This window comes from Melanostigma gelatinosum, assembly GCF_949748355.1.
Source record: "Melanostigma gelatinosum genome assembly, chromosome: 10".
Taxonomy (NCBI): Eukaryota; Metazoa; Chordata; class Actinopteri; order Perciformes; family Zoarcidae; genus Melanostigma; species Melanostigma gelatinosum.
In genome coordinates this window covers 18,390,546-18,461,789 of record NC_136643.1, presented here as the reverse complement: position 1 = coordinate 18,461,789, position 71,244 = coordinate 18,390,546, and the positions used below count along the sequence as shown (strand labels likewise).

The 71,244-nt window shown below is 41.9% G+C and overlaps 7 protein-coding genes across 7 annotated transcripts in view; 4 read left to right on the top strand and 3 right to left on the bottom strand.

Annotated features, from left to right (window-relative positions):
* Positions 1-14,085: 14,085 nt before the first annotated feature.
* pofut2 (protein O-fucosyltransferase 2) lies at positions 14,086-19,947 on the bottom strand (the record flags this gene model as incomplete). Its single annotated transcript, XM_079276918.1, has 9 exons — positions 14,086-15,471; positions 15,990-16,113; positions 16,368-16,548; positions 16,869-16,994; positions 17,128-17,194; positions 17,435-17,545; positions 18,045-18,189; positions 18,359-18,612; positions 19,772-19,947. 9 exons carry the CDS (start codon positions 19,945-19,947, stop codon positions 15,318-15,320), a joined length of 1,338 nt encoding a protein of 445 aa, XP_079133044.1. The 3' UTR covers positions 14,086-15,317.
* A 1,592-nt stretch (positions 19,948-21,539) lies between these two features.
* LOC306783588 (tubulin alpha chain-like) lies at positions 21,540-27,439 on the bottom strand. The gene is made up of 4 exons (XM_079277294.1): positions 27,287-27,439; positions 23,665-23,887; positions 23,169-23,317; positions 21,540-22,834 (listed from the first exon to the last, which is right to left on the bottom strand). The coding sequence occupies exons 1-4, from the start codon at positions 27,287-27,289 to the stop codon at positions 21,860-21,862; spliced, it is 1,350 nt and encodes a 449-aa protein (XP_079133420.1). The 5' UTR covers positions 27,290-27,439; the 3' UTR covers positions 21,540-21,859.
* A 3,076-nt stretch (positions 27,440-30,515) lies between these two features.
* LOC306783115 (tubulin alpha chain-like) lies at positions 30,516-32,300 on the top strand (the record flags this gene model as incomplete). Its single annotated transcript, XM_079276642.1, has 4 exons — positions 30,516-30,524; positions 30,569-30,791; positions 31,066-31,214; positions 31,323-32,300. The coding sequence occupies 4 exons, from the start codon at positions 30,516-30,518 to the stop codon at positions 32,298-32,300; spliced, it is 1,359 nt and encodes a 452-aa protein (XP_079132768.1).
* Positions 32,301-33,792: 1,492 nt separating this feature from the next.
* On the top strand, positions 33,793-37,147 carry LOC306783747 (tubulin alpha chain). The gene is made up of 4 exons (XM_079277528.1): positions 33,793-33,834; positions 35,202-35,424; positions 35,655-35,803; positions 36,028-37,147. Exons 1-4 carry the CDS (start codon positions 33,832-33,834, stop codon positions 37,000-37,002), a joined length of 1,350 nt encoding a protein of 449 aa, XP_079133654.1. The 5' UTR covers positions 33,793-33,831; the 3' UTR covers positions 37,003-37,147.
* Positions 37,148-39,239: 2,092 nt separating this feature from the next.
* dnajb2 (DnaJ heat shock protein family (Hsp40) member B2) lies at positions 39,240-43,917 on the top strand (the record flags this gene model as incomplete). Its single annotated transcript, XM_079276641.1, has 9 exons — positions 39,240-39,255; positions 39,847-39,919; positions 40,059-40,168; positions 40,408-40,461; positions 40,706-40,822; positions 41,162-41,236; positions 41,758-41,890; positions 42,434-42,504; positions 42,739-43,917. 9 exons carry the CDS (start codon positions 39,240-39,242, stop codon positions 43,368-43,370), a joined length of 1,281 nt encoding a protein of 426 aa, XP_079132767.1. The 3' UTR covers positions 43,371-43,917.
* A 1,276-nt stretch (positions 43,918-45,193) lies between these two features.
* Positions 45,194-61,261, bottom strand: ptprna (protein tyrosine phosphatase receptor type Na). The gene is made up of 23 exons (XM_079276945.1): positions 61,224-61,261; positions 57,488-57,598; positions 56,945-57,062; positions 56,632-56,779; positions 56,109-56,304; positions 55,768-55,911; positions 55,520-55,645; positions 55,193-55,227; positions 54,839-55,104; positions 54,494-54,580; positions 54,298-54,377; positions 54,101-54,165; positions 51,837-52,046; positions 51,451-51,717; positions 51,184-51,331; positions 50,984-51,057; positions 49,795-49,872; positions 49,512-49,631; positions 48,748-48,914; positions 48,002-48,055; positions 47,775-47,839; positions 47,329-47,402; positions 45,194-47,157 (listed from the first exon to the last, which is right to left on the bottom strand). The coding sequence occupies exons 2-23, from the start codon at positions 57,519-57,521 to the stop codon at positions 47,086-47,088; spliced, it is 2,628 nt and encodes an 875-aa protein (XP_079133071.1). The 5' UTR covers positions 57,522-57,598; positions 61,224-61,261; the 3' UTR covers positions 45,194-47,085.
* An 8,843-nt stretch (positions 61,262-70,104) lies between these two features.
* Positions 70,105-71,244, top strand: part of desma (desmin a) — a 6,770-nt gene continuing 5,630 nt past the window's right edge. Inside the window, exon 1 of the mRNA XM_079277084.1 lies at positions 70,105-70,883. Within this exon, the coding sequence (XP_079133210.1) occupies positions 70,120-70,883 (764 nt within the window). The 5' untranslated portion in view covers positions 70,105-70,119. The remainder of the gene's footprint in view (positions 70,884-71,244) is intronic.

The following is a 71,244-nucleotide window of genomic DNA, read 5'->3' as shown; positions in this document are numbered from 1 at the left end:
TCAAGTTCGGGTATCGTTGGGTCCGTCTCATTGAAGGTAAAAATGTGCTGGTTGAGCCTGCCGAGCTTTGAGGAAACATCGAGCACTGTAGATACATTCAGGGGACCATCACCGAAGAGCAGAGGCAGCAGCGGTTTCAGACCCGTGGACTGCAACAGGTTACCGACGAGGGGAAGCGTGACGTCAGGGTTCGTGATGTTTTGGTCAGGAAGCATGGAGATCGTGTTGACAAAGCCATCCAGGGTTTGCATCAGGTTTATCAAGTAGGCAGAGAGCGCATCGCCACCTTTGATTCTTTTCAAATATGATCCTGCCAAATGTTTATAGACGTCACCGTATACATGCTGCAACAGATTCACCGTTCCTTTGAGACAACTACAGAGAAAAAGAAATGAGTGGCAAAATGTCAGAAAAATTGCTACGAGTACAGTTGGTGAATCAGTAACAACAATAAATAATACTTCTTGTGTTAAACCTCTGTCTGTACTATGTTGAATTATGTATTTGTGCAAAAAGGCTGCCCATCTAATCAGATCAAATAAGTTCATGGTTATCATTTCATTAAAGGAATGGTTTGACATATACTTGTTCATTTTTGGGTTAAAGCCTAGGAAGGAAACATGAGGAAACAGCTGGCTGTACCAGTCCAGTACCTCTAAAACTCTCAAATGAATACATTCTATTTGGTTTGTTTATTCAGTAGAAAAGCATTAAAAAAGTGGTGGATTAATTGGGGATTATATACGGAACTACTTCTTGGCCAGGCTTAATCAAGAAATAGTCCCATACATAGCTTTAAGGTTGCTATTCAGCAGATGCTAAGCTAAGCTAACCAGCTACTATTTAACATGAATGTGAGTGGTATAGTTCTTCTTATCATTATACATTTTCATATCATCCCAAATAAATGAGTCAACATATTTATCAACAAATGAAAGTCAGTAGGAGAACAGCAAATTTAATTCCAGAGCATATGAAATACATGCATTGTGTCCACCTTCAAAAAGACACCATTCATTAAAACTAACAAGTACAAGCACTTACTTCACCAGGACGTCTTGGTTTGGTGACATCAGAGCCTGAGTCATTGCTTGAACAAACTGTGGCCATTTCAAACCGTTATCGCAGTGAATGGCTGAGTAGTCCATGTTAACAGAACCTAAAGTGTGAGATAAATACACACACATCCATACTTGAATTGGTTGTGTTTTTTTCTACTATGTTAAATAAATAAATCATAACTTGGTTTTGAGTAAATTTGTTTTGGCGCCAAATGAATAAACACACATATATTTGGCCTGCATGTTTCATTGAACTTCATTGTAGCGGCCGAGCGACTTATTTGCACCCTGGATTGCCTTGATGTATGCATTTGATAGTTAAGGAAAAAAAGAAATGACACTCACAGTTTGCTGGCTGAGTTGTGACATCGGGCCTGTAGTTCAAAATCCAGTAAAGCATGTGGAAATAGTTCTTTACCTCGGGCCACAGTTGAGTCTTCTCAATCCTTTCTCCCAAATTCACCATGAACAAGGAAACACTGCAAGCAAAGCAAAGCACAACACTGTTGAGAGTGAAATTATACACGACAGCATAAAATGAGACAGCGTGCGCTTAAAACACGTAATTTGCCCAAAGTCTTCACTGGAACAAAATGTTGTTGGGCCTTAAACCGTAAACGGTTTCAGTTAAAGACACACAAGCTCTGGAATGAAGGCCTGCAGGTCAATCAATTCATCAATTAATCAATCATCATCAGCGATTTCTCAAAACCTTTGTTGAAGAGTCCAAGTAACATGAGTGCTGTTGTCTGGCATGCAGTTCATACAGTATTCTCCAATTAGCTTTGTCGCCAGTTTCTTCGAAAGCATGCCAAACTGCACGCTGTTATTGTACAGCTTGTGCCACTGAGAGAGAATCATGGGAAGTGTCACGTTGTCGTCTTCTCGGCCTGTCAGGGCGCTGTATACGACTTGTGCCTGTGGAAACATAATATTAGTATTTCTCTAGAACGTTAGATATCAATGTGTGTTCATGGATCTGTTGTTACAGACTTTCATATTGACAGATTAAAAGATATTGTGTATATTTCTACATTACAGAACAATCAAACCCTAAAACAAGGACATTTACTCAAACACAAAAACAATAAAGAAAAGAGAATAGCGTTGCATTAAGTTGGAGGTGGACTCAAATGCTCTTCAAATGCAGTTCAGTTAACTTTTACCTTCTGAACCAATGGCAGCCAGTCCATTAGTAGCGCTTGCTGTAGCGCGGAGCTGTTCTGACAGATCACTGATCTCCACAACTCGATCTTTATGCTTTCTGTGTTTAAGAGCCACTCAAAGGGACCCAATAGTTCTTCACATGTTGTAGGCTCAGACAGAATCTAGTAAAACAGAGGCAAAACGCACAAACTCATGAGTGTTTGTTACCTTAAATATTTGACATGCAATCATCAAAGACCTCAAACATGTCATGCCCTGAAATGTGAGTTTCCCAAAATGAAAACACAGAAAATCAAATGGTCACAAGTCAAGGTATAAATCCTGTCAGCGGATCATTAGTGAGTAAATGGTGGCAGACAGTTGTTCATTGTCAACAATGCTTGGTTGCTCAACATGCCCTTTACAAAATAACAAGTGAGCCAGTGTAGTTAACTAGAATTCAAAGTTATGTTGATTTTTGCAACCTGGGTCTTGTTTTAGCAGTTGTAGCCCTCTTTTCTTGTTTCACAACGATGGTAAGTGTATAGTTTGGAAACTGCTTCAACCTGTCTTCCAACCCGTCCGATTGATCGTGCCAGTGCCCAAACCTGCTGTCTATGTCTTGCTGCCAGCCCACATCTGAGCCATGACACTAAGCTCTTATGAAACCACAAAAGGTTTTTTAACATGAGGAAATCATTTCATAAGAGATTACTATGAAAATGCTTTTGTTCAGTTGGAATACCACAAGCATACCGTCGGAATCATTTCGATAATTTCCATCACATTGTCCAGGACGCGATCAATCCAAACGCTTGCCTCAGACTGGTTTGTCAGCAACGTTAGAAAAGTCATTTGGAGTTGATCAGCATCTCTCAGGACACCGAGCATCATATCTGCAAACCAGGGAGAGTATAGAACACAAACATATATCACAAAGACAGCGCTAGATCCATTGACTACAGTTATATTCCATGAAACAAGAAAGAAATCCACCGTCGCACACTGTTATGTCACCACTTATCACACAATTTCTGTTGAACATTACATCCCAGGGAGGTTTTGTTTTTGTAATAAAGTGATATCATTTTCCTTTGTGTGTGCGTATCCATTCCCGTATCATAACTCCTCTAGTCCTACTTTGGTTCAAGATCTTTCATCAGTCCCCTGAGAAAGGGTGTGAACTTGTTCCATTCACCACGGGGTCATGCTTTACACAAACTCCCGGTAGAGAAAACAATGACTGTGGCAGTATGTGACAAAAAAGAAAGTCATACTACACTGAACGTAATATGTCCTCTGAATGCGTTCATTTTAAGATTTCGTCTTTCTGCTCTTGCTCTTTCATTGTAAGGGCCGACACCGAAAAGTTTTCTGTCAAAATCTATTTTATTTTGACAGGACAAAAACGTTTGAAGGAATAACAAAGCTCTTTTTAATAGTTTTGAAAAGGCAAACGTTTTCACTGAGGCTTCAATGTGAGCAGGATGTGTTGTAGTCTTACCGTCAACAGTATCAAGGGCCAGTGTTGCTGACTGCATGGAATGAAAGCCAGTTTGGAGGATGCTCTGGACAACCAGATCCAGCTCTGGCACAAGTTTTATAATCTCCAACACCACTTGACCAACCCCTAAAAACCTGCAAAAGTACAAGGCCAGACTCAAAATACCGCACAAACTGTTCAGATTAAAGTGGACGATGGACTTTGTGTATAGTTCTCTGATATTTAGCATGATGTGAGGAAGAAGTATTTTGACTTCAGAAAAAAAAGGTGAAGCTAATTTCAGATGGTGAGGGTGAGAAACAGGTAAGAGACAATACAAGGTGGTTTCCAGTTCTCCAGTATAACATATTAAATAAGAAGTATTGGTGTAAAAAATACATCTCTGAAGTGATTTCCCAGAAGAAACGCTAACTTTGCTGTTTCTAAACAAAAATAAGAACCTGCCTAATCAACCTTTCAACTCCTTCCACACGTCTGAATATTTGTATGACATTCAGAAAGCCTGTTCAGGTGCTTCAATCAAATTAAATGTTTAGTTTTTGCAGCATCTAAAAATGGCAATGTACGGTACTGTACTTACAGCTCCTCATCAACGTTTTGTGGTTGTGTAACTACGCTACGCCGGGTCCTCCGGATGTCGGAGCGTCCTTGTCCTCCTGGGTATACGCCTCCCATCACACTGTGCAGGAGCCCTTTGGCGAAGGACAGATCATGTGGAGCAACATCCTTACTCCATACCAGGAGAGCCTGGAAATAATATATATTACATATGGGAGGAGAAGGTATGCTGAGTAAGATCTGCAAAATCAAAATCATTTTAGCAAAATCCAACATACAAAATCCAACATAAAAAAAACTACAAAAACTCCTGTCTCCTTCTGTCTGCCCCTGAACAATAATCTCGACATATTCACACTTTTATTTGTTGTATTTATGTTTCTCGACTGTTGCAGGGCTTTCTTTTTATCTTATATTTTCTCTGACTGTGTTTATTGTCCATAAAAGGGCAAATTCCTCGTATGTGAAAACCTGCTTAGTAATGAACCTGATTCTGATACGCCAGCATTAGATCGCCGATTGATGTCCGGCTGGCTGTTTGAGCGAGTTCACAGAGTGACGACAGTGTTAGCTAACAGCTTCTGATTGGGAATTATCTCATCAAAACAGATCTACCATACTGGCAGTGCTAATTGGATGTCTTTAAGGCTTCTTTTCCCCAGGTGCGATCTGGGAGTCGCAGTTGCTTGTTGCTATGGCCAGCAGCTTTCTTTTGCGGCCATAGACTAATCCTTTGGCGCTCCCTGAATCTAATTGGAAGTGAAGGTGGCCCTGGAGAATGCTAATTAACAGCAAGGACAGAAGTACACAGACAACATACATGAAAGAAAGTATGTGTGAGACTGTAAGAAGAAAAATGGCACCCACACGCATCAAGAAGGAGACTCATTTCTGATGTCTGCGATTCTCGCTCTTGATAACATAACATTCATATCGGTCTAACTTACCTGCTTTGCCACCTTATCAGGGCTGATCCAGCCCAGGAGCATGCCCACCGTCCCTGTACTGCACGCTGCTGTTAACCACAGTGGCTTACTGCTGTTGCCACACAAGTGCAAATGCACCGCGTCTCTGTCCAATGTTAGGCCGATAGCCTGGAGAAGGGAAGAGAATCACAGTAAATATAATCAAACTGTGGTCAAAAAGTAGTGACTCATCTGTGGAATAGATATAGTAGACAGTAGTCAAACCAGTGTTTAATCAAATTCATAGCTTTTGAAAATACACATGCAGGTAACACTCTCATATTGGTCCTTTGAATATGAAGCTACTGCAAAAAGATTGTAAGCTTAGCTTAGCATTAAGGCTGGAAACAAGCTAATTCAGCCGGGCTCTGTCCAAAGGTGCAAAAGAATCCAGGCGGTTGGGTTTTTGTTACTTTTAAGCAGTAGTTTCTAGCGAGCAGTTTCTCTCTGTTTCTAGTCTGTATGCTGAAGGCGTGAGAGTGGTGTCGCTCGTCTCATCTAACTCTTGGTGAGAAAGTAAATGAGAGCGATTCCCAAAATGTTGAGCTATTCTTTTATGTTACAATTGTCAGTTCAACTTGACTTCCCTGTCTCAAATCTCAAATGTAAAAACAAATGTGGCACAATAGCCACATTTGCTTTGCCAGCAGTTTGTCCAGTTTGGCAACCCTGAAGATAGAGCTGCTGCGCTTTTACTTTAGCCTTGATATTGACAATGTGTGATATGAAATTACACAAATCTAATTTAGGCAAGGCATCTAATAAAGATTGGTATCATTTTTTGGTTACCTTTTATTTTCATAGCGTGGCATGCAGTGTTTTGTCTATTTTGTGACGACAGTCAACACGTACCTTGTCCAGTGGTATTTTGATCTCTTGTAGAACACGTTTTACCATTTCACTTAGTGAGTCATTCTGCAACGTGACAACCTCTCCAAGGGAAATAGACACACCTAAGCAGAATCAAATCACGGGGTCAGATGTTACATTCCAATGGCATTATTATGAGTCACCATTTTAACAAATGATACTGTAACATTAGGGTGTATTAAGTAGCCTTATCAGTGGCGAATGTATCTGCAAATTTATAAAAACATAAATCTAATGTACATTATAGCCATTAAATAAATAAATAACACTGGCTGATGTATGGTATGGTTCAGTACAGCTGATGGAAAGTCACCTTTGCCAGGCCAGTTTTGAGCATAGTGGATCAGGTTGATGCCTCCAGCAAGGAGTGGATGCACCGCGGCAAGTGAGGCACCGGCTTCAGGGATAATGCTCTGGATGACATGCAAAGCACTAGAGACCACGGGGTGAAAAACAAATAATATGAAACTAAAGGTTCCGTCTCGCAGCTCTTTAAAGTCAGGTGATTCACTTCATGCAATCACTTAAAACTATTCATTCATTCAGGAAATTCTTAACCAATAGAATATGAAGCAAACAGTAAAGTTGAATACAGGATTTACAAACTGTTTAAATGAGCCATGCTAACGGTGGACGACACCAAAACACTGATAGACAACGTGCCGGGGCCTTTATCAAATATTTAGTACAACACAGCACACTTCTACTCCCTTCATATGTTTTTTTCTTTTCTAAAACTTACTAAATAAATAAACACTTTTATAGAGCTTCCCTTCATTCATTTCTTTAAATTTCTCCATCATTGAAAGTACATCACCCCTGTATGTTGGCGAGTAGGCCCTCGGCGCCGGCCAGCACATGGTCCTCAGAACTGGAAGACAAGAGCTGGGGAATAGCTAGAAGGTTTTCCCACAGTGAGGTCTGACTTTGCAGCTGATCGAAGACCAACACCGCAGCCCCAGCCAGCCTCATCATCTCGTCTGGTTTTGTCACCATCAGATCCGTCAGTATCTGACAAGCAGAGGGGATTTCAGAGTCAACAAAACAAACGTGACTGCACCAGTTTGAACTTAGCATCGTCCCACTGTCCTGATAAAAAAATAAACAAGCTGATTAATGCATGCAAAACAAACAGAAACACACACCTGGTTGAGTGTGTTGAGCGAGACCTCCAGCACGGTGTTGTCGGACTTGCAGAAAGTCACCGCAGCATGGGAGAGGGAGCTGGCCGGTGTTGTGTTTACCATGGGCAGCATCATTTTGCAGATGGCTCTCTTCAACAGGTTTGCTGACTCCAGCATTTTGTTCAAGGTCTGCGAGATTAGTTATGCATTAAATGATGGTATTCATGCAAAAGGTAAATCCGTAAACTATTATTAGATTACAACTCTAATGGTGATTGTGCCTTCACATCGTTCACATTTCCAATATCAACTGCATCAAGGAATTCTTAAAGAAATCAATACACCACATACCACAGTATTCACTATTCACTTTGGAAACCAGTCTAATAACTTACATATTGCAAGCTTTAGTTTTGAATACTTGTTTTTATCCAATATTGCTGTTGGTGTTGTCATTTTAGAAGGCTTTGATGAGTGGCTTGAATACTCGGGATTAAATTGAATTATAACTGTACTACCGTAGTTTCAGAATCTTTATTGGCTACCGCGTGTATAACACCTTCCCAATTCTGCTACAGCATAATGTCCTACCGCAGAGGAAGTTGAGAATTTGAAATCCTCAATGTCCTTCCATAGTGTCACGTATAAAAGAGGAAATATAATAAAAGGAAATTTGAATTTTAAATCAGCCTTCTGGCCCTTCCTAAAAGCATTTTTTTTTTGCCAGAGAATAAGGGATCGTCTGCTCGTAACAATGACCGATTCAGAAGACACCAAACAAGGGTTCAATTCTATGAGACTTGATTAACTAAGAAGGCTGTTCCTTATTCTCCGCAGTTTTGTTTTTCCGATTACAATACCCACCTGATTTCCCAGGAGAGTGGTATTCATGGCGTTCATGAGAGAGGCATTATTCAAGCTTCCGTGGTTAGATGGACCTATAATACAAGAACACACTGGCTGAATGTCAGTTACAGTAATGCCTAATGTCACCTTATAATGCAAACATGAGAAGGGGCTGAAGTAAACAAAGTCCAATTTTTGGGTGCCAGTGTCAGAAAAGTGTGCCTAAACTTCAGTACCCATACCAAAAAGATTGGTCAAGGCCTTAATCAGTGCTGCAGGATCCTTTCTGACGTCTTTGGGGAGAGCAAAGTTCAGATCTATCCCCTGAATCATTAAGTTTGACCTGTAATACAGAATCAAAGGGATCAGAGGAGGCAATGTAAAAATGCTCAACAGGATTTTTCCATAGAGGATAGGTGGGGTGGATATTTGTGGAATGCATCCGTCATCAGAAGGTTGAGGGTTAAACAAACAGGTTTTCTACCTGACATCATCTTTTAAGCATCTGGAATTCATAGTGAGCTTAACACTTGATCCGCAACATAGGAGACATGTTCCCATAAATAGAGGTGCCTGTAGTTCCCTTACGTTTATGCAGCTCCAAGTGTCTACAGGTATCAGTCATCTACGACTTAATAGTAGATAAAAGAAGAAAATAGCTGTTCTAAAAAAGATGTTGATTTATATTCCGTTTTTTGACTTCCCTTCCACCACAGGAGAATGCCTGTTGTTGGTACATTTCCATGATCACGCTCACAAATCATCTCATGCGATTCTGCTGTGGTGAGGTGTGTCCCTCCTTTGTGACTCAATAGTCCTCTGCACACACTTTTTCATATAAGTCATCCGACACCAATAGAGCCACTCGAGGCATTCACCATGTGTACGATGTTGACTCATAATTATTAAGCAGTGTAGATATTATAAATAAATTGAATAAAATATTATCAATATTTGTTTGTTCAGCAGTACCAGTCAGATAATAGATCGTGTACAATATGTACCTCGCATCCCTTGAGGTTCTCATAGTTGACTTTAATGCAGCTGGGTCCACAAAGCTAGATTTGTTTTGACAGTTGCTGTCTGTGTTGCACATGAGGGTCTGCAGGAAAGGGAAGATGCCTGTGCTGGGCAGGTTTCGGGGTCTCACAAAACCTGGAGGAGACAATATTAAAGTTGTTGTTGTAGTGAGGTTGCTTGAAAACACCACCTCCATAATGAATTGTTTCTAAATCCCAGAAGACCATGTTCTTAATTATGTCCATTTGGCAAACAAAAGTATTTCACTGGAACTACTTGAAGTGAGTTACAGGTAAAACATACAAGCCTAAATATTACATTCAAGTCACGGTCATATCATTAACTATATGTATGGGCTGGGAAAATATCATGAACACGACTTAAACTGTTCAACAACAATGTCAGCAAGAGGTTGAAAGGGAAACTCATGCACCAAAATACACTGAACATTTGTGCATTTTCTTGGAGCTCAAATGTCCGTATGAATTGTTCCAATTTGTTATTGATTAGTTTGACAAGATGTTGTTGCTTGTAGGGATATCTCCGACCACAAGATCAGGATCCTGAGCCGATTTCCATTTGTCTGTATCACTGCCAATGAATTGCTCCTATCATCTTTTCAGGAAACTATTTTGCCTTTAAAGTCAGGCCAAAGAAAAAGGAAACGTGAGGTTTGAGTTACAGTCAAGCCAATAGACTGACAGCACGGTAAAACCCCTTCCTGGATATCCTTATTAAATACTCCCCTAACCCGCTCCTTCTGTTCCGATCTCGTATTCGGAAACGCTCCCTCCCAACTTTCACTTTAGCACATGCCTCTAAAATACAACAAGGACCATCTAATGGAAAACAGTTATTGTACATTTCTGTAATGATCACAACAAGGAATGATTTATTAGCACTAAATAGTTCTGTGTGTTTGTAATTCGACTGCTACCTGATTCGAGACTACTGCTAGTTATTCCACAGAATATTATCAACCAAAGAAAAGTGAACCAACGAAAGTGGAAGGGGTTAACTGGTTACATTTAATACCAGAATAGAGGAAGGTATTCCTTAATTAATACATTGTTAATTTTACAGAGGTTGTATGTAATGCAAAAACTATACACTTCATCACTCTTGGCAGGTGCATTAAATGCCGATGCTGTTAATAAATATATATTTTTTGAGATTGCAGCCAATTTGCTTAAGAACCAGACTTACTGGTAAGTGAAAGTCTCTGCCCCTCCTTAAGTCTACAACCAAATACTTAACTCTCATCTGTTCTTGTAGCTGGCGACACAAAGGCAGACATATGTATTTAATGGAATACAAACACCATGTCAACAGTGTGGGGATAGGCTCTGATCTGAAGAACTATTCATGTTTCAGTTGGAATTTTCAGTTGTGTACTTTGATTTGATCTTGAGATCTTTGTTCCGGCTGCTTGCAGTTTCTTTAGTTTGTAAAGCATCATCAATTTGCAATTGATTGCATAATAGAAAGACTATTGACATTGGATACTTACATGTCTCTCTTGTTATTGGAGGGAAGTTTTTGCGGGCCACACCAATGATTATGAAGAGGATCAGAGGCCAGAGTATCAGAGTCACGGACCATAGCTGGAACACAAGATATCATAATCAATTCATGAAGAGCGTATATCAATAATATGTACATTTTGAGTATCCCATGGTTCAATATTTCTGAAATTTGGAGGGTCCCGTCAGTACAGGTGCTGTTGTTTATGAAATGTAGTTATTCTTTATGGAATTCAAATTACATTAGTCATTGCACTTTAATGTCACTTACTGGCCGTCTGATGACTGCCAGCCAATTCTTCCAGAGAAGAAGTTTCAGCTGCTGGAAGAAGGCCATCTCTACTGATGGCCTACTGGAGGCTAAAATGAAGACAAAATATATAAGAAGGATCCATCTATCCTTCAAAGAGCTACATGTATACTGCAGTGTATAAGCATGGTTCCATTATATATAATGTCTGTAGTTCAGATTTTAAGTTCTTTTTTAAGCCATCGTGGACATGAAGTCATTTAAGAGCTCAAAAGGACTGAAAAGTAGAGTAACTCCATCTGCTAAGAAAGAAAGTGTGATCAAAAGCTCCAGAACAACGGAGTAGATCTTGTGATAAGATTAATTTGTCAACTGTAGCCTTTATATACACAGGGTAAATAACGTTGTTTTACAGTCTAATAATCCAGATAACAGATAAATATCTACTGCCATAACCTAGAGATCGAACATAAAGAACAAAACTACTGAAAATGAATTACTGACATTCATCGTATTTAACGAGAGGTGGCAAAGTTTGAAAGCTCATCATGAATCCACACAAAGTTGCGTCTGAATGACAAAAAGATGACGAATAATAGAAGATACAAATGAACCATTCAACCTACCTGGTTTCGTCTGTCCTCTCAACTGGTCAAATGGTTTGTTGTCTGAGCATTATGCCCTTTCCATGAGCGTCAGTCGGGTTATGGGAGTAAACAGAGTCGAACCACGCTCACAAACACAAACAGAATGAGGCAGCAGTACCTGCAAAGTTCAAATGAACCACAGCCTTTCCGCTCTCTGTTCCTTGAGCTTATTATGGGAGTCGCAACACCTGTGCGCGCGACACCTTAAATCTGCGAGGAAGGGCGTGTGCTCTGGGCGCAACCTGCCTGCTCGAGACAAAGGAGGAGCGCCGCACTCCTGGGAGCAGCTGCAGGTATACAATGTAGCTCACCGGTGTCCGGGGGGAGGGGAACGCTTTGACGGGGGAACAGTCTTCGACACAGCACCTGTCAGCAGGAACGGGATGTGACAGGAATGATTGGAAGATGAAATCACATGGGGGTTCAAGAGAAAGAAAGTAAATACAATGCATGTTCATCTTATGACTATGTTGAGAGGACAAAGACAAAATAAATCCAAGTTATGCCAACAGAAAAATAGTAATGGAACAAACAAAATCATACGATATGAAGAGTCAAGAATACTAAATAACTACATTTTTACATTGACACAAAACTAGAGGAGAGGGGGGAAGATCTCAGCCAGTAAAAGCTCAGCTTCAATCACTGATGTTAAAACCCACAAACCAAGCCAGAAATCTAGGTGTAGTTATGGATTCAGACCTCAACCTGAACAGCCATATCAAGACAATTACAAAATCAGCCTACTATCACCTGAAGAATATATCAAGGATTAGAGGACTTATGTCTCAACAGGATTTGGAAAAACTTGTCCACGCATTTATCTTCAGCAGACTGGACTACTGTAACGGTGTGTTTACAGGTCTCTGTAAAAAGTCCGTCAGAAAGCTGCAGCTGATTCAGAACGCTGCAGCTCGAGTCCTCACTAAGACCAGGAGGGTGGACCACATCACTCCAGTTCTGATGTCTTTGCACTGGCTTCCTGTCCAACAAAGAATTGACTTTAAAATCCTGCTGTTGGTTTACAAAGCACTGAATGGTTTAGGGCCAAAATACATCTCTGATCTGCTGCTACCTTATGAACCATCCCGACCCCTCAGGTCGTCTGGGACCGGTCTACTTTCTGTTCCCAGAGTCAGAACTAAACATGGAGAAGCAGCGCTCAGTTTTTCTGCTCCACATATCTGGAACAAAGTCCCAGAAAGCTGCAGGTCTGCTGAGACCCTCAGCTCCTTTAAATCAAGATTGAAGACTTTTCTGTTTGCTGCTGCCTTTAATTGAACCACATTCAATTCATATATGAATCAATTTCCTGCATTCCTGCATTTTACTACTGCATTTTATTTCTTGCACTGCTTTTTTAAATGTTTTAATGAATGTTCTTAATTGTTTTTAAATCTCCTTTTCTTTTGCCTTATGTTTTGATGCTTTTAATGGTTTCATGTGAAGCACTTTGAATTACCTTGTTGTTGAAATGTGCTGTACAAATAAACTTGCCTTGCCTTGCCTTAAAACCAGCTCTTCATGCAACAGAAGCGTGGTTGTCATTCTCTCCCTCACTGTCCCTCTCATATCCTGTGTGAGTGCAGGCCTTCATAAATACCACTGTTGATACAAACAATGCTGAATGACGTGACATTTTCCATTTAGAGTAGAGCCTGGACTTCCTGACAGAGCACGAACTTTCACAGACAAAAGAGACAAGTATGACTGTAACCTCTGCCTGTTGGGTTAAGTAGAGTCGTTCCATTGTCAGACACTTAGGCAAAACAATGGACGCTTCTGGGTAGGACCAAACAAAAGCATAGATGACATATGACACTTTTGTATTGCTAAGCATGAATTCCAATTTCAAAGCTGTCCTACTGGTTTTCCATCTTGATAAGAAAATGTGAGAAAAGGTGTGGGAGCTGCTGGTCAGCATGAAGCAGCGCGAGCCTCTGACACAGGGGGAAACAATTAAGACTGCAGAAGCTGACAGTCGGGAATAGAATTCCAACATGGCTCTGAAAAGATGTTGAGTTTTTTAGGATTAAATTGTGGTTTTCACAGAACTAGAGGAGGACCTAACAAATAATGTGAAAGGATACCTTGTACGCTCACCACTATTGCACAAATTTAGCGTACAAAGACATACCGGGCATTATCAGGAATCTCTGCTGCTTGTTCCGAGTGTTTATTTAGTTAGTTGTACTTTAAATAAAGGTCTATTTATTCCTTTTATAACTCGTCTTCTCTCCCTCATGTTACGACTTTGTGAGCCGGGTCGTGACTTATTTCACACAAACACTGACTGGTGGAAGCACAATCATAAGGGACCTCTTTTTAACAAATTGTTAGCTGCTTTCTGGTTCTCTTATCTTAAAAAGTCCCCAGTGGAGTTTATTTTACCACTAGTGGCACTGATTGATCAGTGTTTTGGTGAACAGATCCCCTTGTTTGAATCATGTGCAAAGGCACAAGGGCGAGGTGACGCAACACACTTACGCTAATCCACTGATCGACAGACAGCGACAATAACTTGCTAAGAAACTAAATAATGTGCTTTAAAAAGACAGTGAAGAAGAAGAATGCTAGCAAACATGAATGAAAATTTTAAAGGGAAGTGCATTCACAAGTTATTTAGACCGAACAGTTACACACTTACACTTGTGGTAAGAAACACAGGAAGCAACTTTACTTTTTTACAAGAAAACTCCACAGGGTATATCAAAAATGCATTGTTGTCATACTATGGTCCTGATCTCAGAATGCTCCTTCATACTTATGTTGTGCTATCTTTGAAAAACCAAGTTGTATATGTAAGAAAAAAAGAAAAATGAAAAAGTGCTAAATTCCAAATTCTGGGCAAATCTATGATCGAAGGATTTCCTCCACACATCCATCAACATGGCGACAACTGAGCCAGCGGCTAGAAGCTAACGGGGCTAACAGCAAGAACTGTGCAAACAACGGCAACAGTGCTGACAGAGACAACAGCGTTAACCTGGGGGTGTGTGCGGTGTTATCAGTGGTAATGTTTTAATGAATGTTCTTAATTGTTTTTAAATCTCCTTTTCTTTTGCCTTGTGTTTTGATGCTTTCAATGGTTTTATGTGAAGCACTTTGAATTACCTTGTTGTTGAAATGTGCTATACAAATAAACTTGCCTTGCCTTGCCTAACCACTGTATGAGCACAGTGCAGATCGGTGGCAGTCTGCACACTGGTTCACATGCACTAACATGCACGCGAGTCCGAACCGGCTCCATAAACAAAGCACAGAGAAGCTCGGAATATATTGACCTCATTCCCTTCTCAGAACGCCATTACTCAACTGTATCTTTTAATGACAAATTGTTGTTTGCTGCTATACAGTCCTCTGAATTTGAAATGTAGCACTTTTAAAGTTCAGATGCTCAACATCTTTGAATCTCACGAAATGATGAAATGAGAATTCTGCCATATAACGATTTTGCTGCCGTCATTATAAAGACACTTTTCTCACCAGTGGTGCTGGTAATAAATATAAGACATTTTGTAAAATACCAGGCTGTCAGGAAAGAGCCACATTCAACATACAACCCCAAAACAACTATTTGCAGATTTACTTGTTGAACATTACAGTAATACATGTTGGGCAGCCGGGTCTTGGCCTTTTTGAGCTTACGGTTCAGTCACAGTGGTCACTACAGACCTGATTCCACAACTAAGTAAAAAATACACCATAAAACCGTTAAAATATGTTGTATATTCCATACAAATACATGTCACTTTTAACACTGCTTTCGGCACTTGCGTGTGTCAGGAAAGGGATTGGTCACATCAAAAAACTATTTTCCAGTGTGTGGGCTGTTCACATTCTTGCTCAGTGTCCCCACAGAAACGATTGTACGTAGCTTTGGGGTCAAAACCCAAGATCTCCCTCTCTTCATGGATCCGAAAAGAGAAGGTGGACACCGATGTTCCTATGAAGAATCTGAAAAAGAAATCCATGAAGAAATGAAAACAAAAGCAAACAGTGATGCAACAGATACCAGGTACCTTGGAAAAGCACACGAGCATGACAACACATGGAAGTTTTTTTTAACTGCATGTCACGGAGCAGCATTTGTTCCATGCTTAGGTATAATAATGACAAGGGTGTGAGTTATCCGGTGTTCAAAGTTTCCAAATAGGCCAAGGGGTAAAATGCAATGACTGGTATAATTGCTCAATCATTACTTTTGATTATTTCAATAAAATGCATCATCAACACATGGACGGAATGATTCAAGTGATCAAATCTGCACATTGAAATGATTATGCAATACCTTCATGAAAACTAACCCTAACCCACTAGTGTGACTAACTTTTTTCAGAACAAATTTCTGAAGGTTGAATTATTATCTGATACCAGTTAGCTGATTAATAAACTGTCATGTCAAACATGGGAAACTGTTATCTTCACCATCATGTAATGAATACATGTAAAAAAAAACATGACAACTAGTTTACCGTGCATGGGCACATATCCACTGGTCAATGACGGCCACCCCTCCATCTTTAAAGAGCTCCAGGTTCTCCCTGGACGGCTCAAACCGCAACATGTCCGGCAACAACCCTTTCAGCTCCCGCAATTCTACAAAATGACAAAGATGAAACAGGATTCTAAAAGCATGACTCTGATTTTATGGTATATAAAGCATTATTATAATCATTATAATACACATAATTATTTTGTTATTGTGTCGATGTTTTGACAAGAAAACTTTTTCCCCAATTTAAAAAAACATCAGTATGTTGTCCTTTTAAATAATAAAAAAAATAGTCTTTGAATCATTCAAATGTACAATAAACCGTAAACTGTCTCTGAATGTGTCCGTATGTCATTACCTTCCTCATCTGCATCTGTCGCAACAAACACACTGTCGAGTTTATGCTTCTTCATCAAGCTGCGCATTCTTTTCACTGCCCCCTTAAGGCTTGGTACATCCTCCCTGTGACCCCAGATGAAGTCTTTCCTGCGCAGGTGGACCCCCAGATATGGACCACCTTTAGCTGATCCTAGCTTGGCCTGAGGATAAAATAAAGACACAACACACACCCCGGTTTAATTCCTGCTTCAAATTTGATCATCAAAAGGCTGAAATTTGGAAAAATGTCAATCTATAAAAATTGCAAAGTCAAGGAATTCAGACTCAAATAGTGCACACAGATAAACAAACAGGTATTGAGCAGTAAAGGGTGTGATTGACTGATCTGATTTGGTGACATGATTAGCTCCAAGAATTGGAACAAGCCGGGTCTTAAATGACGCACTCACATGGTGAATACTGGATAGTAGACTGTACATTTCCAGTCATAATCATGCCACACTCAGATACACTGACTCACTTTCATGCGAGTCCAATCCTCACTGTAAATGGTTTGGTCTCTGTCATCTGTAGAGTTCAGGTACTTTTCTCTGAAGTCGTCTCCTACGAGTCTCAGGTGTTTGGCAAAAACCATGCTGCGGCGGGTCTACGTCAAACACAGACAGTTGCAGAGACTCCCACCGTCAGGTTATGGACGAAATATCAGCAACAATATGCCATCTAATACCTACACCAACATCAGTAAACATGTGTGATATTAGGCCCATTAATTGACTTACTTCCCAGTAATCCTTTCCAGCATAGTGATCATGGAGAAGTGTCTCTGCTCGGTCAAGCATAACTGATCTGCAAAACAGCGCAGCACAAACAAGCTTATCCATGACGGTATCATCAAGATCAAAGAGGTGTTCAATCTGCAAGCAATACCCGATGAGACAACAATGACGTCAGATCACATGTCAGCTATTGACAAAGAGAAAAGAATAGAAGGCTCCGCCACACAGAACAAAAGAAAGAATCAATACGCTGTGCATGTGTGTGTATATTATATGCGTTTTATATCAGCATGTCGCTCTGTAGACTCACGTCACTGTGATGTTTTTCTGAAGAACCGGGGCCATGATGGAGGCATGGCCTTGGGCTGATATACACGTTACGTTTCGAGCTCTCGTCTCCTCGTAGCCCCAAAACCAGCCCCTTGGAAAGACAACGGGGAAAAATGCAGACAGTTGGTGACGGATGGAGAGGAGAGAGAGAAAGATAGAGATGGATATCATTAATACGGAAATACTGTGAATGTGATCCATCGCTGTCTGAGGAGGGTCTACTAAGTTATAAGTAATTACAATTCATTTTCGTTGGCATTTAGGCTCAATAAATCTCTTGTGTAGAAACAAATAAACAATAAAAAATCCTCCCACAAAGGAAGGCAAGACAGAAAAAGGAGTCAGAAGACATCCGTGTCATCACAACTAGGATGGTTTAAGATCTCTCTGGTCTCTGGAGTCAAACTCAAACTATTTCTACATGCAGCTACCACATGAACTCTGCACCCTTACTTTTCACTGCGCTATAAGAATGTAACACATTATATTGCATTGCTACTGCAAATGACAATAAATTGTGTTCGACAGTGTTTATCTTTTCATACTTTGTGTTTTAAATTGTGGGCTTCGGTGCATTTTGTTTTTTTTACCTGTAGTAACCCTGTTTATCTTTAGAGTACATCAACTTGTCAACGCACGGCCGCTCATCAACTTTTTCCTCCCATTTCCCATCAGTCCATCCCTCAGCGTAGTTTTGCAGCACCAGAACCTGGTCTATAAATGGGCCTCCATTTTCTAGATCCGAGGGAATAAAAAATACTGAGCACTCTGTTTTAACAGCTGATTTTAAAATGCGTATTGATTAAAAAAAAGTATACATTTTAGTATAAGAAGCTTAAAAAATACTCAAATAATGAGGTTTCAAATGCACTTGTAGTCTGGGTCACCAAGAGGAAAAGCTCACCAGCGATGAATTCCTCATACTCAATGACGGGCACGTTGGCCTGCAGGCTAGTGAGGCTGAAGAACTCCCCCCACGGGATGCGGATCTGGTGGACGTTGGAGCTCTGCCAGTGGTAGAGGCGACCCCACGGGGGCAGCACCAATACCCAGTCGTCCCCCTCCTTCCTCAAAGTCTTCACCAGGGAGGCCATGCGGATATAGACATCTCTCCGCAGATTGAAACCCTCCGGGGGGTTCACGTCATACAAAAGGTACCTGAGATAACACAAGAGGACATGAGATCTTTTGAAAAGGCTTTGGAGGGATTACAAAGCAGCATCAAGCTCTCTGGTCAGAGAAGAGTGAAGGCTATGAAACCTAGCACATTCAGTGATGAAGCAATCTTGAGCCAATTTAAAATGGATCATAAGATAATAACAAAGCAGGGCTATATTTTTCATAGCTGATAACTTGATTACTCTAGAACCTTTGGAAAGCCATGATTTAAAGCTTTTATGAAATCTATTCTTTCTAACTTGTGGTATAAATATATAGGCAGTATGTGGTTTAAATAGCCTCATCTTATCCAGGCAGTTCACATCCTGTGCCAACATTGAAGAGGTGGTTTGTTGATGGACCTGGATAATGAGAACTGTCCGACAAGAAATCTAACATTCTACATGTGCCAAGACATGATATACAGAGATGTCAAAGAGGAGAGAGAAGCATCAGAATTATATTTATAATTGTAAATGGTAAAAGTAATGCCATGGTCAATGTATTTATTTTCTATTTATGTGGTCTCATTTGCTGCTGTTTTGTTTCATTTTTTGTCATCAGCACAATTACATTGTATCCTTATTCCAGGTGTTGACTTATAGTGAAAAACATGCATAGGGCACATTATTGGCAGTAAAATGTTGGTAATACACGTTTTTAAACATTGAAAGCACCATCATTCGTAGTCAGTTCTTATGAGGAGACTGCTGCAAGCAAGCACGTCAACCCCCCTTACATCTACATTCACAAACCACGTTATCCCAGTTACTCCAACGCTGTTAGGGACGGGAAAAAAGGAGATTCTGGTGCTTCTTAACGAACAATTTATACGCCGAAATTCAATACGACTCAATGCTATCTTGCAAATTTTATTAAGATATAGTTATACTCAGAGTGTGTGGTTCTAATACGCAATACATCATTTAACTGATATATTTTAGCATGGAGTCAGGTAACGTTACGCCTTTACCCCTCGTCAAGGCTGCAGGGCTTATCGACACAAGTGGCCGAGCCTGGCAAACGGGATTAGAAAGTGAAGACATACAACTTTAACAGTTTAAGCGTGTAATATAAAGCTGTAACGTCCACATACACACGACCATCCCACCGTTAGCATAAGGTCATTCTGCTAGCTAACAGTGGCATGTAAACTCACCGTAGATCCCTTGCGGCACCGATAGGTACGGTAGCCGTGTGGCTTGCACTGAACACATTGTCGGCCTTTGCTATTTCAAATGCTGCAAAAGCGACGAAAATCGACAAATAAAACGCAGTAAACGAATAGATTGAAGCAATGCATACAACTGGTATATGCACTGCTCTGTGCGCCATATTTCCTCAGAGCCACGCACTTCCGGAAGGGTGGAAAAGCGTCTGTACAGTTGCCGAGCAACCAGGAGGGACGCGCATGCTAAAATAATGTAAAAGCGAATATATTTTAATCAAATAACCCAGATAGATGTTCACGAGTTTATTATCTTAAAAAAACATCAAGACTAAATTTAATAAATTAATGAAAATGAATACATAATTACAATGTTAACAGGCTTTTTTTCACAGACAGCATTATGACATGTCACAGTAGAACTAGAAAATGCATTTCCTGCTGAAAATGCGTTGGAATGCTGAAAGCTGAAATGGATCTCAAAAACATTGCTGAAAATAGATATGCAATTTAAAAAAAATTGCAAAAAGCTTAATAATTCAAAAAGATTACAAATATGAAGTTATATCACCCCTCTCCTGAAAGAGCTGAACATTTTGATAATTATTACCCAGTACACTTCTGTACTCTATGCTCATAAAAATATACTGGGTGTGGCGTTGCAACATAATGTTTAATTGCAGGTGTGAGAAGGTAATGAAATGAGCATCAACAAATGTCCTCTTCCTTGTATATTGAGTGCTTTGCTCAAGGGCACCTCTCTGGTGGCAGAGAGGGTCCACACTTAAGTTAGACTAATGGCAATAGTATTTAACAGTATATTTCTACGTACATACATAATTTATTCATTTCCACTATTCTGAGGCGAACCCATTGATATACTAAGAGCGCGTCCACAGTTTAAGGGGAGTTATTTATTTCCTCAGTGACGTAACGTACTCGCAAGGAACACGAGACAAATGTACACATTCTCACATCTTCAGTGCAGCTATTCACAATCACCACTAGGAGCTGCTAAAAGACAAAGAAAATAAACCAAGACACTGACTCCAATACAGTCACGATCAAATGGTTCATCATCTGTATGGAGGATTAAATTACCCCAACTTGTACTACTCTGGAGTTCAGATGCTGTGCAGTGAAATATTTAACTTTTAACACAACTACATTTGTCTGGCAGCTTTAATTACTAGTTACTTTAAACATTATCATTTTTCAAACCCTTCCTGACTACCTAAACTGAACAGTGTATAAAATGAGCTCCACCTGAAATATCTAGAGCAGGAACAATGATCCAAACAAATATACATAATAATATCTATAATTTTAAAATATATATTTTATAGTCAATGCTTAAAAATAGGGGAGACAACTTTTAACATTGCTTTGCTCAGATTTCCAATCCCAATGAGGAGGTTGCATAAAGACATTGGGCATATAATATTACGCCAACATATAGAACAGAGATCTGAGTGAGTTGTTTGATCTTACATGTTGATGTGTTCCAACACAAATAACTTACGCATCGACCCAACTGTTGCTCAACAGCCTATGTGGTACAAAAAACAGTCAATGGATTTTGTAGATGTTAACTATGAAACGAATAAGATGATCATTGTCATCATGAAAATATTCATAAAAATACTTTATGACAGAATGACAAAGTGAAGGACTCCTTTTTTAAAGTAAAAAAATAATAATATTTAAGTATTTAAAAAAAAAAAAAAGTAAAAAAATAAATAGACAGACAATATGTTTTGGGGAAAGATTTATTGTGAAACCACACAGGTTTCAAATGTTTAAAGACCAGGTCATTGAATCATGTTCTGTCTTTTTGATAAAACAAATTAATAAAAGAGCTTTAAATAAACACAAAAGCGGTCAAAAGTCAATTTGATGGTACAACGAAGGAACCTTGGAGGTCGGTCAATTTTTGATTAAAAAAAAAGGAAATTAAAAAAATGTCTTAATTTAAAAAGAAACATGCAAAATGTGTTATGTTTCTTAAATATTGTCTATGTAACAAACAGACACATTTTTTCCCCTTGAAAATAATTGGCAAATGCCAGCTAAACCCGTCTAATATTCCTCCCCTTCCTCATCCTCTTCAAAGGAGTCGATCCCAACCTCTTCATAATCCTTCTCCAGGGCAGCCATATCTTCTCTGGCCTCTGAGAACTCTCCCTCCTCCATGCCCTCCCCAACATACCAGTGGACAAAGGCTCTCTTGGCGTACATGAGGTCAAACTTGTGGTCGAGACGGGCCCAGGCCTCAGCGATGGCTGTGGTGTTGCTCAGCATGCACACAGCCCTCTGCACCTTGGCCAGGTCTCCTCCAGGAACCGCCGTTGGAGGCTGATAGTTGATGCCCACCTTGAAGCCCGTGGGGCACCAGTCCACGAACTGGATGGTACGTTTGGTCTTGATGGCAGCAATGGCGGTGTTGACGTCTTTGGGCACCACATCACCACGATACAGCAGACAGCAGGCCATGTATTTACCGTGACGAGGATCACACTTCACCATCTGGTTGGTTGGCTCAAAGCAAGCATTGGTGATGTCGGCAACAGACAGCTGCTCATGGTAGGCTTTCTCTGCAGAGATGACTGGAGCATAGGTGGCCAAAGGGAAGTGGATGCGAGGGTAAGGCACCAAGTTGGTCTGGAACTCTGTCAGGTCAACATTCAGGGCTCCATCAAAGCGAAGCGAGGCTGTGATTGAAGACACAATCTGGCTGATGAGCCTGTTGAGGTTGGTGTATGACGGGCGATCAATATCGAGGTTCCTGCGGCAGATGTCGTAGATGGCCTCGTTGTCCACCATGAAGGCACAGTCGGAGTGCTCCAGCGTGGTGTGGGTGGTCAGGATGGAGTTGTACGGTTCCACCACTGCGGTGGAGATCTGGGGGGCCGGGTAGACGGCAAATTCCAGCTTCGACTTTTTGCCAAAGTCAACAGAAAGTCTCTCCATCAGCAGGGAGGTGAAACCTGAACCAGTGCCTCCACCAAAGGAGTGGAAGATGAGGAATCCCTGCAGGCCAGTGCACTGATCAGCCTACAACAGAGAAACAGTTACAAAGACTGGAAAAGACAGTATTACAAAGCAAAGCTTTACACCGACATAAATGATCATAAAGAAAAGAAAATCAATATTTTGTAATTGTCACACTCTGCTGTCTTGCAAACACACCGCTCACATGATGACAAAACAACTTGGCATCGGCCAGTTTACTGACACAATATCTAGTGAGGTCGACACGCAATGGACTTCTGACTGCTTTCAGCAAATATGAGCTGACAACTGTATGGAGCCCTGTTAAAGGGCTAAGCCAGTGTGAATAAAATAAAAGAAAACAAGAAAGAAGAAGAAAAACGCTGCGGTTTCTTACCAGTTTGCGGATTCTATCTAGGACAGAGTCAATGGTCTCTTTGCCGATGGTGTAGTGTCCACGGGCGTAGTTGTTGGCTGCATCTTCCTTGCCTGAGATCAGCTGTTCCGGGTGAAATAGTTGACGGTACGTTCCTGTGCGCACCTCATCTGGGAAATTCAAGGACAAAAGTTGAGGAAAAACAATTGTCTCCGTTATAGAAAGTGCTATTGGGTGATACTCTTTTCACACTCACAAAATGTCCCTGGTTTGGTTAGAGATATGAAAAGGTAAAATAAGTAAAACACAACTTCATCCTCAGAACATAGTTCAATATAACCTCTGAGCTGTGTAGGCTATTGGCAACTGGAGAGACAATGTTATTAGAGATATGATGGATCAATCTTCACATGAAATCTTTGTCTTTCTATGGCGTTGCATTGCTCTTATCTGTGCCACAAAGTGAAATACTACCATCTAAAAAAACACAACATATAAACATCATACCAATACTGACCAATGACCGTTGGTTCCAGGTCAACAAAGATGGCCCGGGGGACGTACTTCCCAGCCCCAGTCTCACTGAAGAAGGTAGTGAAGGAGTCGTCGTGGCCTCCCACGGCCTTGCGCTCGGGCATCTGGCCGTCCGGCTGGATGCCGTGTTCCAGACAGTAGAGCTCCCAGCAGGTGTTCCCCATCTGGACACCAGCCTGGCCTACGTGCACAGAGATGCATTCACGCTGGACGAGAAGAAGAGGAGAAGTTTAAAAAAAGGGAGGAGGCAGAGAAAAGGAGAGAGGGGAAATACAGAAGGACGATAAAGTGGCAATGCAGGGAAGGGTAAAGATTGCATACTCTTCGGAACTGCGTTGTCCTTTACCATCGAGCTAAGAGCTTTAAACAGTGTGAAGAATGTTGGCATCTGCTTTGCAGAATATAATGAATGGCAAACAGTACCATAATACTATTTTACAAATGAAGCTAGAGTTGCAGCGATCCAAAAGAGTCAATTAGAAAGTCAGCCACTAGGTGGAAGCATAGAGATATATGGGGGAAAGAAAGTTGAAGTGGAAAGAACAAGCAAAACAGATTCGCTGCAGCTGTCACTGGGTTTCATGTGACTGTCTGTGAGCAAGGCTCGCAAGCTGAAATGGGGGTCGAGTCCAGAGAACAACTGCTGTTAACATTCATACTACGAAGCTGTATGAATGAATACTTAATCTCAACTAAAGGCACCATATATTTTGTTTTCTCCAAAGTCTTAGTGGGTGATATGGATCACGGATCGAAGTTACAGATGCCGATGTCTGGAAAATGCTGCTAAAATGAAAAGAATGTTCAAATTAACAGTATAAACCAGAGAAAATCAATCAAATCTGTGCTGAGATGCAAATAGGCATCGTGAAACCTTCCTAAAACCTTATTCCACTCCACGCAACAGTGACAACCTTTGACACACTATTTGTCCCCACTTTGCGGCAAGTCAAGCTGCCATTTTCATCCTTCCCCTGACGTTCCTCTTCTCAATGATCACACAGACAAGGGAAGGGGCTGGTGGGTGAGGGGGCTGGGGGGCTAATTTTAGAGTCTTAGAAATCTCACGAAATCCATGTTGATGTCTATTTTCGGTTCCTCATACTAACCTGACACCGAGCAGCAAAGGCCGACTGTTTAGGTCGACAGACTGGCAGTACCCAAAATACTGGTCACTGCCAGGCTGAATTTTACACCTGATCGGCTCAAAGTTTGCTGCAATGTGAAAACAAATTCTTTCATTTTAAAGTTTAAAACAATAAATGTAAAGGCTACATATGTTTTCTGTCAAAATGAATGCTGGGACAGTATTTTTCATCAGCACACACACATAGATAAGCAACAGTAAATAATTGAAGACAAGCTTATCCCGTCAGGGTGTGTCGTCTGTAGACGACATAAACAAAAGGCATGTCTTGACGCCACATGAACTTGCGATTCCAGTTTTGCTGAAGACTAAAACTAATGAAACAAATAAAAGGACACTACATATAGATATAGCGAGTGCGAGAGAAAGACGAAAAGTCAACAGGATAGAAAAAGAGAGGAATCAATTTGGTAAAAGCTTTCTCAGCTCAGCAGACACGAGAACAGAGATCCCTTAAAGCCCCATCGCCACAGCACATTCTGCCTCTATAACAGCAAAATAGACATCACGCACCATAAACACAGTGAGGACGGATTTGATGGAATCTTGTCCAGACCCAAACTGCCATTTAGTACGATACGTACGACACCATGCCTCGAGAGCAAAAGACGACAAATTAACTCAGTCTTTGTGCTTCTTCCCATTTTGTATGTTTACATGTGGTTTGAATGCTGATGTTCTGACATCTACAGGCCGGATTGACAATATATTTGGAACGGATGTCTTGTTAAAGATGGTTTTGGAGACCCTAAACATTTGTGTAGGACTATCATCAGAAAGAAATCTGCCATCCACAGATCAGAGTCTTTGGATGAAACAGATGAATTGGCATGAATCTATTTGTTGTGGATATCTTCTGCTGTTGTGATATGACCTTTCTTCTGTTGCCAGCTCCAAGGCCAAGATGTCCCCTTGTATAAGAGTTAAAAGCTGTGATTAAAGCATGATGTGCTGGAGAAGAGTGCTGTGACGTGTTTTAAATTTTCATGGACGCCACATCAAAGTCAAAAACTGGGAATCTGTTCACGCTCAGATGTGTTCCTTTTCCTCTCTTGCCATGGATCACGTCTGTAAACGACACGCTAATGCCAAGCAATTTTCTGTGGATATTAATGATGAACACTATTGATTCTGATAAAAAAAAATAGATAACCCATCGGGCTCTCTTGAGGTGATGCCCCAGTCTTACTCAATGGAAATGCAGGCTGAGCACATTCACGCTCCAAAAAGGTAATGGCGTGTTCCGATGAGTCATTCTCAAATAAACGTTTGTACTACAAGCACGGATAAGCCCAATCATAAAAGAAACACACCTCGCACAATGAGTGGGACAGACATGTGAATGCACTTGTGAGCGTATGTATTTCAATGTAAACCCTTATTTAATGCTTACATTGTTATTTAGGGTCACTGATCAGGTTAAAATAACCACAGCTTCATACCAGGCATAGTGTATGGAGTTCAAAGATTTGACATTTAAAAAAAATAAAAGAGGAACTACACGGATCAGGAACATTTGACTAGGGCGGGTAGTGTATTCAGTACACAACGATACCGTTTAGTTTGTTTAGTACGGACAATGCTAACAGGCCGTGTTTATACTACACTGTGCAAACAGAACCTGTGCATGTTAGATCAATTCCTGCCAGAGATAGAAGACAACCACGGTGTAAGTCAAAAAGACAGTTTTTACAATCAATCCAACCAGTAACATCTCAATCCCAGAGGCTGCAGTGTTATCTCTGTTCCATCGGTCACGTACTATGAATAATGTGTCTGTGGAGGCACCTTTCAAATGGTTGTTGAAGCTGAAGAAGCCCAGCTCACAGTTACAACTTAAACTTTTTTTTGGAATTTGGAGGGAAAAGATTGTCTCCTGCCCTGCAGGAACACCCTCTCAATCTGAGCCGACTTGTTGATGGAGCCATTATGAGACACACCTGAATTCCTCGGTGACGCATTTGTGAAAATATCACACACACACACACCTAGCCCAGAACAATACATTATAAATAGTATAAAGTGATATTGTAAGTATCTTTCACCTAACCTGTCAAATGAAAAAAAGAAAAGAAATCACACTATATATATATATATATATACATAGCATCTGTGTTTAATATGTTTGTCGCTCCTGCATGATGTGCTGGAAATGTCGACCGATCATCACCACCTGCTCGTCCAGGCCAGCAGCCAGCTCAGCTTTACTGACAGTCATTGAGTCTATTTTTGACCTGCTGCAAGAGGGCACACAGGGAGCAGTTCCGAGTTCCTACAGCTCACCTTCAATCTGGCACGTTTTCCCAGCGCATTGAAATGCTGAAGACTCAAAGGCGCACTGTGGCAAAATGAAAAACTGCTGAGGAATCTTTTTTTTTCCCCTCAGTTTTTAGAAGACAAGCAAACTCAGCTTTGGAAAAGAAGTTTCCCCTCAAACTAATACGGAAAACATACATACCATTGTAGCTTCTCAGTAGAATGACCTTTGACAGAAAAGCACCGTGCAGCTGGCTTTCTTTATTATGTGTGAGTTCTCACGGCGGCCGTCAATGTGGTGCGAGTGAGCGAGTAATGCCAGGTGGACGAGGAGCTGCAACGCTGTATTCTACTGCAAACCACTCCCACCTGTCTCTTTGACGAGAACGCGCACTGTGAGCGCGCAGGACACTTTATGTATTGCAAGAGAGTGTTCGTGATAGAAATCATTCAAATATTGAGGCCATGAGTGCCACTGTTAAAATGAAGTCAGTCTAAGCATTTCAAACTTGGGGAAGTTCGTAATATACAGTGCAAATGGGCATTGTTTAATGTGTCATGGTTGTTTTTGTTTGGTTCGAAAATTGGCCAACATTTTAAGATGAAAATTCTCATTTGAAAAAAAAAGAAATTATTTTACAATTTTGTGACACACTGCTCCGCTGAGAAAGCTCCTACCTGATCAAACACCAACATCAAAATTGCTTAATTACTCATTCAAGTGATTAATTGCATTGCCTCACCGATAGTTTAATTCCTATGCAGCACATGTCTCAGAGTTTTCTTACACAATGGTTGTATACATTTGGTTTGCATTAATCAATCACACCAGTACATGCATCCATTTGTTTGCCAAAATCACATTTTTATTTTTCTTGCTGTCGTACTTTCATCACTCCCATTCTGTCACTTCAGACCTCTTGGCTCTTGTATGTGTGTGTAGGCTATATAAGGGCCACACTTATAGTTAGTCAGTTATCTGGTGGGTGGGAAGAACACCCTGCAAACCGACCCATAGCATCAGCCCTCCTCTTACTGCCATTTTACTGGCCGTGCTGTCACTGTACCCATTTGAAAGCTAGAGGTCGTAGTTGCTTAACAATGAGTCGCTCAATGAGTAAAAAGTGGAACAAAAGTATGTGACAGTTCAGAGTAGAGGCTTTGTTTTTTTCACCACTACAGTGTCTCCATTTCTGTCACCTTTTCTGTGTACATTGGGATTGTATAGAATCTTAGTTTATAATGTAATATATGTGGCTCCCACAATAAAATGGCAAACATTTAAACCATTTTTACAACATATCGATTCATCATGTCCTCAAAAATGTGCAAATTATCTCTCCATCTAATTCTTTTTGGCCTACTCGTCCCTTTATTTCTTGCCAGCACTGGCATTATTATGACTTTCTAGTGAAAAGACTTAATTTTGGGGCGTTGTTTCTCTCAAACAATGGAAGTGGGACATGGTTTTATGATTCAGGGAAGGGCAAAGAAAGAAGACAACAACAAGGTTCAGACTTCTCTTGCGATACAATACTTCAGCTCACAGAGCACGAACCAGATCAAAAGGTTTGTTAGAAAAGTGTTCATAGCTGCTATATGTAGTGTGGCAGAGTATAGAAAAAACATGATATAATAATTACCATCAACCTCGTCTTCCCTACAAGGTAATAAAACACACTGCAGGTGCATGTGTTGAGCACCGAGTGGAACCAAAGCGTTTTAATTTGACATTTCCATTTACACCATTGTGCTTTTTGAGCTCTGTGTTATGAGAACGTGATCGTCAACATCAGTATTCCCATTTGTTACAGATTAGTCTCACAGCCTTGACTTGAATAAATGGCGGAGCATTTGACGCTGTGGCATCACTCTTGGTGTCTCTTAGCTCTCTCTTGGCTGCCACATTGCTGTTCACAACCAACTGACTTTTGACTGACAGTCATTTGTTTTTTTTTGGGGGAGGAGAAAATAACTCATGCATCTTGTGACAGTAAAGAGGAAGTCAACAGGATGCGTGTGAACAAAGACGCCTAGATTGCCACAGGGTTGTATCTCAAAACCGTATATTATACTGAATCAACATTCCCATAGAACGATAAGACAGTGGACTCCCTTTGGACTTGAAAGTGGTTTGACTTGTTTTAGAGAAATTGCGTAACACCTGCCAACTGAAGGCAGTCACTCTACTGCTAACTGAAACTCATGCTGAGTAGAAATGTGGACATGTGAACTAAACAACCGTTCAGCTGCGAATGTATGCGACCCGGGTACCAGCGGTGGACTTGAATAATCATGATTTTGTGCCTTTTTTTGCTTTTTTCGTGCACTATTTCTGTGCTTGACTTCTATGTTGCACATAGTGAAACCAATCCAGCAGGCATTGCTCTTTACTCTCCTTACTCAGCTGACGCTCAATGAGGTGGTTCACATGTAATCTGTTTCTCTACTTTCCCAAGAGGTTGCATTACTCGGGAAGGAAGAGCAGGTCTCATTATGTATTGTTCATTAATGAAGACTTTGAAATGAGTGTGGTAAACTGGTTCATTTTAATAACTGTACAGATTAGACTGTACAGATCGATTGAGAGCAGGAGTTACGTGTTTGGAGATTTTTGTCTAAAAAAATACATTTTAAACAAAAATCAAGTAGCAACTTATATTTTTAGCACTCATTGTGTGTGAGTATCCACACAACTCTTGAGAGAAAAACAACAATAATGAAACTGCTAACTGAACATTCTGCTATCTTTTCCAAATGACATATAGGTACACTGTTATTTGACAGTGACACACTTGAGCAATTAGATTCTTTCTCAGACTCTTTTGCTTCTCATCAATGTTGTACGAAATAGCAACCTCAAAGCAACAGGAGTGTTTTTGTTTCTATCAAAAGCTACATCATAAAGTGATATATTAAAGAATTCCAGGTGAAAGCACATCAGGTTACCTTCCCCTCATCTGCGGTTGTGCTTCTGCATCCTGAAATATGAGATGCCAATACACACCAGTACTCACAGACTCACACAAAGAATAGGGTGGTGACCTCCTTTTGCATTGTGTGTATGTCTGTCAAGCGGATGAGCTTATCCTGGTCTCATCAGTAGGTTCTCTGATTACAGCGCAGATCAAATCACTGTTCACCTTAAGCTGCAGGTATAAAAAAGCAGAGTAGCTCAGCTGTCTCCAGCACTACACCGATACCTGGACTTTGGAGAAGAGACATAAACTATGGTAAGTTATTGTCTTCCAACGTGAAACTGACTGTAAGTGCATACTGCTGTATTTATGAAGGATATATGGACTGTATTTGATCAATAATTGCGTGTGTGAAACATGTTTTTTTTTGTATCTGCATCAGCTCATGGCAGAGAGTATAGTAGAATGTGATAACTGGATTTAAGTAGTTAATTAAAATCATGTGAAGCAGATATGTGGAAAGTAAATGTGTCTGGTAATTGAACAGTGGTGTTTGCTCTGTGCAGCGTGAATGTATCTCTATTCATGTGGGTCAAGCCGGAGCTCAGATTGGCAATGCATGTTGGGAGCTGTACTGTCTGGAACACGGGATCCAGCCAGATGGACAGAAGCCCAGTGGCAAGACCATTGGAGGAGGAGATAATTCGTTCAACACCTTCTTCAGCGAAACAGGGGCAGGAAAGCATGTCCCCAGAGCCATCTATGTCGACCTGGAACCTACTGTCATCGGTCAGTGCCTGTCATAAAGCTGATGATATATTTCATTGTTTGAACGTTTTCATGTGTTAATGTCATTTTGTTATTAATATATAGCTAAGGACAAGAATAGAATACAGTGATCATTATTTTCATTTTACAGAAGATGGACAATCATGCAGATCATCTGTTACTATAAAGTTTTCTTTTGACATTGTAGAAATGTTTTAATGTCAATCTCTTGACAGTGATTCTATTGGATAGCTCATTCAATAAATATGTTTGTCTACCGTTTGTCTATCTGCAGATGAGGTGCGTACAGGAACCTACCGCCAGCTGTTCCACCCTGAGCAGCTGATTACGGGAAAAGAAGACGCTGCCAACAACTATGCCCGTGGACACTACAGCATCGGCAAAGAGATTATTGATCTGGTTCTGGACAGGTCTCGTAAACTGGTGAGAAAAGCTGAGAGTGCTGTGGGTGCATGTTTGTAGTATATTCAACTTGTTTTTTGCGAGACGAAATGTTTTGTCAATTGTTTTTTTACATTCTTACTGTTACAGTCCGATCAGTGCACTGGCCTGCAGGGATTCCTCATCTTCCACTCCTTTGGTGGCGGCACTGGCTCAGGTTTCACCTCCCTGCTGATGGAGAGACTTTCTGTTGATTATGGTAAAAAGTCGAAGCTGGAATTTGCCGTCTACCCGGCCCCCCAGATCTCCACCGCAGTGGTGGAACCGTACAACTCCATCCTGACCACCCACACCACGCTGGAGCACTCCGACTGTGCCTTCATGGTGGACAACGAGGCCATCTACGACATCTGCCGCAGGAACCTCGATATTGATCGCCCGTCATACACCAACCTCAACAGGCTCATCAGCCAGATTGTATCTTCGATCACGGCCTCGCTTCGCTTTGATGGAGCCCTGAATGTTGACCTGACAGAGTTCCAGACCAACTTGGTGCCTTACCCTCGCATCCACTTCCCTCTGGCCACCTATGCTCCAGTCATCTCTGCAGAGAAAGCCTACCATGAGCAGCTGTCTGTTGCCGACATCACCAATGCTTGCTTTGAGCCAACCAACCAGATGGTGAAGTGTGATCCTCGTCACGGTAAATACATGGCCTGCTGTCTGCTGTATCGTGGTGATGTGGTGCCCAAAGACGTCAACACCGCCATTGCTGCCATCAAGACCAAACGTACCATCCAGTTCGTGGACTGGTGCCCCACGGGCTTCAAGGTGGGCATCAACTATCAGCCTCCAACGGCGGTTCCTGGAGGAGACCTGGCCAAGGTGCAGAGGGCTGTGTGCATGCTGAGCAACACCACAGCCATCGCTGAGGCCTGGGCCCGTCTCGACCACAAGTTTGACCTCATGTACGCCAAGAGAGCCTTTGTCCACTGGTATGTTGGGGAGGGCATGGAGGAGGGAGAGTTCTCAGAGGCCAGAGAAGATATGGCTGCCCTGGAGAAGGATTATGAAGAGGTTGGCGCTGACAGCATGGGAGAGGAGGATGAAGATGGAGAGGAATACTGACTTGCCTAAGGTCTCCATTTAAGGCAAAGAAAATGTATATTTAATCCTGGTTTTGAAATGGAGCATTTCTTTTTTGTAGTAAGGAAAATGCAGGTAAAATATATGAATATACCAACAATTTGGTTGAGAGAATAACACATTTTAATGAACCCTATTATTATTATTATTCACTTTAAAATAGAGCAAAATGGTGAAAAAAAAAGATTAAAACATCTTAAGTATCTCTTAAACTAAGTTGCACCTTGAATAACTCAGTAGTATATTCTGCATATTGTGACACATATTCACAAAACAAACCTTGAATCCTGAAAACATGAGGATAATATCTTACGGAATCATAAGTCACGGTACTGTGTAAAATCATAATATTTGCATTCAAAGCAAAAAAAGAATTGTGGTCAGAGACATCTTATTTTGGACATTTAAAGTGTTTTTCTTTCTGCCATATCAGTCTGAGAAACTTCGACCAAACCCTCTCGTTCGTGCCCCTCCCCCCTACTATCCTCATGGGGAATGTAAGTTATGAAGAGGTCCTATGTCAGTTTCTGTACACCATTCAGCTGTGACTGTGTGAGGGCAGGAGGGAGAGAAAATAACTCCAACTCACTGACTGGTGTTGTTTGTGTAGCTGATGCTCAGACAGTGGCCTGCAGCAACAATAGGATCCCAGTGATGTATGAATCACAGCTCTGTCATCCGAAGAGGGCTGGTGAAAAGTTGTACAAAGGATAAGACTTCCCTTGTTGTTACCCTTTTACATTGTGGCAATGCGCTAAGTATCAACTGTGAGGTTTCTCTGTGTATTCTGAATCATCTGATTAAACTGGAACACTGCATATCGCCGTGTCATTTGTGTCACCTCACATTGCTGGACGGGGCTCTTACTGCTCACCATTTACTTTTCCTGTGTTTAAGCATTTGTCTTTGACATTTCCTCATCAAGAATAAAGACCTTCATTGACTTTTCCCCTTTTTCCAGATCAATTTTGTGTGATTGTTAATTCAATGATTAAATACAGACAAAGGGTGGGTTGATGCTGCTGCAGAGGAATGTATACATTAAACAAATCACAAGCCCACATGTCCTTGTTAAACGCATACACTGTATATTATATGCTGAGAAAATGTCAGGGGTGAAGATTCTGCAAGCTACTTGTAAATTCCAGACATAACAAACTCATTTCAGCGTTAAACTCTCATGCACACAACGTGAGAAAATGGGGGTAAATTGATCATAAAGAAAATGTAAGAGGGTCATGTTTGCACTGATCAGCGTTTAATCTCAAACTGACAGACAAAGCACATACATGAAAGGGCGGATAATATGACACACCGTATTGGGACTTCCCTCTTTCTTTTCCTTTTTTTGAAACTGCTGCTCCCTCCCTCCAAAGAGCTATGGAGCTGCTTGCTGTGGTTTCCTGCCTGCCCCCTCCACACCCTTGCCTATATAAACCCTGACTCTCCCCCTCCTCTGCACTTCTGCCTTGTATCTGAATCCTCAACGTCAGTCGAAGGACGAGCAGCCAAAATGGTGAGTAAGAGCTTGGCTGGTGACGTAGCCTTGAAATTTCCACTCTCTCTTCCCTTCAAGCCTCCCTTTGTTTGTGTTTCTCAGCATTAGATGGATTAAACAGCCGGGGCCTCTTTAATTCTCATAAGGCCTCTGCTGGGGAGTTGATACAACAGCAGCTTTATCTTATTAAGTGACAGTAGTTTTGAGGTGAAGTTATGTGATGAAATTTATTTGGGCATGTCTGGTGAGAATTCAGGAAGAGGTATGCCATGGGATAGTAACTTATGACTACACGACTCCATAAGTCATCGCTGTGCTCTTGGACTGTCCATGTCAGATGACAGACACGACATGAGTTTGACTGCTTTGTCATTTTTCGTGTGATGAACTTCAGCTGGTCAAAAAAGCAGGAAACATATACAACTAAAATGATTTAAAATAGTGGAGTTTTATGTGTTTTTTTGAAGAATTAAAGTCATCTTGAGTAAGAAGGAGTGATTGGAGTAATCGTGGCAGTGGGGAGGATGGATAGGAAGAACAGAGCAAAAAGGAGTGGCCTGTCCTGGGCCGTGTGAGTAAGTTGGCAGCCATTTTGCAGCTCTTAGGAGTTTTTGGTTGGAGAAAGACGTGGAGAGAAGGAAAGAGAGAGGGAGACATCGCTGACTGTTACATTGCACTATGCAGCTGGACAGGATGGGGGAGGAGAGAGACTCAAAAGGGGAGGGGTGAGGAGAGGGAGGAGATACAGGATGGAGAAATGGGGGAAGGTTTTTCCATCTTCTTGGGACATGGCCTTCCTGCCTGCCAAATGGTGCCTTTAGTTTATATGTTCTATTTTGTTGAGGAAACGACATGACATGTGTTTTCAGGGTTTTTAAAAGTGCATTTCATCGGCAGCTACATTTCCTGCCCACGTTTGCTGTTTCTCCTATAACAACAAAGAGTGCAGACTCTGCACAATCTAACAGCTGCTTTCTTTTAAACGCTGGCTCGCTCATAAGCACTTTAAGCAGCTGAAAGAGCTTCAACATTCTGGAACCAGTTTTCAAGAGTCAACGTTTCCGAACTGAGTGCAGACGTCACACCCAAGATTGCCATTGGACATGAAGTTCAAAGAAATAACGTCTGCGCCATAGATCAATAATGAAATGCAATAGATTGTCTTTGTTTCTTTTGCCTCTTTTGCCTTTTTAAAATGTGAACCGTGAAACCACTTGACTGAATGTTCTTGTGAGCTGACCCGACATGCACTGTAAACGTCCCAAGACATTTGTAAGCAGTTAGTAATGAGAAGCAATGCAGTAGAACTTGCATTTGGATAGAAAATGAACATCTCATGATGTATTCGTTTCCTTTAACCAACCTCTCTCCCTTCTTTTGTTCAGCGTGAGTGTATTTCCATGCATGTCGGCCAAGCCGGAACCCAGATGGGCAATGCCTGTTGGGAGCTGTACTGTCTGGAACATGGGATCCAGCCTGACGGACAGATGCCCAGTGACAAGACGATCGGAGGAGGAGACGACTCCTTCAATACCTTCTTCAGTGAGACGGGGGCAGGAAAGCATGTCCCCAGAGCCATTTTTGTCGACCTGGAACCTACTGTCATCGGTCAGTAATGTGAAAATAGTGTCTAAATAAACATGAACTTACAAATACCAGACATCACAACTCCGAATATATAAAAAACAAGGTGTACTGTATGTACACTCTTGACGATATATACTTAAAATTGAAGGCAAAAGTATTGCAGCTATCATTCTTGAGGAATATCATCTTTATTACGTTCATACCTCATGATCATTTGCTCTGAATCTTGTTTTCAATTGTTCCTTTCATAGATGAGGTGCGTACAGGAATCTACAGGCAGCTCTTCCACCCTGAGCAGCTGATTACAGGAAAGGAAGATGCTGCCAACAACTACGCCCGTGGACACTACACCATTGGCAAAGAGATTATTGATATGGTTCTGGACAGGACTCGTAAATTGGTGAGAGTTCAGTTCGCTTGCTAGCCAGGTATAGCGTTTGGCTGATTGGTCCTTTAACGAAACTAGATTTAATTATCAAAAAAATATATGTTTTCAAGATTTCAAAACTGTAGAAAAGTTTTGAAAAAAATGTTCAGAATGGTGATTTTTCATGTGACTTCACACTTCTGGTTTTGTGCAAGTCAAGTGGAATTTAAAATAATGACGGCAACATTTCCTTTCAGGCTGATCAGTGCACTGGCCTGCAGGGATTCCTCATCTTCCACTCCTTTGGTGGAGGCACTGGCTCAGGTTTCACCTCCCTGCTGATGGAGAGACTTTCTGTTGATTATGGTAAAAAGTCTAAGCTGGAATTTGCCGTCTACCCGGCCCCCCAGATCTCCACCGCAGTGGTGGAACCGTACAACTCCATCCTGACCACCCACACCACGCTGGAGCACTCCGACTGTGCCTTCATGGTGGACAACGAGGCCATCTACGACATCTGCCGCAGGAACCTCGATATTGATCGCCCGTCATACACCAACCTCAACAGGCTCATCGGCCAGATTGTGTCTTCGATCACGGCCTCGCTTCGCTTTGATGGAGCCCTGAATGTTGACCTGACAGAGTTCCAGACCAACTTGGTGCCTTACCCTCGCATCCACTTCCCTCTGGCCACCTATGCTCCAGTCATCTCTGCAGAGAAAGCCTACCATGAGCAGCTGTCTGTTGCCGACATCACCAATGCTTGCTTTGAGCCAGCCAACCAGATGGTGAAGTGTGATCCTCGTCACGGTAAATACATGGCCTGCTGTCTGCTGTATCGTGGTGATGTGGTGCCCAAAGACGTCAACACCGCCATTGCTGCCATCAAGACCAAACGTACCATCCAGTTTGTGGACTGGTGCCCCACGGGCTTCAAGGTGGGCATCAACTATCAGCCTCCAACGGCGGTTCCTGGAGGAGACCTGGCCAAGGTGCAGAGGGCTGTGTGCATGCTGAGCAACACCACAGCCATCGCTGAGGCCTGGGCCCGTCTCGACCACAAGTTTGACCTCATGTACGCCAAGAGAGCCTTTGTCCACTGGTATGTTGGGGAGGGCATGGAGGAGGGAGAGTTCTCAGAGGCCAGAGAAGATATGGCTGCCCTGGAGAAGGATTATGAAGAGGTTGGCACTGACAGCATGGGAGAGGAGGATGAAGAGGGAGAGTATTAAAGGGCGAAACATCATCCGGGCTTTTCATATCACATATTGCAAAAGTTATCATGAATGCGACACATTCCCAAAAACACTCTGATAAATTGTGGTCGGTGATCAATTATCAGTATTATCAATAAAATGTTCTCATGAACCTTTTAAATGATGAATTGTGGTTATTCATGAACTCGTCCAGCCTTGGCAGTCTATTCAACAAATATTTTGTTTTAGATTATACAACAATCGCAGAACACCTTGCAGCCTAGAGACTGATACGCATTTTATACTGCGTCATATAAAGTGGTCTCAGACCAATTAATTATGTATTTAACTGTTACAGCAGTTACAGATTATGACGTTTGCTTTATTTGCTATTAATACAAAGGCTTTTTTCCAGCAGAGTTATGCTGGATTTCAGAATGTGTATTTAAGTGCAGCTCCCGTTCATTTAAAAAGGAAATTCTAGCTTCTCGGTCTTTGCCAATTTCCTGCCCTTTTGTATGATGATAATCCATAAAGTACACAACGGGCTGGGCAGGCCTTGTACCTGCAGTTGCTTCTGTCAGACACTAGATGGCAGCAAGGTGACCAGCTCGTAAAACTGAGTTCCTTTTTTTTAGTCCTATTAATGTTTAGTCATTTAAACATGGCTGACTAGTCTATGAGCTCTTCATGTGTGATCGCGATGAGTCACACACTTAAAGCCCACTTCTTTACACTTCTCTGTTCTACTAAATGTAAGTGCTCTATATAAAGGGCAATATGTATTAAGAACATAACTAGCATCAGTTGAAAGCACTTAAAGTATTATAGTATTATTATTACATTTAAATTAAATTAGTATAGGCCTGAATATTATATTATTGGATAATAATTATTGTACTTGTAACAATAAATGTGTTAGAAGCATTGTATGGTCATCCCCAATGTTGACTACTTCTCATTCTGTGCTTCAATGTATTAGAATGAATACATTTGCAAACTACTGCTGTCAGATAAATGTCGTTAGTGTAGCAAATATTGAATGGGAACTGATCGAGTAAAGTTCAAGTACCTTAGTTACCTTAGCCTAGTGGGCCGCTTGAGTAAATTCAACATGTCACCACTGCATTGGTAACACAGTGACATGGAATTGTTTAGAAAATCTATGGGATAATAATTTAGTTTACATGTCAAGTTGCTGGTTTCATTGGTTAAGCAACAGTAGCACGGGAGCAACAGGCAGCGGTTCTGCGCAGGGCGGGTCTGGCGACCTTTCCAAACTCTCGCACGTTCCAGACGCTCTGTTTCTCTCGCTCAGCTGATCGTGACGTAGCGCGTGCAGCTTAGAACAGCACACGAGGCGAGACAGGGCCGAACGTCCGTCTGTTTTTTTGTGTTGGGGACCGTGGAGTAGACCGCGGAGGCATAACGGCACACCGCAGACATAATAGTGTTTTTTAGAGAATAGTATTTGTGTCTGGGTGGTGGAGAGAAGGACCGAGAGGGGAGGAGGGGGCGGCTGTATGTGCGGCTGTCACGAAGAGAGGGAGAGCCTGCATACCAGAACCAGAGACACCGCTATCATAACTAATTCATGGTCGCTCCAAAGCGGTGGACAGACTGCTAAGCTGCTCACTCATATCCCGAAAAACTGAGACGGTAGGTCTTGTGAATGTGGCTATCCACTGTACTGTAGTTGTATTCGGCTATAGACGTCCAACTTTACCATAATAGGACATATTTTGTCAACCGAAAAAAACAAAACAAATGACGTTAATGGTCTACCCTTTAATGTTCATTCTATTTAGTCATTGAATACAGACCGCACCTGCTCCTTCAGGTGCATCTGCCCGCGTATGTAAGTTTGTGTCGGCCTACTGTCATGTCAGCACCAGTTGTCAGATGGCACGACGCCAGAAATAACATAGTAATTATACTTTAGTGAGCTCATGGTTGTTTCCCGAGGGGGCATAGAAAGTTATGTTTAGTTATTTTATCTCAGTCTGGAAGTCCCCTTCTGCCCTAAAAGCGTTGGAAGTGCACTAATGAGATGGGACTGTACTGAGGTCTTATCATTTCTAGGGCACACTAAGGTTTAACCTTTAACCCGAACATGACATGAATAATTAATACGCGAGCATCCATCTACAGGTAGTTTAGCCATCAAACAAAGATTGACCTATTGGAGTCTTTTCAATCTCATGAGTAAACATGAAAACAGTGCCAACAGTGACTATTATTATCCAGTACCCACACACTTATTATGGCCATAAATGTGGGACGAATCAAGTATTGATTCTAGTCTTAATAGACAGTCGACTCATCATTACTCATTGCTTGTGTGATGCATGATGACTCATTCCTAAAATATAGTGACAGAACAGCAGCTTTAAAAAGCAATCCTGTCAATGCCAGTCACATGTGGGCGGGACTTGATACGTTGACTTCTTCGGCAAAAATGTATTTGAGATTAATTTCGTTGGAGCTTTTTCATCAGGAAAAAAGATCGAATGAGGTGAATTTCATTGCGTGTAAAAACCAAAAGAAACAGATATTATTGTCACATAGACACTACAACACAGGTGTTAGTGTACAGAATGATAAGCAACTAGGTTTACATTAGACATTGCCTTCTTTAGTTGCTCATACTCCCCCTGTTGTATATGACCACTTGTCTTCAAATTAAATAAATAATGAGCATAGCGCTGTTTCTTTTCCTTTTTGGGGATTTCGGAAAATACCATGGATTTACAAACTTTTCGTTAACAGACAGGAATTAGTTAAATGCAGTACGTGTGTGTCCAATCAGAGTTGAGTACATTCTGTGTTCAAATGAAAGCTATTGTTTCTGTCAGGAGGCGGTGCGGTGACGAGTGACAGGAGGCAACATAGTGGACTACTATAACGTCCTGGGAGTGTCCAAAACAGCCTCTCAGGATGACATCAAGAAGGCGTGAGTATCCAGGGAGTCACTTTACATAATTCATAAACAATAAAGTTATAGTATAATACTTTCTTACTCATTAACTTTGCCAGGTTATATACGAGGGATACGATGACAAACTACCACAATGTTTGTGTTGTGATTTCAGGTACAGGAAACTGGCACTGAAATGGCATCCAGACAAAAATCCTGACAACAAAGAGGAAGCAGAGAGAAAGTTCAAAGAACTGTCGGAGGCCTACGAAGTCCTCTCTGACAGTAAGTCAGCGCATTGTGTATACACTGTGTGTGTGTGTGTGTGTGTCAAGTGGCTGGTGGAACTAATAATGTGAGTAATGAATTTGAATCTCTTTGTTAAGATGTCAGACTCTTCAGGGAGGAGCTTCATTCATAAAACACATAAATCAGTTTCCAATGTCTAATGTTTTGAGTTTAATTTGTGTTACATGAGACAAAATCGATCCATCGTTAAATTGCACTCTGTTCCTCTGCTACAGCGAGTCAGCGTGATGCATACGACAGATATGGAAATGACAATATGCGACACACAGGTAAATAAAACTCGGCTCTAAGGAGGTATTGAGATATGACATGATTACTGTCATTACCTTCCCTTCTTCTCCTCTCACTCTCTCTGCTTTTGCCTCTCCACTTATTTCCTTCCCTATGTTTCCTTCCCCCTCCACTTCATTCACTTCTCTCCTCTCTGAGCCCTGATACGTGTTCTTCTCCGTCTACTCTTTCTCTCTTTTGGTTGCTCTTCACCCACCTGACCCTGACGACTTCATCTTCCAGGTTCCTCCAGCTCGGACTTTTCATCAGATTTCCCAGGATTCACCTTCACATTCCGCAACCCAGATGAGGTTTTCAGAGAGTTTTTTGGCAGCCAGGATCCTTTTGCTAACTTTTTTGGTAAGTCATACACAATATTCATTAGGGCTTGATTTTGTTCATGAATATTTGGTTTGAAAATCAAACATTCTACTGTTTACATTTGGGGGAAATTAACACTATTCTTGAAGAAATTGTCAGTTTCAATTTCACAGTTTTTTTTTTTTGGACACCTGTGAATCTCTACTTTTGGGAGTCTGATTATCCTACTCGGGGAAAATCTCCCTTTTTGTATTCCTTCACTTGTTGAGCAGTATTAACACCATACGCCCCCAAAACATAAGATCCCATTGCTTTACTTAAGTCTTAGTTAGTCAGTACGTCAGTAATTACAAGTGTGTTTCTCTTTCTCTCATCCAGATGACTTCTCATCCTTTGGAGGCTCGTCCTCTCGCCTCGGCCCCGGTCGGTTCTTTTCTTTCCCTTCAGCACGAGGTGAACAGCTACATGCTGAAACTTGCGAACACAGTATCCTGTACTGGCGCTGTCAAATTAGACATGGCATATCATATTGTGACCACAACTTCAAAAGCACTGGCGCTGAACAACTGCATCATTTTAAAATCAACACAATACACGCACCACAGCGAGGGCAGCAAGAGCTGATGGAGAATAGAAATATGAGGGCACGGAGTTTTAATATTTGTCAACATGTAAACATTATTTTTGGTCAAGAGGTGAGAGAGAAGGTTACCAGACGTCCTAACTCCCTGTTACATGGAAAACACTGCCATCTGTTAGAATTGACACCTCAAACATAGTTGGGTTGTAACGTGAACATGTTTTTGAATCAATGCAAAATGTAGATTGAACTCCATGTTATCATAGCAGTGATACTTGTGTTCCAAGCGACACTACAGGGCAACTCACTGGACAGGATAGGTTTTATCTTTGCACAAACTGAGATTTTGTAACGATCTTCTGCTCTCCTTTCCTGATCATCTGTCCTTCTTCAGTTGATTTTACGTCCTTCTCCTCTTCCTTGGGTGGTCTGGATGGGATGGACAGCATGGGCGGAGGGATGGGCAACTTCAAATCAGTTTCTACCTCCACTCGCATCATAAATGGAAAACGCACCACCACCAAGAAGTACGTAAGAACACTTACCGAAACCTGGCAAATCATCCCAACAGGGACACATGACCGCGGCTTGCTATGAGCAATGCAGTAAGGCATGCAAGGGAAATATTTTAGAAAATAATCTGAAATTTGTCATAATTGTACAGTTTAATTCCCTCACACTTTCAAAATCCTGTCAATGTAACATACATCACTGAGACGAGGTTGAAACTCGGATTAAACTGGTTTGTGCCTCAGTTTAATCTTGCCTGGGGTGTGATGGGATTATGCACGCGAATGTTATATAACTGCAAACCGGAAGGTACAAAACAAGTGTAGCAAACTATGATTTATCCTTCTCATTTTTTATGTTACTGGATATTGTTTTGTTTAAAAATAGATGTAATATATGGCTGTAGTAACAACATTGTAGCCTTAATAAATTGGTATAAAGATGACAAGATTAGCTCTGCATTTATGTTGATTAGAGAAAGTACCACACACACACACACACACACACATTAATGGAGAAATGTTAAATAGCATTTATCTCTGTATTTGCCTTGCTTACAGGGTAAAGGAGAATGGGCAGGAGAGAACAGAGATTGAGGAGGATGGAGTGTTGAAGAGCGTCCTAATTAATGGTAAGACCATATACATTGAATGGTGGGACACATACACCTCAGTTGTATGTATGTCATTTTCTATCCCTTCACTTTCTTCAAACTATATTGGTCCATAAAAAGCTATCTCGTCAAACATTGGAATTGTATTAGCAAAGGTTTTGGTATTGAAGGTAATTAAAGAGAATTGTGGCACGGGGCCATTCCTACAGAAGTCCATTTGCCAAACACACCTGTGTTGTTTTGTGTTCCCAGGTGTGGAGGACGGAATGGCCCTCGCGCTGGAGCTGAGCCGACGAGAGGGACAGCACCGTCACTCACCTCAGAAGCCACACATCCAACACAGATCACCCGCCGATCCCGACAGACCCCACCCGAGCCCTCACTCTGCACCCACACACCGGTCACTTAGCTCCGCCCCCTTCTACAACTACGGCCTGATGGGCAGCAGCGAGGATGACGAAGCAGACGAAGACCTGCAGATGGCTTTGGCATGCAGCCTGTCAGAAATGGAAGCCCAGCAGAGAGCAGCCGCTCCCAACTTCATATCAGGTGCTGGGGGTGTGGGCAGAGCCATGAGTGACAAAAGTGGTGGCCTTAAAGGAGGCGGGGTTTTTAAGACTACACATTTTCATGTGGTTAATACTGAAAAGGTGGTTGCAGGGGAGAGCGATGAAGAGGGGAAGTTTAAAATGGGCTCAGGGCCTGAAGCTGGGTGGGTAACGGAGGAAAAGGAAACCAGGGAAGCAGACTTCTCTCCTGAGTCCTCCACAACCGCCAACACTACGCCACTAAGCCAGAGCAGTGAAGAGGAGTCTGAACCTGCCATGAAACAAAAGGATGGCAGTGTGAAAAAGAAAAAGAAGTGTGGGTGTATTATGTGCTAATGCGGTGTGTGTGTGTTTGTGTGTGCATTTGCAATGCCTTATTTTTTATTATCACCTCAGTGTTCTGCTTACAGCCAAACTCGAATGTTATGTAGTTGCCAAAAGAGGATTGTGTCTGAATGTGTGTGAATTTGCCAAATATTTATGCAGACTGAAAAGAGTGGGATTCAGTGGACTTTAGATGTGGATGTAGATGTGTGTTGTGTGTGCGTGAGTGTGTGTGTGTGGTACAGCTGAGAGCCTGCCATAGAAGTTTCCCATTCTGATTCTCTGGCAAAGGGAATGTATCAGACCTGTGGCACAAGCTCAGTCTGAAACAAAAGATCAAAATCAAATAGTTTTAGAAAAAGATCTGTGTTTATTGGTCAGCTGACAGTCATTTCTAGAATATATATATAAAATCAAAAGCACTGTGTCAATACACTCCCAGTCAGAATTGTTCAAACCGGTAGCACAGCTTCTACTCTGTCGAGAGTTGCAAGAGTAAGGATCGAATGTATCATTCATGTACATGTCTTGGCCTTTATGCCCTTACTAAAATATCATAACCGTGTTTGGTCAAATCATAGGCTGGGGGGGGGGGGGGGGATTGTAAACCACAGTTACAATTAATCATCCCATACATATTTTCATATTTTGATCCTTTTGGTGCCTTTGCATGTTTTAACTACTTTACTACGTGTTTAATGTGCCAAGTTAGAAAAACAACTATTGTATTTAAAGCAAAGCAAATGACACATTAGCGATTGGGAGTGTTGTCAGGTGTCCTGAGAGTACAATGTGCGAAAATATGGGGCTTCATCTCCAAATCAATGCTGCCTTTGACTGCTTTGAACTGTTCCCCGTCTATCAACAGCTGTGGATTAATTGCAACCTCAAGCAAAAACACTTAACCCCACCTGCTCCAGTTCCGATGTACTATGCTGCTGACTGCTGAAATAAGATTGCATTAATAGTTAAAGTATTAATATTCTGCCGTCACTTTCACAGATAACTGTCATCACTGGTAAAAGTCAAGCACAGCTGTGAGAACACATTGTCATTTTTTTTTAAATGCTCAAATAATTGCTGTTGTCTCTGAGTTGTTTATCATTTCTCCTCTTCAGACATTTATTGAGTATGAGGAGAAGATGAGAAACAGGCAGATGGTTGTATTTTTGTACTACATAAACTTCCATGTGTTTGAATTTTTTTTATTTTCAGATTGTTAAAAGGGAAGTAACAAATAAAGATTGAGCTGAAGAGGATAATTGGGATTTTTGATTTCATAATATGGCAGTAATAGTTCTGCATTAGTTACACTGATTTCATGCTATGCTAGTACTACCATTACTACTAAACTAACAGCGATACATGAAAGGAACTGAAGTGGGGTTTTTCCCGTCATTCAATCTGAACCTGGTCAACAGAACTTGATCAGTGTGTTTACGTTTGATGTCACTTGGTTTATTGTTCATACTGACCCTTTACTCTCCCTCACAAGCTGTGTGTTGATGCTGAAGTCTGCTTCTCGTCTCTCTGCTCTCATGGCCTGTGTTGCGCAAGAGAGTTTCTCCTGTTTTCAGTGCAAACTAAGTCTGTTTTAAGATCGGCATTGCAACTATTAGCTTGATAAAAAAAAAAGAAGACCGTTCTCAAGATCTAGCTTTTCTCTTTTCCGGTAAATTTGTAACCAAACGCTGTAAGAAAAAAAAACGACATCTCCTTTCCTATCCTATCCTGCACCACTTATCACACATTTGAAATATTTGAAATAATTGTTGTGTTTGTCTTACACTCCCTGCTTCCTGTTTCAGACTCAGACTTCGAGGCCTTCACAAGCTAACCTGATTGGCTCGTGCTGTGCCCGAGCCCCGCCGTGAGGTAAAGAACCAGTGTGACCCTGAAGCACCCTGAGAGTTGCCCCATAAGCCTCCATGTAGACGATGATCTTTCACAGGAGTCATGTTTATATCAGGTGATGCCGACAGTATTTGCATTACTGATCCATTGTAACATGTCCTTGTACATCTATTCCGACAGGTCAAACACTTGTCCCATGCTACTACCTGCTGAATGACACTTAATGACATGACACGAAAGATACACGTGTGTGTTTCTATGTATATGTGTGAGTGTGTGTACTAAGCTCATTGTGGAGCACAAAGACTGGAAAGATGTATTTTGAAACCCAAGGGAATAGTTTTAAGTAATATCTGCATGAACTAACACTGTTTCAGCTTAATTCTAATTTGAATTATGTCTGCAAGTGGAAACTGGTGGAAACAAATAGAAACATGTTTCTAGAGATATAAAGCAGAGGAAATAAAGCATCTCCTGCTGACTACTCTGTATCAGTCCGTGGTAGTTTATCTTTGTAACGAGAATTGTCAGGGTTAGCATCACAGAATTGAAGATTAAAAATGCCAAAAGGTTAAATTGAGGTTAAAAAAGATCTACTTGGCATATTGTAATAGTTGTTTTTGGCTATTCTACCCTTGTGCTGCGGGGGACGCTGTCTGTAAAACTCTAGGATTCCAGCTATTGATTACACGATTGATACATTTTGAATAATACATGTAAATAGCTTGAAATAGATGAGACAGACTAACCTGTCTCATGTACCTGAAGCTTGATTTATTAAACAGAAAAACACACCCACTAAACCTCAGGGGTTTTGAAAATGAGCTCGAGGCTTGTTTTTAGTTGTTTTCTTTTGCTGCATCACGTCACAAATTTATTCAAGTCAAGTCAAAAATACATTTTTATAGATATTTTCTGATATTATCTGTCTGCTACATGAAATAAACACAATCATCAGGAGGAATTATTTACATGAATCACAAGGTTTTACACTGAGTAAGACAACAAAAGAACCCAAACAAAGGTACTTTGTGTGCAGGACGAGAGAGAGACAAGGCAAGGTGTACTTGGTGGTCAACGTACAGCATCCGTTACAAAAGGACCAGGGCTTAAAGCAAACCATCATGTTGTCATGGCAGACGAGAATAAAAACCTGCTGGGAATCAACACACACTAGACGGAAGCATACAGTTACAACACACTCGGAGCGTTGAAATGAATTGAAACCTTACTGTGTATCAGCCAGATGGAGGCCTCACAAATTTGACACGTTTGTGAAAGGATGTAACATCATTTTTACAACACACCAATGAAACTTGTAACATTCAACGGAACAGCCAAACGAACCCTCCGTGTTGGTGGTAAATCATCTGTTGATGGCGAAGGTAATCATGTCATCATGTCCAGTAAAATGGGAAAATGAAGCAAAGACGGAATCAAATGGAAGTCGATAGGTAAACAGTGTTACACTTTATCATTACCACCATAAACAGAAGTGCATTCTATCCTGTCAGACTCAGGGGAAAGTTAAAGGGCACAGTAGATCACCCTCTGGCCTCATTGTTGTCTAATTAGGTCGAAACGTCAGAGAGAAAAGATCACATTTGTACCATATTGGTAAAACGATTTGATCTTCTGTCCATATTTACATCCTGCCAAAAATAATTGAATTAAGTTCCAAAACGTTTTATAAACCCAGAGAATGTGTAGATGGTAAAATACTGCATGCTGAAAACAAGAGCAGTAACTGCTCCAAGTGTGGTTGAGCAAAAATGTACAGGGATGGCCAGACATACATGACGAGATCGTACGAGCGCGTCCTCACGAGTAATTATTTCCGTGTGCCTGTGGATGTCCCCGACGCGTCCTCGGCTCACTGTGGCAAGGCTTTCAAGATGGCGTTCACCTCCTCGGCTACTGCTGTCAGCGCAAACTCAAACTGGTCCTGGTCGGGACGAGAGACGGGGAACAGAAATAACAAGATGGGAGTGGAAGAGTGGAAGGTGTGAGAAGGGGCTGGTTAGAGATCGCACAGACGGAGACAACTGGATGATGATGGATGGACGTCCACCTTGAAAGTGCTGAAATAGTGCAAACACAGACAGGCTCATGGTACCTTGGTGCGGACTATGCTCGGTCTCTGGTCTCTGATGTGCTCCAGTGAGGCTGCGATGTCAATCTCCTTCACTCCTAACAACAGGAACAGTAAAATCATCACCAGCACAGTGTTTGACTCTCTGGTGCTACAGAAGATAAGAACCTTCTCTCTAAGCCTTCTTTAAAACCTTGAAAAAGGAACTAATCCCAACAACTAAGAAAACAACTGTGATGCTATCCAACTGATGTTAGCTCAACATGGTAAAATAAACCTTCAGTGTTTTTACTTTATTGCGAATACAGCCCCTCCTGCTGTCTACAAAAGGTAACACATCCGTGTAGGCCTACACACTGAGCTGCTATGAGCAAACCTCTGCACAAATCCACCATGTTGACCTTTGTTGTCTTTTCAAAAATATTTAGGTACTGAATTATACCCGATATAAATGTGCGCGAGCGACTCACCCTTGGCCATGCGGTTCAGCACCATGTCGATGAGGATGTACGCGCCAGTCCGGCTAGTGCCATCGCTGTGAGAGTGACAGGTATGAAGGAAATTGTCAATCCACGTGTAATTTTCCAAAAAAAGTGTTCTACCTGCTTTCCAAACACACAATCACATTGGTCATATTGTACGATTCTACCGATTCTCATGTTTCACAGAAATCATTCGATTTTTTTTGTTTTTTTACCCGCAGTGAACGATGATTGGGCAGGAACGGCCTCTGTAACATTTATTCACCTTCCTGAAAAGCAGGAACGAGAGACAGCAGGGAAAGAAAGGAGAACAGGAAAAAAAGGCTTTATTATGAATGAGTTATTGTAGACTTTGTAATCGCGACTAACCTCGTTCACATATTCAATGAATAAACATAAATTACTTCAATCGGTAATCAAGACATGAATAAATGCTTACACGGTAAGATCAGGAATGAGGTAAAGGATGTCAGGACAGGAACAAGTAGAAAGTGCATGAGGTTTGGGACGACTGTGATGATAAAACAGGAAAGAATAGGTGAAGAGGAAGCCACAGATTCACTGTCCCTCTTGCAGTAGCCAGTCACACCTGCCAATGCTCATTTTTGTGACTATGCAACTGGAGCCAGAGTACAAGCTGCAAACCACAAAAATGACACTGGGAGATGTTAAAATACAAACCTATCAACCTGCACACTGGGAGAGAGGGAGAGAGAGAGCGCTAAGGTGGACGGATAGGGTATGGGATGTAGACCACGCCATGCAGAATGACGAAAAGATGGATGTGATGAAGGCGATCAGGAGGATTTGAACCCGTCAGAGGTGTTAGGGTACCAGTGAGTCACCACAACATTACACACACTGCATCCTGACCACCTGTTTTCTCCATCCTGTTGAAATCAAGGGGCACATGTTGGGAGAGTCCGTGTGTGCATGTATGTGTTCTTGTATAGCTTCTTACCTGCGGAAGTCCAGCAGCGGTCGCGTGGAGGTGGGGATGCCGTCAGCCGGCCAGCTCAGCAGGTGAAACTGCGTCAAGGTTCTGGTCTCCTGCGTCTGGACGTTCTTCAGGTAGAAGCTGCGCACCAGGAAGTCTTTGCACCAGATGTGCTCCGACACCAGGTTCACCTGATGAACACAAAGAGACGGAGAGGGGAAGAAAGAGCGGGAGGGATGGCAGACACAAAAGACGAAGATGAACAAGACGGTAAACAAAATGATGGATGCAACGTTTCAACACACAAGATCTTTTTGTGTGTTGAAAATATATTTTTTTTCTCGCGCTTTTTATAAGCAAATGAGAAAAAGATGTTATTATTGCGATTACAGATGTGAGGAAACAAATTGGTGCGTAACCTCAGTTTAAAGAGGGAGAATGGCCATTTTTGTTTAGTTGTTAAAAAGAACATTTTATGATGAATGTACAACATACGTTTATGTATTTAGTTTTTTCCCCTCAAAATTCGGATTTAAATCAGAATTATGCAATTACAATTCTGTATTTAATTTTAGAAATCTGACTTTATTCTCTAAACACTGAGATCAATCTCGGATTAATTTTAAGCCCCCCTTGTGTACATATTTGTTTTGAACAAAACTACTATAACCACAGGTGGAATGCAGAGAAGCCACTCTACTCTGAACGTTTGTTACTAGAAGAGCGTTATAAAACGAGACTGTGCTAAGTGTGAAATTAAAGGTTGTGAGTTACGACAGCAAATGAACCTCATAGATGTGGTAGAGTGATGAGCCCTCATCGGGCCAGTATCGCTCGCACTGTTTCACTCCATCTTCCACCAGAGCTGTCATCATCACTATCACGGTGCAGCCGTTCTCCCACACCATCTGTGGGTTGGAGAGAACACACACACACACACACACACGGAGGTGTACACACACACATCTGATTGTCACATTTAAATAAAAATGTGAGTAACAAGGCAGATTTCCTGCAGATGGACTGAATGGTCCATTGGCCTACGTTGGACCATTCGAAGATTGCACTGACCTGCCAGAAATCAGCGACAGTGTGAGCCATTGGTCCTTGTGTGGCGATATAAGCTGGCTGGCGAGGGTCATGATCAACCTGTGGGTTGAGAATTCATCATGTTGAACTCATCAACAATGAAAATCTATCAGCCTGACAAAAAAAAAAGAAAAAAAAAGAAAAAAAGAAGTTGTGATTTTATTTTGAAGGGCATTTTTTTATGCAGCGGAATTATTCCAGCATTTACGGGACTTGTTCAGTGGTGCAGGAAAAACACCGACCAATGTGTTGTGAATCACATCACGTGATGCAGCTCAGCCAATCAAATATGAGTATTCTGACAAGTTTCCTGACTTGAGTGAGATGTACACACACCGTGACACACGGGGGAGAGACGAGGATATAGAGAGCAGAGCAGGACTGTTGTGGTGTGAGATGTGAAAGTCAAATCATAGGACGATCTCCAAAAGAGAGAAATGTCCAGAGAGACCAGAGTCATTCGACTCTGACTGGACAGACTCATGGAGGTGAATTCTTCAAACACTAATTTCTCTTTTTGGAAGATGAGAAAAATATAATATTGTGGATTTTTCACTTCACCCTGAATGGACTGAGTTTAAAGCTGCAGCGTAATTCAGTGAAAATATTTTTTCTAAATTGAATTTCATTACGTAATTTATTTTTTAATCCAGCCGTTATTTTACTTGAAATGAGAAGAACATGTATTCATGTATTTCTATGTATTATTTATAATCCATCCAGTTAAATTTGAAAAATGAGATTAATATTTGTTAAAATATAATTGATGTGTGCTTTCTTTATTTGATTTGACAGTTTACTACACAGAGACGTTACTACTACTAGACGTCTTGAATATAGATATACCCAAATTATAGATATATATATATCTATAATTATAGATTATAGATATATATATCTATAATTTGGGTGGTGGGTCCCGGCTTGTCATTAAGGGGTGATGGTGGGTCCCGCAGCCAGACCAGTTGAGAACCACTGGTAGAAAGTATATCCTCAAATATGTAGCAATATCTCAAATTTCTTTATAGTGAATCAGACAAGATGATAATCAGACCATCTGTTTATTCAAATCCTCATAATGTACGAGGGGATAAATTATCGACCAACAAACCGAAAACGATAAAAATCATCAAATACCGAAAAGGTTTGAGATCGTTTGAAGAATTCTTACAATGATGCTGGCGTTGATGTAGTCTTGTTTATTGGAATTCACTTCAGTCTTCAGCTTCACCCGAGAGTGATCATCTGTAAAAGAAAACAGCTGTCAAGGACGAGTCACCGCATGAATGACTAGGAAATGTGACTGATATGAACATGACACCATCACAGAGAGAGAAAGAAGTGATTACAGTGACACACTGGTGAACTAACAGGGGAGAGATTCAGCGTGCCGGTTTTTGTCCATGTTGCTCGGGACTTGCGACGCAGCTACTGAACTGGGTTCAGCCTGGTAGGAGCACAAAGCCTCCCACTCCCTCTGCAGGCGGTCCTTATTACGCAGGTGATCCTCCATATAGGCCTGACAGAGAGATGACATGCACATAAAGTGTAGGCCGTTAATATCTGCAAAAATGATTTTCACAGCAAGAGATTCCTTCGCTACAGCAGGAAGTCTGGTCTCTCCACTCAATAACTCACCAGTATCATGTGACCGGTAGAGATGTCCATGTTGGACTGGGCTGGCTCTTCGCTCCAGGACGGGGTGGAGCTGTGGGTGGAGGACGGGCTGTGCTGGGGACCGTCGCTGAACTGGGAGGAAACGCTGCTGACTCGGGACGTGTCCGTACCCCTTCGACCGCCAGCACCTGTGACTATGGCAGACCCCGCCATGCTGCTGCTCACCCCGGCCACACAGTCCTGGCGGCTCAGGGAGGATTTGGACGCCATGTGCTGTCGACATAGCTCCTGAGAGAAAGGTAAGGAGAGGCAGAACGGTAACAAAAAGGGAATAGAACAGACAAAACCTCTGGTAAATTATATCAAATGGCCTTTACTCATTCCTGAATCTCCTCATGCTGCCTTACCTGGTAGTCAAAGTGTGTTTCTGCTCCTCCCTCTGGCCCCAGTCCAAGCTTGCCATTGGCCACTTGCTGAGCGTAGCGCCTGAGACAGGCTACGGCCATGGCCACTACTAACACACCTCCTACGACTGCCATGGATACAACGGTGATGACTGTGCCACTGGAGCCCTGGGAAACCCTGGTTACCTGGGGGAGACCCCGTACATCTGTCCTCTGGGGAGAAAAAACATCATGAAGATGAAGTAAGACATGGGCAGTGGGGAAGTAACACAAAGGAAAACATATTATCATCTCACCATAGTGCTATTTGTTGTGCACATCTTGCCTTTTGAGAGAACTCAACCCAAGCTAAGCTACCGCTGGGACTCAACACTGGAATCCAAAGGTCACCTCATCTCATTCTAACGACACATTTGCTTCTATGTAACTGTACACGACAGCAAGCGGGGCTCAGTGAGAGGTGGATGTTGAGTTGTAAAGACAGAGGTCTGAGAAGTCATGATAGTATGAACCAGGAACCTGTTAATACATCTCTGATCTGCTGCTACCTTATGAACCATCCCGACCCCTCAGGTCGTCTGGGACCGGTCTACTTTCTGTTCCCAGAGTCAGAACTAAACATGGAGAAGCAGTGTTCAGTTTTTCTGCTCCACATATCTGGAACAAAGTCCCAGAAAGCTGCAGGTCTGCTGAGACCCTCAGCTCATTTAAATCAAGATTGAAGACCTTTCTGTTTGCTGCTGCCTTTAATTGAACCACATTCAATTAATATATTAATCAATATCCTGCATTTCTGCATTTTACTGTTGTATTTTATTTCTTACACTGTTCTTAATTGCTGTTAAATCTCCTTTTCTTTTGCCTTTTGTTTTGATGCTTTTAAAAGGACTGCACAATATATCGCCATTTCTTCCGGGACCGAGTTCGTGCAAGGCGTACACTATGAAACGCAGATCGGCAGAGATCTTTTCCAGACGTGGTTTGTGTGCGAGTAATTGCAGAATTGCGGCAGTGTATGGTTGATTGCGTGCAGCGTAATGTCTCAGGGAGACATCGATCATGCTTTTAATGGTTTCATGTGAAGCACTTTGAATTACCTTGTTGTTGAAATGTGCTCTATAAATAAACTTGCCTTGCCTTGTTAAAAAGACAGCAGTGTGTCATTCCGCCACTTCTTCATCTTCTTTTCTATCCTTAAATACAGTTTTCACTCCGCTGCCCAATACAGCAGAATTCATTAATTAACACATTCATTTAAAAGTGTATCGGTGTAAATCAGTATTCAAATCATGCTTTAATTTGAACTGAATTAATATTAAAAAAAACTAATGCCATTTTTGAATGAGTTAACACATGTTCAATTAATCTATTGGCCAATTACAATATAATCTGCAGCTCTGAGTTCAATTGGTGTGTTCATTTGTGTCTGTATGTGTGTGTTAGTGTGTGAATAACGAGGTTGATGACTCCTGTGACTGTTGCCAAAGCACCTGAGATCTGGGAGGGGGGGGGTCTAAGAGCGATGAAGCACCATGGCAACAAGTGAAACGATGGTTCAGTTGTTACGAGGTGCAGACTCGCTGATTTGTTCTGGCCACTTGCACTTCAGGTGGCACACACTCAGCGGTTTACGCACACAGACGAACACCCACACGCAGTGTAGTGGTGGATGGAAAATAAGCTCCATAACTGAGATGAATGCACTGCCTCTGTCTGTGCTGCGTCAAAGTACAGTGCAGTGCTTGAGCTCACAGAAGTCTTAGTTTGATGATATTGTTACGGAGCAAAACCAAATATATCCTCCACGTTTTGCTAAACACACCATGAGTCAGTCCTTCGTCCTATGCATCGTGTGCTGTGATTGGCACTGCAGGTCTTCCTCAATGCTAACACAACGCTGTGTATCTGAACCAGTAATCTGGCCTGAATTAAATCACTCAACACCCTCGGGTTGAGATACAGAATCGAGTCACTCTGCAACTACCGCCAGACAGCCACAAGTAAAGTAAGGCAGATCCAAAAAATACAAAGAAATTCAGCAAGGAGCTGCTAGTCTGTCGGGAGTCGAATTTCACACTAGCAAGTCTGATCATCTGTCAGGCTTGGGTCCACAAATGAATAGATGGTAAATGGTAGGCAATACAAATGAGTCATTATATCTCTGTTGCCTTGACGACTGCACCACATGTTTCTGATAGGAGGGGTTACAAAGGAACGTTTTTTTCTCAGAGACTAATTGAGTTTGTGCGTATGTGTGCATCAAGTACCTCTCCCACACCAGTCTGCACGATCTTCAAGCCTGTCTCAGACTCCAGGAAGTTCTTTTCAGTTACTGTTTGGGCGAAGAAAAAAAAAAAGTTTTTTGAGGAAAAAAGCTGTGAGAGCGACGGTGCAATGCGCCCACGTCATTTTCCGTTACGCGTTGAAGGAGGTGTTCGTGTGTCTGTGTGTTGTTGAGCCTCACCAGCTTTAGCAGCCACCTCTGCAGCCGTCATGTTGTGCTCATTCTGGCGGATACGGAACGTCAGCGCAGGGCCCACCACACTGGCAACACAAAGCCACGGGGACACTCATGTTGGATGCTTCAGCACTGTGACAGCTATTCTTATTGTTTGGAGCAACAATTACAACTCTCTAACACAGCACAGCGGAGGTGTTACCTGATGTTGATGAAGCTGCTGGTTGTCAGGTGTATCTCATCAGCCAGTAGCTCCAACAGCTTCACTCCGTCATTCAAACTCAAGGGACTACAAATGAAAAACATCATTATCCTCCTTGTAAACATCATGTCTTATTTGCTGCTCTTTACTGGCAATTAATATGATTAGTGATTTCACAAATTGCCACTTCATGACAGCCTTTGGCATGAGGACATTTATTCGACACACTCAGAGTGAAGTAGGGCCTTCCTCACTGTAACGATTGGCTCCGCAGGAAGACGTGTGCTTCTTGCTTTAGCAGTGTATTTGTAATAAACAGAAAGTTGAATTTCTTCGAGTGCTGACCTCTGGTTGGTGACTATGTACCCATACTCCTCCTTGGCTCCTGTACCCTCGACCAGTGGCGGCCCCTGCTCCTTCAAGCCGTGTCCACCTCCGGCAGGGGCGGCCTGCGGAGGCTGGGGGGCAGAAGGGAGGAGGCTGGCGCTCTTGGCTTGAGGTGGAGCTGGAACAGAGGCGGAGGTGGCGGCAGGAGGGGCATCCGGGGGACCAGGAACGGGGGCGGGCTTCTCCGGCTTATGGGACACACTGTCTGTTTTTAATAGCTGCATCTAAGGGGGAGTAATAGAAGACCTATCAGTGAAAAAACAGTGTTTGACTGCTTCTTGTGAACACTGCTGACGACAAATGCTGACATACCTCCTTGAGGGTGATGAGGTCTTTCTCAATTGGATCTGTGTTCAGACAGATACACATGTTTTTAATCAAACACTACAATAAATCAAATTCCATATCTGAATAATCTGTTTTCCCCATTTACTCAAGGGTTAGCTGTCAAGGTCTTATGTATCTACTTGGGATATTTAATTAATACTGTAATAGTCATGTTTAACTGGGTTTTAACCTTGAATCTTTCATACATACAGATGTTAAAGCTTGACATTGAAGCTTCATATTCATATCCTATGTGTAAAAGGAGACGGTGTTTCTCTGTCGTTGTTGATTTGGAAATGACTGAAGGACTACCTGTTTTGTCTTGGGCTTGCATCAGCTGCAGAATGAGGGCCAGCTTGTAGAGCTGCTCTTGACTGAGCTCTCTGGGGTCAACTCCGTACCTCTTCAGGACTCCTGACATCCTCTGGAGAAGGCCGTCTAACACAAGACAGCAAAGTCAGCATTATCTTTCCGCTGACCGATTTAAAAAAATTGGATGAAAGTTTTGTATGAGCACACTGTGTAAGTACTCCCATTGCTTAAATCGGTTGTTTTCTCACCGTTGTTTCCAGACAGAGTGCTGATCTGCTGAGGAACTTTTTTAAGCTGCTGCGTTGGTTGTCTGCCAGCAGTACCCAGTCTCTCCTCTAGGGTGTAGTCTTCCACATAGTCCACTGGTTCCAGGTCCTCATAATAAGGCAGACCTGCTCATATCATCACAGATTATTATGATGGTTAGGACAATATTTAGTTATGTTTTTAACTGTTCAATAGATATCTTCCAAAAAGCTTTCACAGTATGATTTTTGGCGAGACGAGCATTTTGTTTCGTGTTTTCATCTTTCCTGAACAGCTTTTTTTGTGTGTGTCTTCTTTTTGGGAAACAGAACATGCTGTTTACCTGCACGAGGCATGGAAGCGGCCCCTCGGTGGCGATAAGAAGGCTGAGCAGACGCCAGGTACAGAGACAAGGCTTCCTGTAGCAGCTGCCTGTCACGCTCTTGCTCTCTTTGATTGGCCTGGGACCTTGAAGAAGGGCGGGCATAACCAGCTCCTGCTCCAATGAGTGATCTCTCCACCTCATCTTGATATCTATGCTGGAATCAGGAGTGGTACACTGATTTAATACTGTGTGCATGTGTGTTGATGTTTAAGATTTAGATTTCTTCCTCATGGGTATATGTATTTTTCTTTTCTTTGACAGTACTGTAATAATCCTTAATGCAGGTTTCCGAAGTGTATTTTTAATGTTCTAAGGTAACTCTAAATTGTGATGAAATATTGTCTCTGAGTTGGGATTTCATGTGTGAATTGTTGTCTTTTGTCACCAAACTTATGCCTGGAACTAGTATTGTAGGTTGACACACACACACACACACACACATACTCCTGCTTTTGGATGCTGACGATGTGTGTATATGTACCTGGTGGTATGTGTATGGGTCCATCGAGGCTGTCTGCATGCGCAGTGGGGACTGAGGAGGTTCGACGATCATGTAGTCCACATAGTTGCCACCAGGAGGTGCGGACCCTGACTTAGAACCATGGTGGTGCGGGATGTTCTGTTTGGACCTGGCGACACAGGGAGAAACAAAGAGATGATAAAGATCAATACACAGGGCTAGGGGAGGAGGAGGTGAAACAAATGATTGGCTCTGACTCTGTCCTTTGACTCATTTTGTTTTGTGTGCAATGTACACTCCTCACTGTATACCACTGGAGCTGGAGGGTGCTTACTGAGACGGATGAGAAGAGGAGGAAGAGGAGTTTGGCTTAGAGGGGTGGGTGGTATGGGGAACTCTCTTCAGCTCCTTCGATAAAATATACTGGGTGATGTCATCTTGCCAGGAAAGACCTGTGCACACGCACGCACACGCACATAGAGCAATTAAAGGGAATTATTTTGAAGTGCTTGTATAATAAATAGATTTATGCGTGTGTATTGTACTGGACTACTTTGTGTTAAGTACTAGCATGCTAAAATGCTGAACTAAGATGGACATGGTAAAGAATATACCTGCTAAAAACATCAGCATGTTAGCATTTAGTTCAGAGCACAGCAGTGGAAGGTATAATGGTCTAAGTATAATAAAGCAGATAGAAAATATAATGTAATTTTCATGTAAAATATGGCTAAATTGAAAGACAAAAGAGACAAAAAATAACAGCTATTCTGTCTAAACCTTTGACTTTCCTCACAGTTACTTAGAAGCTATATTCACTCCAACAGTTTTAGCTTCGTCAAGGAACGCTGGTGATGATTTCCATGCATCATCTCACCTTGTAGCATGAGCTGTTTGAGGACTTCCTGCATTCTTTTAAGGACAGGAACTGACACTTGGTACTGGACCAGGTCCTGCTTCGAGGTACGACACTGACCAAACAGCCCATCTGGAAGGAATAGACACACACACACACACACACACACACACACACACACACACACACACACACACACACACACACACACACACACACACACTGTAAACATTTAAACTCTTATTTTGCCAATATAATCATTTGAGATTTATTTTTCGAGTGATTTCAAGGCCATAATCTGAGGCACTTGAATAGAACATGTATAGCAAGTCATGAGTAACACCTGTGCTTTTCCTATTCTGACAAATCAAAATGGCTGCTGTGAAAAAGGCCGACAGAAAATGTTGATGTTAGCAAATGTGACAAGGCCCCACAGTTGTTGACGTTTGTATTTCCTTAGACTTTTAGCTTTAATGTAGAGGTGTTTAACTACACATATTTTCCTCACAGATATTTCAGTGAAGCAGGCCTTGAGGTACAATGCAGTACTTTGTAATAGTACACGTATATCTTATGTAGCCCACACCGCACTGGCCCACAGCCGTGAGTCATCGTTTTGAAGTACATCCCACACACTTACAATGCTTGTCACTGCTTTGGACGAGGCTCTGCCGCTGTCAGTGAGTGTGTTTTGGAAAAGTAGTTGCTAACCTGCAGCCAGCCTCGTGGCCACAGAAAAGAAATGACAGCATTTTCTCAGTGTTATTTTCTGCAAACTGTTGTCATGTCCTGATCATAAATGAATCAATATTTTGATCATTTGCAGCACATAAAGAAATGTTTATGTTCAACCCACACAAATTCATGCATCCACTCGTCAGCCATGCTGATGCATCATTCTGACGTCTATGACTTAGATGATGCATCCTTTCGAAATAAATTATTATAACTTTTGGACATAAAGCACAATGAAAAGTAGCTGGAAACAGGACATCGAGCGGTTCACACTGGAACATTCCTATCCTACTCGCTGTCCTGCTTTAGCATCACATAGAAAAGATTCAGGAGGTTAAACAACTTAGTGTTAGCTACTGAGAATCTGAAATGTCTTCCTCTGTGTAGAGCTATCATCGATACCGCATCGGGACGGCTTTTTAGCTCTGAGATATATGTGGGACACATTTATAAATGAAGATATTCCTGAAGAAAAAAAGAGTGAGACTGTGATGAGAATAAAGACACAGCAGAGCAGACTACGTATGATGTGGCGCACTGATGAGTCACCACACCACACTGGCTGAATCTCACTGGAGCCAACCTGCCACGGTGAGACAGTGTCGGCCTAAATTGTTACTCGGAACAGATTTGTGAGGATTAATGCGTTTTTATAGCCACAAAATTGCACCGGAAGGGGAGACATACAGTATCTCTTATCCCTGGTCGGTGAACTGACTGATGACAGAGAGAAGAGGAACGTGAGGAGGAGGAATGGAGGATGAACGGAGGGAAGACAGCAAACCGCATGGCTTGATGGGATTGGGACTATTTCTGGAGCTTGGGTTATTCCTGTATTCCTTTGTGGAGGGAACATACTGTAGTGTTCCGCGTTGGACAGCGGATATATGTTTCATCAAAGAAATGTTTGTCTCAAATGATATGATTCAAACAAAATGCTCCAAAAAAATATTTTGTGTGATTTTACATTGATAGATTGACAGCACCAGTCATCTGATCAACAATTACAAAAAAACCCTCCAAACCTATAGTAGGCTGCCCAGATGCGTGTTGTACGTCAACCTGGTATCCACCAAATCAACACCTCAAGGAGCTGCTGCTTTTGAAAAGGTCAGGGTGCTCCACCTGTGCACGCCGCCCCTCCGGTGACAACGTCTGACCTTCTGCTGTTTGACACTGGCCTCAATCTCTAACAGACCCAACAGGCTGACAGGAGAGATGCTTGCAACACCATCATCGTGACAACAAACACCTCCGTCTCTGAATGTCTTTGAGAGAAATGAAACGCCACTCCTTCTATTAAATGTTTAGAACCTGTGCAGCAGTAACAACCTGAGGTCTTATCTGCTTGGCATACAGCCACATCTATTGGGGCCAGTCACACATCCTGTCACGGACACAAATAAACAACTGCTGAGAGCAACAACGAGATGCTGTGCGTTCCTTATAGCTCACCAAGACACAATCCATTTCTCCAATTACGAGTGGCAGGCAGCAGGCAAGCAGAAAGAAAAGGACTTTAACTCTAATTAACCGTTTTCAAACGAATCATTCCTCAGAGGCCGATTGTGTGGATGCACTGTCGTTTCAAAACCTTAGAGGACGCTACAAAGTTTAGATGGCACCTCCGTCAATAGTGTTGAGTGGAAATTAAACGTTACTTTACTAATTAAAATGATTTTGTCGAGTTCAATTCAAAGATTCACATCAGCTGATTATGTAGAGTTTTAATACTTTAAGCTCTGCCAGAGGGCGTACTCTCCTTTTTTTAGCAGAGGCTAGCTGCTTCATGTGCCGGATCAGTCTCACTCAACACAGAGAGACAAAATTGATATTGATACTTTGATTCAACTTGTCAGCAAACAAGCCTGCATCCAAAAACTTGGAAGAGGGAAGCAGTCTGATAAACACCTGTAATATAATTATTACGGCTGTATTTGCATTTGAAAAGATAAACAAAAATCAACATACTCAATCACTGCCATACAGTTTCAATGTAGCAATAACTGTATTTAATCAACATTCCATTGGCATTGGAATATTTCATCTTTCCTCTTTGATGCCTTGGACGTCAAACATGTCATCCAAAATCACAAAGTTACGGACAGCTTACAGCAATGATTTGTGCAGTACAATATTTGGTTTAAAGCGTGTGAATATTTTCTATTGATGGTACTGTTGGCTGCTATTGTCTGCAGTCAAACACATATTGAACCTCTCCATCTAAACTCAATGCAGTATCTGCGTACACCTTATGTGTTCGTCACAGGGAGACCTGTATTGTCTATACACACTGTGATGGTTACACTTTCTGTGGACTGAAATATTTTCCTCCCTCGAGCTACAAACATAAGTCAATTAGTATTTGTTTGGTGTCGAGCAAACAGACGGATTGATTGCAGCTCATTTTCAACTGTGGGCTCTTAATTAAAGAGACACAATCAGAGAGCCAGACAGAGAGACAAAAGGCTCACTTCAACCTATCGGCCTAAAAACCTTTGAGTGGTCGTTATTTTCCCCTCAGACCCACGGATGAGCATGAATACAGCATCTGCTCCTGAGCTGCAAGTCCGCTGATCCATCTTGTATTCCGTCCAATGGCTGCTCGTGTGCGTAAGTGCAATTTCCACAGAGAAGTGCGTAAGTGTGCGTCAGTGACTCATTGCCGTATTGCCACAACAACTGTGGGGGTGTCGACCTCACGGTGATGTCAGTGTTGCCATGGAGACAGTGGAGCCAGGGAGGGGCTTGGATAAAGATGAGGAAAGGGAGAGGAGGGCAGGTGACGCTGAGAGACGGACACATGGGGCTGAGAGAGGAAAAATCCGTGACTTGTTGGTGCGCTTCATGTCACATACAGTGTGTTTGTGTGCGCGTGTGTGTGTGTGGGTGTGGGTGTGTGTGTCCAGCTGCAGGGTTAATAATTAAATATGCTGAAGGGTTACAAAAAGGATTAAGAAAGTAGACGTTCAAGAGAGAGATTATGTTTGATTGTGTGTGTGTGTGTGTGTGTTTTACTCACCATCTGAGCAGAACTGATCCCTTGTGCACAGTTTTCTCTCAAACAGGCAACCTGAGGTAGAAAGACAGAGAGGGCTAATAGGTACTCAAAGTCTGCTCTCACATTTAGAAAACACAACAAAGTGAGCTTAACCCTGACTCATTAAAATCAGCCTCAGATGTGGTTAATAGAACACACACACGTCTTTCATATTCAAATCCCACCTACACTTGACTTATCCTGTGTAAGACGTGTATATAATTGCTCAAGGACATTATAACATAAGGACATTATGAGCATAAAACCTGCAACTTCTGAAAACCTTGAAATACAAAATCATCTTATTGTCATATTTTGCTTCTGCAAAGACATCATCATCAGCATTACAGGCTGGACAGGCAGTCCATGTTTCTACATTTGAAAAGCCTGACGGGAGATCAAATGTTTTGTGGATGTGAAATACTGATTCGTTAGCAGGACAAGATCATTTTTGAGCAATACTGTCATGCTGATTTGTTAACTGGTTTGTAATTGAACAGTGTAGTTACCAGTATTTTTGGTAATTTCCTTGTATTTCGTTTTTAGCTGTTCCACTTATTTTAGGGTAAGACCTCATGACAGTGTGGGAAGGAGCAGGTGGAACACAGCAGAACATGCACGGATTGTTTTGTCGATCTTTCTCTTTCACAACACACATCACGTCTCTTTTTGCCCCTACTCGCCAGAGGAAAAATCGTTTTTTTGCCACTGTTTGCATGAACAAGAGGGAAATAAATGGTACGAAATCTGTGTTTACAGTGTGTGAGGAAATGACAGATAATTATTATCTCCAAAATGAAATGCAAAACAAGGCAGGTGGGTAGCTGTTTGTCGGAATGGTTGCGAACTGAATGGATACAAAAGGTTGAGAACTTTTTCATGAACATTTAAATGAAATGACGCACAACCTACAGCGGTTTCAGTGACTCACCTCTGCTTTCTTTGAAGAGAAAGACACACACACACACACACACACACACGCACACACACTGTGCGCACACAGTGCAGTGCAAGTGAGTACCTTGTATGTCTTTGATGCCTTCTTTTTTACTCTGACATTTTTTACTTTGCAAGCTGAGGCTATATTTCAATGACAAATGGGGCAATTTAATGGAATTCCTATATTTTCACTTCATGTGGAATTATTTGGACGAAAGCTTACTCTCAATCTTGCACATGAATTTGATGACGTCTTAAAATAAAACAATAGTACCGGTACTGGTACCGTTTTACAAAACAACATGCCCATTATCCCAGAGACCTGGGCTCTATGATCTGTGGAGGGTTAAGTGAACCTTTATGTGTGTAGCTTATGTGTGTAATAATGAGGTATCTGAGTCATTTGCACACACGTCACAACAACGTTGACAAGACATTATGCCTAAATGCCAATCTCAGTCATCAAATACTGACTGGTTGTCCAGGGAGGGACATCTGGTAGTATTGGGCCAATAAAGCAACATGGAGCTAAAACAAACAAACTGTTAATCGTTTATTTTCTGGGATTTAAAACGTGTTTCCATTTTTGGATCTCACTTTATTTTCCTGTGCACTCAACAATGCACAATGCAACTTGGATAAAGAAATGAACATGACCAGCATCCTCCCAAGGCAGCAACATCAATCTTTGATTTTAATTTGATTTTTTATAAAAACAATTGTATTCATTGGTCATCGTCAAAAGTTCACACTAGCATGGTGAATTAGCACAAAGCTTTCAATGAATCTCAAATGCAATTTTAGCGGAAACCTGACCTATAGCAACGGGTCATCGGCTCGAGAGACGTCAGCTCTAACACAAGCGTCATACTGCGTGTGTGACAAAGGACAGTCGGACATATGGATGGATGGCTAATCAAGTGAACAGATGGATGGATGCATGTGTGAAAGAACAGAGATGGAAGCGAAGATGCGTTAATGGATGAATGGACAAAGGGAAGCAACAGTGGTTACTGGTTTCTCTCCATGGTGCTGAAATCGTAGGCACTTGCAGAATGGCTTCCCGTTGAGCTGTCCATCGTTCATTGTTAAGTGCTTCTTTTCCTGCCATTTTAGTGAAGCAGTTTTCTCAATGATGTATGAATTTTAATGGCAAACGGCACAGAAAGACGAGCATTTTAAGTTCCGTTTTGCTGTTTTTTTATAACTGGTTTGATGAATTGCTGGTGTAATTATTGTTATCTTTCTATAAAAGTGAGCTGCTTTAGATGTCTAAAATAAACTGTAATCAATTGTTCCTACGGTTTTTAATGCATCACATTTGGGTGACTCAAAAAATAAATAAAAAATTAAAATATGCCTCATATAATTCACATTGCTTTATATATACAGTATACAAGGTGGAGGGGAATATTGTTAGTGGCAACCCTTCTGTTCGTACACAATCATGCTCACTTGTTTTTGTCGAAAGAAACCTGAGGAAGAGAACATCATTATCTTTTTCAATCTAGGTCTGAATTACTCATTAAATGAACTCCATACTTCACAAATCTCCACCTACATGTGTCAGACATTTTATTTTTGGCCGCAAAAAAAGCTTGGGGAATAAAATGCATTAAAACCTATATCTTTGGGGAAAGTACTGTATAATGGATGTATAAATGAACTTGTTGCATCAACAACAAATTATGACAGTTTAATGCGTCCATCTACAAAAATAAAAAAGAATGAAATAATTGCAATAATCAATAAGCTGAAATTACTACAGCTGCCATTATCGTTATAATGACGTAGACTGCTGCTGCCACTGCCCTTTCTAATGCTGAGTGAAATGTGAGGTGGACACGTTCAGGCATCAGTAAATACATTTTTTTGTCAATAGAATATGCAACCTATCTCTGATTAAAAGCAATATTTTCTGTCTTGAGTGTATACTTTTTGTGTTCCATAACTTTTTATCTCTTCTTTCATGTTTAAAACTTAAATTTTCTGTCTGTTTTTTAAATTTATTTTATTCATGCACTGTATGTTATTCTTGACATAATCTATTTATCCCCAACAACTGGATTTGGTGGTTTTCCTACTCCCTTCTTGTTAGAAAGGACTACAAATGAAAACGTATTTGATGTCATGACAACAATCACAATTCTCTAAAAGGGTCCTAAGAACAATAAATAAAACACTTTCTAGACTCAGGTTTTCTCTCCTTCCCCTCATTGTCCATATCTCCTCCGCCTCAGCCTAATCTCATTAGCAGCCTCTATTTACCCACATACCCCATCTCTCTATGGCAAATCATTTACAGGTCGTTTTGGAAGAATGACACGTAAATACAGATATCCCTGAATCCAGACTCTGTTGGAATATTACAGGGGCATGACGGTGATGCCACAGATGATAAAGTATCCCACAGTCGGATAAGCCACTTAGACACATGATGTATCTTTGGGAATATTACAGGAATATGCCCGTAGAATGTCTGATAAGGACCTTGCCATCATCAGCATCATCACCACGACCATCTTACCGTATTTGTCTGAGTGTCCTGGTTGGCACAGCACGGTTAAAAGGAGCAGAGCTCGCCATGACTTAAGGTGTTGCATGATCCCCTGAAGCCTGCCGGCAGCGGAGGAGACGCGGAGAGAAAGATGCGGAGTCCCCTTGCTTCGGTGCCTCTTTTAAATCCCCATCTTTTTTCAAACGACTCGCAGCCAGTGTCGACAGCTCACACTGCACCCAGAGAGCCCATGTGACAGAAGAACATAAATGAACGGCTGAAAAAATACAACTAATACCACAGCGACAAGGCGGGGCGTGAGGATGGGGAGGAGGATATGGACGAGCGACGTAGTATCGACACACCGCTGCACGACTGCGGAAATAACGTAGGCAACAACCTGAAGAAGAAGAAGAAGAAGAAGAAGAAGAAGAAGAAGAAGAAGAAGATGAAGAAGTGTGAATTTTGCTCGCGGAGTGACATAAAAGCGCTCGTTAAAGTAAAATACGCGCGCGCGTGGATCTCATTTGCGCTCTCGGATTTTGACAGTGATTTGGCCTTCAATAAATAATTAGAAGAAGAAGAAGAAGAAGAAGAAGAAGAAGAAGAAGAAGAAGAAGAAGAAGAAGAAGAAGAAGAAGAAGAAGAAGAAGATGTGTCTCAGTAGTTCTCCATCTGACACATTGATCCTAATTGATCCCTTCTGATTGGAACTGCATTGAACATGGCAGAGAGTCCATAGACTAGAGAGCCCACTTCCACTGAGGAAGCGGTGTCGCTGCAGTCCATGTTGTCCAGTTGTCCTCTTGCTCCCTCTGGTGTCTTTCAAGAAATCAAACTGAACTACCATGTTGTAGCTCTCTCTCTCTCTCTCTCTCTCTCTCTCTCTCTCTCTCTCTCTCTCTCTCTCTCTCTCTCTCTATTTATAAAATATTCAATATGAATGAAAACGTCTATTTTCCTGTTAAGTGTAAGGCCTTGTGTGATAGAGTCTTTACATCATTACATTGTTTGAGACTGAGACACTTGGAATAGGCTACAATGTCTAAATGCCCCATGCACTAAGCTATCATCCACCCATGATCTCTTATCAATGTTTAGCAATCTGATACCAGCAAACCCTTATTTGATTATTAATACTGTGTAATAACTCTTTATAATAATGATACGAGTGAATTGTATTTCCATGCTAAAAAGGGTTGGGGTTAGGTCTATGAAATTGTATTATAAACCAAAGCCATTGGCCTTGCCCTTTAGTTTTTATTCTACATTCAACACCGCTGTCATGGGCAGAGCTGTCTCATGTAACAGGTGAAGAAGTCTACACATTACAGCAGCACCCTATCCTGGAAATTAGGAAACTGCTTTGAATTTGTAAAAGAATGAAAAGACAATTTGAAAGAAAAAATAAATCAGTGTCAGCTCTGGAACTTAATGTCACGGGGAAGCTTCCAAGAGCTTACGTGTACCGAACGATACGTTGTGTACAGTGCTCCTTTTACCGACAGAAGTCTGGGGCAGCTTGACTGTGATAAAAGAGGAAGGAGCCTTTCTATCTAGCATGAGTCATAAATCACGTTATTTGATTTGACGTCAAATTGTCCTGTCTGGCTTTTGATATCATATCTCTCCTAAGATAGCCCTCAAATAGATCTGGAACGAGTTTCCCTGTATGTCTGAAGATATTCTGGTTTCCATGTTACATGCTTGCATGCAATCACAAACATGCATACACACACACACACACACACACACACACACACACACACACGCACACAATGACTGCCTATGTCTCTCGCTCTGTCTTCCTCTCCTTTGCTCTCATCCGTTCATCCTTGTGTCACGTTTGTGCGACAGCTCAACACATTGGCATGTGTGTATGCGTGTTTGGTTGGTTGCTGGGCAACCTGCATACAGAAGGATGAAACCAGCTGACCACCCTTCACCTGTAGCCTACACACTATTTAAAACAGCATAGGATTTTCACCATGTATCTCTATTATACTGCTACTCTTATCACCAGATCTCGTACGTAATGTCGTCTGTGTAATTAAAACGCCTCTATGGCTTAATGACCCATGTCCAGTGGTTAAAACAGGATCCTGACACATTTTACCATCATGTCATCCACACTGCTTGGCTCCTGACTGTCCCAGCATTCCAAACATGGTGGATGAGTAAAGTAAAGACGACATGATAGAACTGGCACAATTATGTCTCTATAAATGACATTTTAGTACATTTGACATTTACCAACGTGTCAAAGCCAGGCAGGGTTAATGGCGGTGATAATATCTCATAAAAGGAGAAAGCGGAATCAAATTAATTTATGGGACATTATCGACGACTCAATCTTTCTTTCTGTCATATTTTAAAGAATCCAGACAAAGCAATAAAATAGAGATCTGTGGTGTACAACATAATTGGGTTAATTGGCTTTTTCTAACGCACAGTTGGGGACATTTTTACAATTATTATTTTATTATAATATTGCATTATTCCCCAAAAAAAGAATAATGGCATGGTGCTGTAGGGTTTGGCTGCCGTGTACTGTTGGTATTCTCAGACATGGTGCATGTGTCTGTCTGTGTGATATATGTTCCCGTCATGCCGGGATCTGGATGCTAATTTAAGAGTGTCTTCCTGGGCTGCAGGTCAGGTATTGCTCCTGTGTCTGGTGGTTGTTAGGCAACTCGGAACTCATTTTCTGTGTTGTTCTGATGATGTGCTCTTCAACTGGGAAACTCCAGGATGACTGCTCTAGTCATATCAAAATAGAATACAGGCACGTCACATCTCGCTCATATCAGGTCCTCTCACATCATCCGTCACAGTGAAAAGCCCCAATCATCATTTCTGGTAACTGTTTAAACTAATGACTCGAAAACTCATATCTGAAACCTTGTTGTGTGTCTGCATCCCGCTCTGAGCCCCTGTCTATTCAGGGATCTTACCCGGACCACTTGGGCCTTTGGCGTTGGAACGAGCAAAGTCATAGTCCTGGAAGGGACCTGGTGAGTCCTGGATTCCCAGAGCCAAAAAGGACAGAAAGACCTTCTGATAATGAGGAACATACTCAGTTTCAGGACAGTAGCATGAAGCTAGGAAAGTTTACTTCCTAGATTTTTGTGAGCATTAGAACGCCATATTATATTCTTTTTTTTAGAATTCCTTCAATAATCCTTAGCAGTTGTGTTTGGACACCATTTTTTTCATTTGGTACTTGAAATCAGAGTTTGGTTGTCAGCGGTTTCCTAGGACATGTCAGTAAAAGCAGCATCATTATTGTTATTTATGTTGATGGTGTCTGGTTCTAACTTCAGTCCCATGATGCTATGTAAAGCGGCTGGACAACCGAGTTCAAATGCTTGAAATAGAGCTGACGCGACCAGCAGCTGATACACACACACACACACTGCTCTGTGAAACACAAATACCCGCACGACCACCACACAAACTCCCCATCATTTAATTCATTCTTCAGGATAAACACGAATGAATAGGCTGTCGGGCAAGGGGGGGGGACAAAGGATATCTGTGTGTCTAATCACAAAGCGGTTTTATTCAATGTGGTTTTTAAAGCACGTATGGGTTTTGCCCCAAAATATATGAAGAACTGTTGACCCCTGGAAATGAGCGAGCTTGCAGCCTTAGCTCCTCGAGTGGGGCCCTTCTGGCTGTTCCAAAGTGGAGGCTAAAAACTAAAGGTGACCGTGCTTTTGCCATCAGGGCCCCTCAGCTTTGGAACGACCTGCATGAGGAGATAAGGCTCGCAAAATCAGTAATCTCTTTTAAATCACTTCTTAAAACCCATTTTTACAGACTGGCTGTTATAGGGATGTCATCGCTTTATTTCATTTATTTCATTTATTTCATTTATTTCATTTAAACTTGTTGTTTAGATGTTGTGAGACGAGAGAAGACAGAACAAGTATGAAAACACTTCAAGCCTCAACACACCAATGGTCAAACCAAACAGGTGGTTTAACGTGTGTCGCTTAATTCGACGTCTTCCCAGAATTGTGTAAGTGTGCACAAACTGCACTTCAATGACATCTCCCCTACTCTCTCCTTAGTTTAGTTGCATCTGTTAAAACTAGATTCATCATCATCATCATCGGCCTTTTCATTGTCACCACGTTAATAGTGACTTGTTTACTTCCGGATTTGCCAAAATATATGACAGTAAAAATGTTTAAATGCTGCATTTAACCAATTGTGCTTTGCTGATCTGCGCAGGTTTGTCCACTCACATAGAGGGTGTGTCAGTCCAGTGGAGAGCGCTTATGACAAAATGGAGAGTGTGAGTGACCTTCCCAGCAGCGCCTCTATCAGTCACACCATACAGCTCCTTATGTAACCAAGGGGACACACATAACTCTGTTGTAGCTCTATGGCTGCTGGCAGGGTAGCACCGTAACTCAAAGATTATACAAGGTAAATCCTATTGTGAGGCATTAGGATCAACTGCTATATCATATTATGTGACTTCAGAGATTAAATGAATACGGTGTAAGGTTTTGAAATGTGGCGGTCATTAACGTGTTATGGGTCGATAAAAATGGTATCTCAACAAAAAAGAGGAGCGTGCTTTTATGATCCAGTTTCTTTAACCCCGTAAACCTTCCACAGACTGAATTACAACAAGTACGCCTGCTATTTCAAACATGTCAAGCTATTCTAAACTGACTTAAAATGGGATGTGATCTATTTCAGTCCAATGACATATAGACTTGTAGCACCCCGGTGGATTATATTTCCTCTGAATGTGGTTTACAGATAGTGTCCATGAAAGAAGCCCATGACAACTGCAGAGACTGACTGACTCACTCACGTACTCACACACATACAGGCAAGCACACAGGAGGCCACCGCCCTTTCCGATAGTTGAAACCAGAACCCTTGGACAGCTGAATCGAGGGCACGTAACAGGCACATGGGGGGGGAGGAATTAGGAGAGAAGAAGGGCCTGAGAGGGGGATGAGATGTGACATATGGATGACATAACAAGATCCTGAAATAAAAATGATTTACAAAAATGTCATCCAAGTAACATAATTTCCCCTGAAAACAAGAAGTCAACTCATTGTGTTAATTAAACTAAAGCAGCCATATTATTCTGTTTTTAACGATTACATTTTTTTCAAAAGCATCCTCATAGTCTTACCAGAAGGGCACCATTTTTGCTCATTTACAGAGATGATTGGATGAAAGTATCCTGGAGTAGGAATGGGAGACATTTGCGAACATTTGATTGGCATCTCCATTGTGTTCTCCCTTTGTGAAGCCATCTTCCACAATGGGTCGACGGTGATCTTCCCTCAGATGGAGCCTGGATTTAAAATACGTGCAGTGGGATCAATTGAAGGAAAATTGTGTTTAGGTAAAGTGGAGGGGTGGAGTTGGAGGTTGTGGGATTCCAGACGGGGTCAATGGAGACCAATGGAGACCAAAGGAGGACGGACTGGAGGGGTTGGGTTGGGAGTGGGTGTGGTAAATCTACAAATAGCTGCGCTCAGTGTCTGGTATTTCTTCACTTCGCTTCTCTCCCAGTTGCCCAGTGGGACATTTGGGTCTCAGAAAACCTCCATCAAGACCACAAGACAACCAAACAGTCAACCAGCCATGAGTAAGTCTTATTCCTCTTCGGCCCAGACGGCCTCCTCGTACCGTCGCACCTTCGGCTCTGGCATCGGGTCAACCCCAATGTCCTCCGTCTTCTTATCTGGAGGCGGTGGCCGTAGCGCCTCTGGAAGCCGCATGTCTTCCAGAGTCTACGAAGTTAAGAGCAACGCTATTCCCTCCTTTTCTGCATACCGGGTGTCCTCTGGTGCTGGGGGAGCTGGGTTCGGCTCCTCTTCAGCCGTGCGCACCTATTCTGGCGAGAAACTCGACTTCAACCTGGCCGATGCCATGAACCAGGACTTCCTCAGCACAAGGACCAACGAGAAGGCCGAGCTTCAGCATCTCAATGACCGCTTTGCCAGCTACATCGAGAAGGTGCGCTTCTTGGAGCAGCAGAACACAGCGCTGACGGTGGAGATTGAGCAGCTGAGGGGCCGCGAGGGGCACGGGCGCGTGGCTGAGATGTTTGAGGAGGAAATGAGGGAGCTGAGGAGGCAAATAGAGACCCTCTCCAACCAGCGCGCCCGCGTGGAGGTTGACAGAGACAACCTGGGTGACGACCTGCAGAAACTGAAGCTTCGGTAGGTTCGAGGATGGCTGAATGAGCAGATGGATTGACGTGTACCAATGGATGCGCCGTGAAAGAGTGTCAATGAATGAGGAAAAAGGGCGGAAGGCAGCTTATTGTTTTAACGGTATGTTCCAGAAACCTGAGTGAGGAAGAAGCCAATGTTAACTAAATATAAACACCAACTGAACAGTTTATAGAGTCCCGGTCACGTTGCACTTCTATTATTGGGTCGTACAAATGTCTTCATCAGGGGTTTGCAACTTCTTGGGCCTGTGATGAGCAGTTTAACCAGATAGTGATGTCCACCTTTCATAAAATAGGTGTAACAGAAATACTGTACCATTTTTTTCATATTTTTCATGTTATGACCC

Excerpts from the sequence above, each read along its gene's own strand:
- LOC306783588 (XM_079277294.1), bottom strand. Across the intron at positions 23,318-23,664 it reads CCTGGAACCAACGGTCATTG|ATGAGGTGCGCACAGGAACG; the intron begins GTCAGTATTGGT and ends TGAATTTCCCAG. Across the intron at positions 22,835-23,168 it reads TAGATAGAATCCGCAAACTG|GCTGATCAGTGCACTGGCCT; the intron begins GTAAGAAACCGC and ends TCTCTGTTGTAG.
- LOC306783747 (XM_079277528.1), top strand. Across the intron at positions 35,425-35,654 it reads CCTGGAACCTACTGTCATCG|ATGAGGTGCGTACAGGAATC; the intron begins GTCAGTAATGTG and ends TTCCTTTCATAG. Across the intron at positions 35,804-36,027 it reads TGGACAGGACTCGTAAATTG|GCTGATCAGTGCACTGGCCT; the intron begins GTGAGAGTTCAG and ends ATTTCCTTTCAG.
- ptprna (XM_079276945.1), bottom strand. The coding sequence starts at position 57,521 with ATGCAGGAAGTCCTCAAACAGCTCATGCTACAAG. Across the intron at positions 51,332-51,450 it reads CTACCGGTCACATGATACTG|GCCTATATGGAGGATCACCT; the intron begins GTGAGTTATTGA and ends TCTCTCTGTCAG. Across the intron at positions 48,915-49,511 it reads CACTCTACCACATCTATGAG|GTGAACCTGGTGTCGGAGCA; the intron begins GTTCATTTGCTG and ends TGTGTTCATCAG.